General features: G+C 37.1%; 3 protein-coding genes and 1 long non-coding RNA gene across 4 annotated transcripts in view; all 4 read right to left on the bottom strand.

Annotated features, from left to right (window-relative positions):
- Positions 1-23,886: 23,886 nt before the first annotated feature.
- Positions 23,887-37,290, bottom strand: cdk9 (cyclin-dependent kinase 9 (CDC2-related kinase)). The gene is made up of 8 exons (XM_067423831.1): positions 37,183-37,290; positions 36,698-36,811; positions 35,130-35,211; positions 34,960-35,050; positions 32,652-32,818; positions 30,799-30,970; positions 27,395-27,543; positions 23,887-24,864 (listed from the first exon to the last, which is right to left on the bottom strand). The coding sequence occupies exons 1-8, from the start codon at positions 37,221-37,223 to the stop codon at positions 24,499-24,501; spliced, it is 1,182 nt and encodes a 393-aa protein (XP_067279932.1). The 5' UTR covers positions 37,224-37,290; the 3' UTR covers positions 23,887-24,498.
- A 193-nt stretch (positions 37,291-37,483) lies between these two features.
- On the bottom strand, positions 37,484-49,967 carry fpgs (folylpolyglutamate synthase). Its single transcript, XM_067423507.1, has 15 exons — positions 49,379-49,967; positions 47,343-47,471; positions 46,888-46,941; positions 46,741-46,805; positions 46,194-46,308; positions 44,432-44,509; positions 44,128-44,189; positions 43,121-43,223; positions 42,969-43,046; positions 42,742-42,886; positions 42,590-42,670; positions 40,529-40,679; positions 40,191-40,266; positions 40,043-40,109; positions 37,484-38,781 (listed from the first exon to the last, which is right to left on the bottom strand). The coding sequence occupies exons 1-15, from the start codon at positions 49,520-49,522 to the stop codon at positions 38,405-38,407; spliced, it is 1,725 nt and encodes a 574-aa protein (XP_067279608.1). The 5' UTR covers positions 49,523-49,967; the 3' UTR covers positions 37,484-38,404.
- A 3,510-nt stretch (positions 49,968-53,477) lies between these two features.
- On the bottom strand, positions 53,478-54,880 carry LOC137046336 (uncharacterized). The gene is made up of 2 exons (XR_010898938.1): positions 54,685-54,880; positions 53,478-54,518 (listed from the first exon to the last, which is right to left on the bottom strand). It is a non-coding gene; the product is annotated as an uncharacterized lncRNA (long non-coding RNA).
- Positions 54,881-59,482: 4,602 nt separating this feature from the next.
- Positions 59,483-72,089, bottom strand: part of slc4a4b (solute carrier family 4 member 4b) — a 68,607-nt gene continuing 56,000 nt past the window's right edge. Inside the window, exons 14-27 of the mRNA XM_067424529.1 lie at positions 70,973-71,241; positions 70,459-70,517; positions 70,095-70,283; positions 69,206-69,319; positions 68,683-68,844; positions 68,333-68,511; positions 66,657-66,729; positions 65,505-65,573; positions 64,412-64,519; positions 64,252-64,317; positions 64,011-64,172; positions 63,492-63,585; positions 62,066-62,136; positions 59,483-61,272 (exon numbers count right to left, since the gene is read on the bottom strand). Coding sequence (XP_067280630.1) covers positions 62,102-62,136; positions 63,492-63,585; positions 64,011-64,172; positions 64,252-64,317; positions 64,412-64,519; positions 65,505-65,573; positions 66,657-66,729; positions 68,333-68,511; positions 68,683-68,844; positions 69,206-69,319; positions 70,095-70,283; positions 70,459-70,517; positions 70,973-71,241 — 1,579 coding nt within the window. The 3' untranslated portion in view covers positions 59,483-61,272; positions 62,066-62,101. The remainder of the gene's footprint in view (positions 61,273-62,065; positions 62,137-63,491; positions 63,586-64,010; positions 64,173-64,251; positions 64,318-64,411; positions 64,520-65,504; positions 65,574-66,656; positions 66,730-68,332; positions 68,512-68,682; positions 68,845-69,205; positions 69,320-70,094; positions 70,284-70,458; positions 70,518-70,972; positions 71,242-72,089) is intronic.

The following is a 72,089-nucleotide window of genomic DNA, read 5'->3' as shown; positions in this document are numbered from 1 at the left end:
AACTTTTATAATATATATATATATATATATATATATATATATATATATGTATATATAGTTTATTTGTAAGCCCTTTATCGGAATCCAGTGGTTGTCTAATCTGATTGGACACTGAAAAATTGGGCTAGTTTTCATTCCATTTGGGTGGGTTTTGAGTTGTCATTGGGCTAGAAATAGTTCTGGGACCTGGCAACCCTGGCACCAGGTGTGCACGCGCTGGCGCGCACTACCGCGCCCTCGCATCTGCGCCTGTTATTTACGCAGAGACATATTCGCAGACACTAGTAACTTCAAACCTCTGGACGTACACACAGTTTTTCGTGTGCATATGATACGCACTTTTTGGCGTATTATATGGACGAACCACCCACCCCATCAGCCTAATCCTACCCAAGAGCGCATCATATACACTCCATAAAGTGTGTATCATATGCATGCAAAAAACAGCGTAGGCCATATGCACGCCAAAATGAGTTTGGTGTATACATTCCACGACATTGCACAGTCGTATTTACGCATTTAGATGTGATCGGGTTGGTAAACGACAGGGACAGGGTTCTGCTGCCGAAAAGTTGCAACAGAAATATGAGCTTGTGATCGGGCAGCAGTTTTCGTCCAACAGTAAGCTAATAGAACAAAAATAAATTAATAAGATAGCACAGCCTATGCTGCCCGCCTCGCTTAATGGGAGTTGCCAAGTACACCTGGCTGCAGCCTGCAGATCGAGGCGGGGTTGCATGTGGGGGCGGGGCTGCACGTGTCGCCCCGCCCACAACTCGTCTCATTGGTTAGTGCCAAAGTATGACGTCGATTGAGGCGGGGTTGCACCTGGAGCGGGACTGCACGACTCGTCCCGCCCGCAACTCTTCTCATTGGTTAGTGGCGTTCAAGTCTGACGACTACGTTACAGGAAATGCGGTTAATAACAATGTCCTGAGGCAGTATATGTTCAACAAGACAGCATGTTTTTAGGAGACATTGATATTCTGAAACACAGTTGTAGGCCTACTAATAAACATATTATGGATATTATAACAGGTGAAACAGCTACTCATAAAAGTTTATTGTGGAACAGTGTATTTAGAAATATAAACTGGAATAAAGCTTGGTGTAGAGAGGTTTAATTTAGATATTGATTATTCATGTGATTTTTGTTCAATAGAAAAATTGTATATTATTCATCTATTTTGTTATTGTATATACACAAAGATTTTTTTGGGTGGACGTGGAAAATTTCATTAGAAGGAAAACAAATGTTATATTTAAATTAAATAATTTTGATATTTGTATATTATTCCAATGAATGCAATAATAATAATAATAATAATAATAATAATTTCACCTTTATTGTACAACTTTTTATTATTTTGGGAACACAAAAAGAAATGGTCAAGATCCAAGCCACATTTTATTCATTTTCTTCAGGAGACTAAGGACTATTGCACCAGTTTGAATAATATTGTGAATTGAATTGAATTATTGAATTAATTAAACGTTTTTTATATCTCAATAACATTTAACTATTTGTCTTGGCATGTTATTCATACAAACCATGCTGGTATTTTTACCCTAACCCTTTTCATTATCAAGTAAACCCATCATCTATTCATTTTAATAACACAATAAGACTTGACATTCTTGCTGAGAACATTGAACTTTTATTTATATGTTAATGCATGCGTGTAACCACAAAGAATATACTAAAATAACAATATAAACAACCAAATAAGATATATAACTTACAAATAAGTTATAAATAAATAATATACAGTATACAAATAATTTAAAACTATTGCATTGTAACATTACAATTGCGATGTGAAGTCAAAAGCAGTAACCTAACCTTGTTAGGAAAGTAGTCTACATACATAAAACGTTTTCCAAAAATTAACCAATTTACAATGTGTTGTGTTTGATACTATATATTATCACCAGGTATAAGTAATTAACAGATTCACCGTTTAGTTTTTTATGCATGCTAGTACTTCATAAGCAGAGGTGTAGTGGTAAAAAAAGAGGTGGGTAAACTATAAATTCTGGGTGACTGCATCGTGGTCACGGTAAGGTGGGCCACTGCATGCCTACCGGTGTATGCAGCCCGATCTCACGGCAATTCATACTAATACGAGGTGGCTAATATGAGCACATATGAGAGAACACACTAGAAGATATTCACATTAAACAAGCTGGAATCAAAGAAGTTGACTGTTGTCTTAAAAAATTACTTAAGCCGACTAATCGATTATCAAAATAGTTGTCAATTTCAGTTTTTGCCAATTGCTAATAAGGCAGGTGCAGATTAACGACAGAAGGATGAATTTGGTGCCACATATTTTAATTTAAAGAGAACTCAGTTTCTGTAATCAACAGAAGAAAGACAATATAAGTTGGACTGTAGTTTCCACAAGTGTAGCCTAATGGCTGCCGACATTAACAGACGATTTTGCTAAACTATAAAAACAATAAAACCAAAAATGTTCTATTTGAACACAAAATACACTGCATCATTACAGCTTTATTACAGGGTTTCGACATGCTCTCTATAAACCAGCTGCCTGTGATTAATTAATATCACAACAATGTCCAGAGTGCCTCTTTGTCCACTTGAAAAGTGATTGAAAAGTGTCACAAGCTGATTAAATATACTACAAATGGATAATTGTCATTTTGAAAATTTCTGGATATCCATTTTTGAATCTTGGTTGCGTGTCGTTCATGAATGATTCGTTCATTTTGAACGAATCTTTATTATGACTCGGGACTACCGAGTTGTCTCAGAGAGTGATTCGTTCACTTTGTTTTGACTGCACGTGCGCATTACGCAAAATATGGGTTCTGATTGTTCTGATTCTGAATCGACAGGTGAGATCCGAGTCTTTTGTTCTTCCTGTCAGTCCCATAGAGACGGGAAGAGAAAAGATTGGTTCATTTTGCTGAACGAGACTCAAAGATCCGAGTCAGTAAAATGATCCGAACTTTCCACTACTCTCACTGACAGTTGCAGCACGATATGAAAGACCAGGGGCGTAGCCATCTTTTCAGAAGTGAGGGGGACAGAAATGTCGTAATACCATTTTTTTTTTTTTTTTTTTTTGGACCAATATCATTTATCGCATCTCTTGCTTTTAATTGGGCAAGATATCAAATACACTGCTGAAAAAAAAACCAATAATTAATATCTATAATATTATTCTCCTATTCTCCTATTTTTTGTGCCAATTTTATGATTGGTTTATATACTACAAACACTTCTGCATTAAGACTCCATAGATTTTATGCAATGTAAAAAAATATATATATTCTGATGTAACTCATCTGTTCTCTATGTGAATATATAGTAAAATGTAATTTATTCCTGTGATCAAAGCTGAATTTATCATCATTACTCCAGTCTTCAGTGATCCTTCACTAATCATTCTCATATGAGGATCTGATGATCAACACACATTTAGGATTATTATCAGTTGTGCTGCTCATGGTGATGCTTAATTTTCTAAACATTTGTGGTAAAATTAAAAAAGAGAGAAATTAATACTGTTATTGATCAGACATGCATTAAATTGATCACAAGTGATATTTTTAATATTACAAATTAGATAATTTATTTAATAAATGCAAATAAATGCTGTCCATTGAACTTTCTATTCATTAAAGAATCCTGAAAAATAACATGTAGGCTATCATGGTTTCCACAACATTTTGGGAACTGTTTTCAACACAGATAATAATCATAAATGTTTCTTGATTATGAAATCCTCATCTGAGAATGATTAGTGAAGGATCATGTGACACTGAAGACTGCGTAATGATGATAAATTCAGCTTTGATCACAGGAATAAATTACTATATATTCACATAGGAAAAAAAGCGGTTTTAATTTGTAAGAATGTTTAAAAATATTACTGTTTAAACTATTTTTGATTACATAAATGCAGCCGTGGTGAGCAGAATACTAAACATTAAAAAAGCTGCATTATTCATATGATACTTTATTGTCAATAAATAGCCTACATTGAGATGACTTGAAAAACACACATAAAGCATATATTGTCGCAATCGTCTGATTGTCGTCGTCACGTTTCATCACTCATAACGATTGTTTTCCCTCAGCTGCAGCTCCAGCTTGACAGGGTATTACGAATCCACTTTTGGACTTTCTGTGAGAGCGCCCTCCTCATATTAAGATTCGGAAAAAATTACAGGTCATGCATAGATAATTTTTTGTCTCTGAATATAAATCTTGATGTATTCACATTGGTTTCTATGTAAATACACTTGCCCCTGACCTCAAGAAGCGCGCTATCAACCGAGATTAGAGAAGTCGTTGGTCGTTGAGAAGTCTGTCGTTAGCGTCCCTGTTAACTTGTCCGCCCCCGCACAAGGTAACGCTGGTTCGAATCCCGCTCGGAGCGGGTCGACTAGGATCGCTGAGACCCAGTAAAAGTGCGGGGGACGAAAATACATTTTATTAAAAGTGAGGGGGACACGTCCCCCGCGTAATCTACGCCCATGTGAAAGACAACCAATGAAAATGAACTATATGAAACTAAAACGACACAAGCTTAATTTAAAATGGCTTAGGAACTGTAGGCTATTTAGAAGTGGATAAACTCTATTTAGAGGTGGATAAACGCACTTTGGAGGTGGGTAAACCCTTTTTCTTAATTTTGGGAGGTGCGTAAACGGCGTTTACGTGCGTTTAGCCTCCACTACATCCCTGTTCATAAGTAAGTATAAGAAACGATATTATTAACCGCATTTCGTCGTCGTCAGACTTGACGCCACTAACTAATGAGAAGAGTTGCGGGCGGGACGAGTCGTGCAGTCCCGCTCCAGGTGCAACCCCGCCTCAATCGACGTCATACTTTGGCACTAACCAATGAGAAGCGTTGTGGGCGGGGCGACACGTGCAGCCCCGCCCCCACGTGCAGCCCCGCCTCGATCTGCAGACTGCAGCCAGGTGCTTCTCGGAGTTGCTGCGCCAAACTGTGCCAATGTGATGTATAAATTGTAAAATAACCTAAATTATTGTTCAGTTTTACTTGTGAAATGTAATCCCATGCGATCTGGTATCAATATTGCGTTATTGCAACTGTAAGCTGCATAAAATACATAATTGTTTGCTCTCCATTGACTCTGAATGCTAGCAATGAGTGGAGAGACCCAACCAATATGGCGGCGACGCAGTATTTCTGTGTCAAAAATACTCCTTCCGGTTTCTCACAAGTTTCGGTGAGTTTTTTTCGAGTATGGGTCTACTTGACGTTAATAGATCGGAAGGTCCTTGTATGGGCCGTACGGGCTCTTCTCCCGGTAGGGTGCGCGCGCGTGACTAGAGCGAGAGAGAGGAAATGCACGGCCATAAACAGTCTCTCAGATGCAGATCCAGTCGTCCGTGAACACTTATGTGGCGCCGCGCTTCACTTTATTCCTATGGGTGACGACGAGCGACTTCAACGCTTCAGCACAGCATTCCGGGAAGGCAGCGCTGCATTTGAACCGATTTGAACGCAGAAATGACGGGAAGCTTCACAACATCGCTTCAGTCGCGTCGCAAAGTGGATTTACACGCCACTGCTGTCAGGACTTTACCAAATCATACCAAAGAAGTGTGTTTTTGACGGAGCAGTCCCAGCGATAAAGGTTCGGTCCTGCTTTGGAAGCAGCCGGTGAGTTAAACTGCTTCAAATCAAATGTCTCTGCTTTAGGCTAAGGACGCATGAGTAAACATCAGTAAAGGACACGATCTCGTGCTTCGTCATTCAAATGCGCTAACGGTTACTCCATTGTTGTTCTGTAAAACGTTACAGTATTCTGACGTGCAAAACCGTTTTGCTTGCTACTTCTAAGGTCTAGTCGCATACAATAGTCCATAAACCGAATCATGTCCTCATACACTGCGAGTAAACACACAGAAATGTGGAGAGGCCATTAAATACAGTACATACCACAGAGACGGACGTCCTGATGTTGCCATTTCTCCTGTTCAATTTATTTCTGCCTCAGATTTGATTCTGGATCATTATCTGTATTAGCTGAGATAGCGATGGGTTTCTCCACCGCTTTGCGCGCTTGTCATTCTTTAGCTCCGCCCACTCGATACGCCTCCAGGCGCTCGTTTTTGTCCGATATTTCTTTTATAAATATGATAAAGACTTTTCGGAGATATGAAGGATGCAATACTACTCTATAGGTACTCAAGATTGACATGAGATTGACTGAAACTGAGTGTTTCACCCCCCCCCCCCCCCCCCCAAATACTTTTAAATCGCTCTCGCACGCGTTTAACATAAACTGAATTACCGCGAGTAATTCCAGTAAACGCGAGGAATTGTCAAGTAAACTGAACATACTCGAGTTAATTAAACGGACTCTTAGCTGTTCTAGGAAAAGAAACCTCTAAGATTACATCTTAAAAATGCTTGTTTTGTCTGACCCTTTTACTGTTTGATGATGATGACGTAGCAACGTATGCGCGCGCATTTTGGCAACAAACTGTGGCGAGAATCAGCAGCATGTCAAGCTACGTGAGCGGATTAAGCAACATAAACCGAGAAAGTTATTTTAAAAAGTTGACTTTATCAAATGGTATTCGGCTACCAGATCCGTGTACTATAGTGGAGTGGATAGAAGATAGCAGATGGCCAGGTGGTTGGATATATACGTATTTAGTTGAAACCGAGCGTGTACACCCGAGACAAGCATATAAATCACTGGATGCTTATGAATACATTGTATGTACCGAAGATAAGGTGTAGAAGCTCAGTCTAGGTGCTAATTCTGGGTTTATCACCAGGTTCACTCAGGTGTGTCGGCCAGAACACCACTTAAGGCCAAATTTTCCAGAGAATGAAATGAAGAGAGGGGAGATAATTCTTTTATGCTGTTTATTCCTTCATCTTTCTTGAGTGTAAATGTGAGTGTAATTTCGAGTGTGGTTTCTATAAAGATAGAATAAAATACAAATGAATAAAGGAAACATACATATATATAGTCATTCCTCCTTCAGCACTAATACACATTACAACATAAATAAACAGTAGTCAGAAGATGACTATATCTCTTAAACCGCAAAATGTAGGCAGAGAGAAAGTATTTAAACACTTCTCAGATTTTCTACCATGCATTAAGTGACTAATGATGTAGATAGAACTTACTGTTGTCTATAATATACTTTAAAGCATCAATAGCGGTCCAGATAATTATATTTATGACCACCTCATATGTTACTCAGCCACAGAGTACTTAACATTCATAACAACACATATGAATAAAGTTTAAACATGTCTAAACACGATGTGACCCAAAGCTAGAAAGGAATGCACGAACGCGAATTTAATTAACGCAACGGTCGTGCGATGAACGTTTAGAATTTCAGAACAATTGAATAGTTTGTGTAATGTGATACATCGTCTCTGAGTTGTTGTGCAAGATTGATTAGGCATTCAGATGTTTCGTCTTATTTAAGAGCAATATATATGAGTGAATAACCTACACTCGTCTAGGCTAACACACATTTTTTTCATGTCTTTATAGCTTTTTTATTTCATTTCTGAGGCTTTTAATAGTAAATTTACTTGTACCACTCTGTCACATATTTTTAAAGCTTTATCAAAGCAAAATCTTTCCATATAGGCAACACCTGCTGCTATTCTTTCTGTCTCTATGATTTACTTTTTCATATTATCTATAAAATGAGCCACATATTTATAAGAAATGGCTTAAATTATATACTTAACTCTTCTTTATCACTTAAACGGATATAGCATAGACACTAAAAATACTATTTTGTATTTTACAAACTTTTTTGATATATGCATTCAATTTCATCATGTCCTCTGTGCAAAGTAATCAACTTTCACAAGAACAAAATCATGAAAAGGAAAAAAAAAAAAATACTAAAAATATTTTTAGATTATGTTGTGTAGAATACACTTAAATTTGACTAACTGGAAAATTTAGATGTGATCAGTTAGGCTACTAGAACATTTTCAATTGGAGACCTGATTTTTTATTTGCAGTGTGGGCTAAACTACCTCTAATCATACATATAAATCATGTGAAACTATAGTTATTTATTATTTATGTATTTATTTAACAATTTTCCTAATTTGCTGTGTCCCTGAAGTCATCTTACACCCTGTTAGTACGTACTTTCTCAACTTCCAAAAAAGACCATTCCATGGAAACCATTTTCGTAAATTAAGAAATGTATTTGTCCTGCAGGAATTCAACTGCACAAACTGAAGTAATCTTCAACTCTCACTCATTTCCTTTTTTGTAGTTTTTGAAATGTTATCTCACTCTTAAAGATCCACCCTGTTATAAAGCTATGTTTTGAAGAATGCTTGTCAAATAAAAAATGTAAAACATATCTGACATAGATAGAAGGTTATAGAGGGTTGTAGAAGGTTAGCTTAGCTTAAAAATGTCCACCCTGTTAGATTTTATCGGTCCATAGACCTAACAAGGTGAAAATTCTAATAGACTAGTTGTATTTAGTGTATATTGCAAATTCTATATATATATATATACAGACAGTAACTTTAGGATATGATGATGAATATATGCATAACAAAAGCAAAATGAATTCATTATAACATTGATGATGAAGACATGTGTAGCCTATATTTTTCCTATTCCCTTTTAAAAATAGTAACCTCTGGCGTCTGGCCTATGTCCAAGAAGACTGGCCATCCATCAGAACAATGCTTTAAAGCTTTATGCACTGCAATATATTGCAATGTTAATAATAATGACAAGATTAATCAAACATTTTCCTCAGCAGGTATGTTAACAGAAACACTGGCTAATATAATTAACGAGAAACTTATACCAAGCTAGTTTTTAAACATTTTATTAGGGCACAAATAATGAATAATGTAGACGATTCACTCATTGTTTGCTCTGGGTCCTTACCTATTTATCTGAACGCCTAAAATGTCAGGAAAACCAACTCAGACGATTCATCATATTACACAAACTGTGCAGTTAATGCTTAAAATCGTAACGTCATTATCCTTTTGAATTATCCATGAAACAGGTAGCGATTTGAGGAGCGTGCTGAATATTTTCAGTTCTGTTAGTTTGCATTGTCTCAAGGCCACGCCCACAACACGGGAACTTTCATTAATATTCATGAATACTCCACCCACTGGAACAGTTTTTCACAGGAACACAACAGGTGTTCATACACCAGTGGCAGCCAATGTTGGGAGGTTTATTATAAAGCATTAAGTTTCAAGTGCCGTAAATGTTTTACAAATGAAATTTTTTTATGCGAGCATTTTTATGTCCTCGTTCCGATCAATGCATTTAATTAGATAGGCTAATCAGTTATGCCAGCATTGACTATGTTTATGGGTTAGTCAAGTTTTTAATGTAGAAATTTTAAATGGTTTATTGTTGACAGTATGTATAGGGTTCGTTTAGGCTGAAGTATGACTGTAAATGTGGTTGTAAATAGATAGTGAGTTATTGATGTTTAGATGCATAGACGTTATTGTTTTATCTGCCCAGGGACTGCGGATGAAAATTAGCTGTAGCTAAATCTGGTGTGAAGCATCTTTTCTCTTGGAAGATTAATGTACTTGCACATGGTCCCTGTCAAATAAATAATAAACAAACAAACAAACAAACAAACAATCGCCTGCAGCCACACGTTACCGCTGGTTCTTCTGAAACGGCCGTGATCCTGTCGGAATCCTATACAACTTAAGCCCATTGGTGTGCAATAGCGATTAGTGCAACCGAAAACGCAACAGCCAGACATTTTTATGCTGGGAAACCGTTTTGATAAACTTTCGGAGTTGCTAACACGTTAGAACCACTACGGAACAACACCACTTCCGTTGCCAAACTGCGCGCAACTCTTTGATCACGTGGGCTGTAAAAGGGTCTATACCCCTATGTCTATACCATGGTCTATACAGTAAAGCAAGCTGTAATCTGCATTAGTGGCAAGGTATTTATAATGTATAGCTAGAACACATTTTCACTAATATAGCTATTTTGGACTTGGGCTTTGTGAAACTTTTTTTTTTTAAATAAATAATTAAAAAATATTTTATTAAATGTTTAAAAATAATATTTTTAAACTTTGTTTCATGTCAAATTGTATGCCTGATATGCTCACAATTCATTTTTGACCACACTAAGGAATAACTAAATGCAAACATCTTATGATACTTTGAGAAATTAACTACAAGCACACTCATCACAAAATCTTTTAATGAAGGGCAACAGAATGCAGGTTTATGAAACCCAATCTGTAAATTCTGGCACTAATATTGTCATATAAAATTAGATTGTGCCTCCAGCCACATAAAAACAGTCCATGCTGCAGTATCCTGCAAAATCATTTTTAGAGCAGAACCCTCAAAGTTTTCCTCTCTTTGTCCACATCCCCAGTATCCTTCACAATCTTTGTACACCTCATCGCATTGAATGCAGCGGGAGATAAGATAGGGAGTTCGGTAGGTCCTTCTATACTCCTCTGAAAATGCATTCCAGTTTACCACACCTGTTGACAAAAAAAGAGAAAGGTCATGTTTAAAATAAAAAAAAATGTAATGTGCCACCACTACAAGAACATTCAGAAATGAAAAGAACACTTAAAACAAAAAGCATTGTAGAATAGCATTATAGCATAGTATAATGTTAATAACGTAGAGAATGTTATATTATGATCAAAATAATTTTAGCACTAGAACCTTGACTTGAATCATAACTTAGGCTCAAACATAAACAGATAAAGGACAAATGTAGAATCGTCACACAAAAGCACCACAACTGCACAAAAATCACAGAGGAAAGTCATAAACTGGTATAGAAAATAATAAATTAGGTAACATCCCTGTACAACATGAATTTACATTTAAATAATGTCAAGTGACCCCTCCAGGGGCTATCTAATATGTTGTGTTGCTGGGATCTGCGGGACACAGATTGACAAGCACTGAGTTTGTGAGCGAGTTACTTTCACCTATAGATCATAGGTGCTTTACCTCTAAAAATATGGAAGGAGGGCAGAAGGAAAGAGACAAAACTTACTGTCAAGCCAGCAGAAGTGTGCTTCCTTCAGAAAGGATTCCTCTCTCACTATCCTCCAGAAGCGAGTGATAAAACTCTTCACATTCGATTTTCATGAAAACATATCCCAGAGAACGATCTACTTGGTAACCATCTGTTAATTACCCCTAGGTTCATTTCTCACCGGAGTTGTCCTTTAACTGGCCCACTTTATATCAAGCAAAAAAGGATGACAATCCCTGACTTAAACAGCATAGCAGCAAGAAAATAAAAACTCTCCCAAAAAATAACCAAAGGTAAAAGGGGAAGAAATATCAGGAAGGACAACAGAGGACTTCCTGGACCAAATCAAAATCCAAATTCTATATATTATAACCCATATCTATATGAGCATTGACATTAATACTTACAATTGTAAAATCAAATGTAGGAGGGTTCACAGGCGCTGGAGGCTGCACAGATGCCGGAGGGTTCACAGACGTCGGAGGGTTCACAGACGCTGGAGGCTGCACAGATGCCGGAGGTTTCACAGACGCTGGAGGCTGCACGGATGCCAGAGGGTTCACAGGCGCTGGAGGCTGCACGGATGCCGGAGGGTTCACAGATGTCGGAGGGTTCACAGACGCTGGAGGCTGCACGGATGCCGGAGGGTTCACAGGCGCTGGAGGCTGCACGGATGCCGGAGGGTTCACAGACGCTGGAGGCTGCACGGATGCCGGAGGGTTCACAGACGCTGGAGGCTGCACGGATGCCGGAGGGTTCACAGACGCTGGAGGCTGCACGGATGCCGGAGGGTTCACAGACGCTGAAGGCTGCACAGATGCCGGAGGGTTCACAGACGTCGGAGGGTTCACAGACGCTGGAGGCTGCACGGATGCCGGAGGGTTCACAGACGTCGGAGGGTTCACAGACGTCGGAGGGTTCACAGACGCTGGAGGCTGCATGGATGCCGGAGGGTTCACAGACGCTGGAGGCTGCACGGATGCCGGAGGGTTCACAGACGTCGGAGGGTTCACAGACGCTGGAGGCTGCACGGATGCCGGAGGCTGCACGGATGCCGGAGGCTGCACGGATGCCGGAGGGTTCACAGACGTCGGAGGGTTCACAGACGCTGGAGGCTGCACTGATGCCGGAGGGTTCACAGACGCTGGAGGCTGCACGGATGCCGGAGGCTGCACTGATGCCGGAGGGTTCACAGACGTCGGAGGGTTCACAGACGCTGGAGGCTGCATGGATGCCGGAGGGTTCACAGACGCTGGAGGCTGCACGGATGCCGGAGGGTTCACAGACGTCGGAGGGTTCACAGACGCTGGAGGCTGCACGGATGCCGGAGGCTGCACGGATGCCGGAGGCTGCACGGATGCCGGAGGGTTCACAGACGTCGGAGGGTTCACAGACGCTGGAGGCTGCACGGATGCCGGAGGCTGCACGGATGCCGGAGGCTGCACGGATGCCGGAGGGTTCACAGACGCTGATGGCTGCACTGATGCCGGAGGGTTCACAGACGCTGGAGGCTGCACGGATGCCGGAGGCTGCACTGATGCCGGAGGGTTCACAGACGTCGGAGGGTTCACAGACGCTGGAGGGTGCTATTGATGCATCAACTAACCCACATTTCTGCACATGGATCAAAAACAAATTTTGCCGAGTAATAATCCTTGCACAATAGCAGCAATGATAATGTTGACTTCTGCAACATCCACTGTGGCATCTGTATATTTTATACCCTATAAACAAATAGAAATAAAGATTTACAAACTACTCACGCATACCTTACAATGGTAATATTAAAACTGTAAACAAATTAACATTGGAATTAATTGTTTAACATTTAATTTAACAAGGGGACACTTTGAAATATTTATTTAAACTGACAGATACCTCCATGTTTAACAGCTGTCTTCTCGTGTGTTTGAATATGTGCCACAACATATGCATGCTCTCCCATTTTGCTGCAGAACTGGCATTTGTAGTTTGGGGCTTCAAAAATAGGATTTTTTTAAATATCTCCCCTACAAATTGTTGGATGAAGCTGGAAGAAAATAAATTAAGAATTAATTTTTTTACACACATTTAATTTGATGCTGGACAAGACAGTTAGAATTACTGGTGTGGTACATTCTTATAAACACGCACTAGTAATCACAACAAAAAGCCCTGCATTATTCTGAATGCAGCGACGTGTGGGAGATATGTGGGGGGAAATAAATAACGTTACATGATACAGATTGGGCTCCCTACCCTAATGTTTACCCTTAACTTTAATTAATACAGCACGTTAAACATCAGTTCAAATAACCACTAATATTATTTTTTAATGTAAACTTATACATTTCAATTTAAACGGTTATCTCTTCTCTGGAAAATATTCTTACCGTTGTCTCTAAACGAGTTGCCCTGTTGCATACAAAATCTCGTTCTGACTTCTGACATCTCGTGTGGTTCGGTGTGATTTGGATAACTTCAAGTTACGCCCCTTCAAGTTTTTATTTTTATTTTTTAAATGCTTTGTTGTCAACAAAAAGCATGTACAAAGGTCCATATCATTGTATAACAAGACTTTCACATGCCTCAACATAAAAGAACAAGAAACATATAAACAAAATAAAAAAGAGAGGGTACATAATCATTAGTTTACATATATATATTATAAATACCATTGCATTTGTATTATAATTCAATGATAAGATTGAGAATATATTCTGCATGTAAGCACCACTAAATACTTTTCCTTTCTGTGAAAATGTTTGAGGAGCATATATTAATCGTTTTAACTGCTTTACTATTTTTAGATTTTGACATCACATCTATATACATTTTAATTTCTTTTTCAAAGACTATGAAAAGAGGTTTACCTTTTGTAAACTTGCAACTATGAATGTGAAATTTACATTTAAAAAAAAATTATAATAAAGTTTACATCCAGAGTGTTCTTTAATATAATAACCAAAAATCACCTGTTTATAAGATAAAGAAAATGTTTTTAAAAGGTTATCAGCAATGAAAGCCTTCACATTATTCCAAAGATCCTGAGTTGACAAGACCAAAACAGATGAGAAATTGTTTCTGTGTAGCCTTCACAAAAAGAGCATTTTAAATCGATATCAATTTTAAATTTTTGTAGGGTAAACCCTATGAATTAATTTAAATGATATTTCCTTTACCTTATTAGTGAGGAGAAACTTTTGAGGTAGTGACCAAACTTGAGACCAGTCTATATTGTTAAATATATTGTTCCAGTAAAAAATGGCAGGCAGAGTAGAAATATTTTCTTCAAGAAACAAGGATCTAATCTTATGGTTATTCAGTTTTAACCCAGAAAAAACAAATAGAGCCGACTGAGGTATGTTCAGGTCTAGGAGGACAGACAGAGAGAGTTGATGTACACATACCGCTTTTGAACAGCATATGTACACCTGAAGGTATGGCTTTGGTAAGCATCATGAATTCTTTTAAAGTAACAGGTATATTATATCTTGAGACAAAGTCTTCAAACTTAAGCAAAGTTCTATCAGTATTAAATAACTGATTCAATAATAACAACCCGTTACTAAACCAATTGTGAAAAAATAAAGTTTTATTTCTATGTAAAATGTTGGCATTATTCCAGATGAGAAAACTCTGAGGGGAAAAATTGTGTTTATAAATAAGTCTCCAGGTAGCAAGTACTTGCTGGTAAAATTTAGAAAGTTTAGTTGGAATTTTTTCTATTTTATAATTACACATTAAAAGAAATTCTAACCCACCCAACTTTGAGAAAATAAACCGAGGAATTATATTCCAAATAGATGAAGGATTTTGTAGATAATGTCTTAGCCAATTCATTTTAAAGTTACCGTTTAGAGAGCCAAAATCGATAAAATTCAGACCACCTTTATTATATGAATTCAGAATTACGGATTTCTTAATATAGTGGATTTTGTTTTTCCACAAAAATTGTATCAACATGCTGTCAATTAATTTACAAGTATGTTTGTCAACAGACATTGATTGAGCAGCATATGATAATCGAGAGATGCCTTCCACTTTCGTGAGCAGAGTTCTGCCTTTGAGTGATAGATCTCGCTGTAACCAATGACCCTCTTCTCAATGATTGGAAGAAAATTGGAGGAGCATCTAATTTTATCGTCTTTTATTATTTTAATTCCTAAGTAAGTTACACTCTCTTTTACAGGGATATTACAAATTAAAGATTCTAGGCAATTACCAACTGGAAGCAGCTCACATTTGTTAATGTGAAGTCGAAGGCCTGAGACTTAAGAAAAGGGCTCAAGAGTCTCTAATGCTACAGCAACCTGAGAGCAATTTTAGCAACCTTATCACTTCAGTACCATTAACAGTTATTCCTTTTAAAGAACTTTCTCCGATATACAAATTTAGAAGTTCTGTGGCTATTAGAAACAGATACGGGGAGATTGGGCATCCTTGCCTGACTCCCCGATTTAGAGAAAATCTAGGAGAGGTCCCACTGCTGAGTTTGATAGAGCTATTGCAATTGGTATAAAGCATTTTAATTGATCTACAAAAGAAGTCACCCAATCCCACCTTATGAAGAGTCTGTAACAGAAATTCATGCTCCAGGGAATCAAAGGCTTTATAATAATCTAAGAAGAGAATAAATTTATCCATGGGGAAAAAGTCAGAATAATCTAAAATGTTTAAAACTAGTCGTATGTTATTAAAAATATGTCTTTTTTTGCAGAAAGCCAGATTGGCATTCATCAATTAAGTTACTCAAAACACATTTTAGTCTTTGATAAAATCAGAGCAATTATTTTATAATCGTTATTTAACAATGTAATTGGCCACCAACTATCAATTAATAAGGCGTCTTTATTTGGTTTTGAGATAAGTCCTTGACACAAAGTCGGAGGGAGCGAGGCTCTTTCTATGCTCTCTGTAAATATTTCAAATAAAAAAGGAGCTAAACTCTTGCTAAATGCTTTATAAAATTCAGCAGTTAAGCAGTCTGTTCCAGGGGATTTGTTATTTTTCAAAGAATTAATGGCCTTAGTAACTTTCTTGTAAACTAATTGGGGTTTCACATGAGTTGAATTCTTCATTACTAATCGTCTTCATATTATAGGGACTCAAAAACTCAGATGTAGATTGTTGACAAAAATGAGGTGCATATAAATTACTATAAAACTCAGAGCAAAAATCTGCAATAATTATTGTGGGTCCTCCACAATATTACCATTAATCCTCAATTCAATATAATTATTTTTGCTTGTTGCCTCTCAAGTCTTAAAAAGTAAGCAGAGCTCTTTTCCCCCTCTTCAAGCCATTTCCTTCGAGATCTTATGAAAGCTCCTGCTGCCTTTTGTTTGTAAATTTCCTCTAGTTTAAGTTTCTGCACAGTAAACTCTGCTTTATCGAGTTCTGATAAATCTTCTACACGTTTGGATAACAAAGTAGATATTTTGAACAGAGTTTTATCCTCTTCTATTTTCCTCTTTTTTGCTAACTCACTACAATATTTCCTAAAGAAAATCCCTATTTCAAATTTACAAAGTTCCCAATCGCTACAATATTTTTTTTTTTTTCAATTTTAGCTTTATTCCAGTAAGTTAAGATTATTTTTGTCCACACCAGTGATTATTCCATTATGTTGAAGTACTGAATTATTTAATTTCCAGTACCTAGACTTTTTAATCAGATTTGCGGAAGGTCTAAAAGACAGAAGGTCCTAAGAAAAAACATAAGGTCCCAGCAAAGGAAAAGGGGCAAGCTTGAGCGCAGCTGGCTGGGACCTCATGAAATAACGCATGTTGGAAAAGAAAAATGCCAATTTAAGGGATAAAAAAGGGAAGATATTCCCCAAAATCAACACCAATCACCTCAAACCATTTAAAGAAGACATCCCCCGGATATCCCACAGAATTACCCAAGAATCACAACATAAAAGATCACACAAAGAAACTGGACCATGCCATTCACTCCCACCTGTAGACCTAGAAGTCACAAGAAAATCAGCCCCCACAATCACCTACATCCACACAATCTACCATTTCCTCTCCCCTGTCTCCACTGGACTTGTCAAAAAACTCAACACTGGAAATGCCACGTTCCTCACCTGTGTCCCACACCACTTCAGTTGTACCAGCTGACAACACAGACACTGTGCATAGCTGTAAGTGATGATGTAAAGTCAGATCTTATAAAAGCTCCATATTAGACTGAATTCTAATTTATTTGTTGTGGTAGGTGCAGTGCTCTTTTTGGTTATCCTCTGTAGATATCAAAAGTGCCTGGGCTGGAAACAACAGCTATGTACTGCTGTCCAGAGTGGGACCGTATAAATTATTTTATAAAGACTTGCAGATCGGCCCTGGGAAGGAGTTGGAGAGTGAGGTACACATTTAATTGATATTTAACAGCTAAGCCTTTCATCTGCACATTAATATTTTGTATTAATGTTTAATTTTGCTATTTTTGTCAAGGTTATAAATGCATATCTGTCACTGAAGGTGAGGGACCACAATTTGACCTCACCGGGAAAAGCCTCCCAATGGACACCTTTGCCATGACCGACATGTGGAAGAAAAAGTATCGACGGCTCAAGGTGTCCTGTAAATTTTAATGTTATTTTGCATTTTATTATTGGTGTTAATATCCATCTTTGTTTGGGACTGTAAAAAATTAATTTGTGTTATTGGTACATAGACTTTAGTGAGCAAGGTATATGCATCACATTTTCTTTCAGGTGGACCCAGCAAACTATGAGATAATAGTGGGCATTGTGTTGTGTTGTAAGTATTTGTGGTAGTGAATAGTGATGTGAGTTTGGAGACAACAAGGTATTTTTGCACCATATGAAGCAATTGTTTTGGAGCTTGTTTATTTTTCACTTTGGGTAAACCATTACACCTGAAAATCAGTGTCTGAAAACAAGCAGTATGTTGTTTCTTTCAAAATATAAAATGTGACAAACACCTGTGAACATCTTACCAAAGCCTTAGTAAACAATACATTGAAATCGATAATACATTTTAAAATTGAAAAGAAATAAGCGGGGTTAAACTGGCAGCTGGAAACCCTCGCTTCTAAAAAGTAAAAAAACAACAAAAAAAACCTTTTTGAACCTTTCGGCTTCTCGTACATCCAGCTGTGCTTCGTGCTCACGTTATATCTGACGGTACGCATGGTAACTTATGGCGGATACTGCAGGCCAAAATTAAACATCCAAATGAACGTCCGACCAACCGATCGAACGTCTATCTGACCATCTTGTACTTTGAGCATCTGACGGAGCGGGTGACCCACGTGACGACCTGACGTGACGTCAACATCTTGAAATTATGTCTTTTTTTTTACCATTTATGTATCCAAGGAGCCTGACAAGCCAGATCCACATCAAGATGTTTGGTCTGGAAACTCACCATTGACAGCTCAATCCGAGGGGCGGGATAAACGGTTGTCTTTCAAACTCCCTCTGCACGCGATAGGATAGCGCTACAACCAACCAGAGCAACGAAGGTGAAACAGAGCTCACTGACTGATTAAACATTCGCCGTATCCGGTCGGCTAAACTACGAACACATCTTCCCTTTTTAAGAATGACTTCAGTGCCGCTCTTTGTTCTTTTCTCAGAGAAAAGCTTAACTCCAAGTCTTCCAGAGTCGCGGTCAAAGCTGATTCGAAAGACCGCCATTCGCCAGTTTCTGTGTTTACTAAGCACGCAAACGCAACTCGGCCATCGTCATTATGGCCCCGCCCACCGACTCTATACACGATTGTGATTGGACCAGCAAGAGTTAGGCGAATACAGCTCAGAAGGGTATTGAGAGTTCCTAGACGACACTCGCGGGCAGATTAAATTTGCTGCCGCTAGGGTGCGTCTAGATTTCTAGGCTAGTATCCAAGCTGATGTGTAAAGACTATACAATGACATTGTAGGCACTAAATACAGATATATTTCCTGCTGTACTTCCCTGAATAAGCCTTTAAAGATGTTGTAGGCTATTTTAAGTCTTTCTTAGTGATTAACTGAAAAAGCTACTGTATATCATGACTTTCTCCATTTTCCATAACAAAAGGAGCTAATGTTTCAAACTTTTAACCACCAGACTCACCTATTTTAACTGTACATACATGCAGTGGGCTACTGTTAATTAATGTCTTTATATTTTTCCATATTATTTTATGTATTTGTACGTTATATAATTTGCATGTAATCGTTAGCTCTTTAAAAAAAATTGTCAAACAGATTAATTTTATATTGTTTGTCATTGTTTTACAAGTAAGAGTTAAAAGTTATATGTTAACGAGTTTTAATTTGTAAAGCTTCAATGTCATGGGACCATGCTGTCATAAATTGTCCATTTACTTTTCATGGTAGTAACACAATGAGTCTTGGGATGGTTGGAACTCAACTGGCCTAATTCTTCGGTTAGAAAGAACTGCAGCTACTCCAGAGTGAACATTGATAATAGCAATGTTTATTAGGCAATCCAATTGCAAGGCATAAACAGGTTTGCATGGTATACATAAATGTGGTTTCTGTGAGAGAACAGAATAAATAAATATAGGCTACATGATAATATGACATGGCAGAAGATATACTAATATATATTAGTTTACAATAAGAACTGTAACTATACACTGAGCTTATTTGTAACGTATAACCGCTAAATGCAGCTACATTAAATGGAGCGGGCTACCGCTCCCGCTGCTAACCAGCCGTGTCGAATTACTGGTACTAATTGGTATTAGGACAGACTGTAAACGTAAGATGCCCTCATGCAGTGTCGGCACTAATGAATCAAGCAAAAGTCACTTCGGTCACCTCTTCTCATTGGGGAAATTTTCAAGTTTCAAGTTAACAACCCTCACAGCCCCGAACATTGTTTTACCGCGTGCACCTGTCACAAACCCATCCTCATGTATGATGTCTGCAAAGACTGAAGTTGTGTTAGAGCATGAAGGAGAAATGATTTACGATTGTGTTACGCTTACATACGCAGTTACAAGTGTAATAGTAGAAACTCCCATTGAGAATGCAGAATTGGAGTTGTTTGTTGATGGTTCAATCATTGATAACCTCACAAATGCAGTACAGACTACCAGAGAGAGAGTTGAATAGTGTTGGCAGATGCCACCAGAAGGTGTACACACGATCATCCCAGGTCAGTGAGTGAAGTCTTTCAGAAACAAGCCCTTAGAGCAGGGCTATTCAAATCTTACCCTGGAGGGCCAATGCACAGCAGAGTTTAGCTCCAACCCTGATCAAACACACCCACCTGTGATTTTCTAATGATCCTGCAGACATTGATTAGCATGTTCAGGTGTGTTTGATTAAGGTTGGAGCTAAACTCTGCACTGCATTGGACCTCCAGGGTAAGATTTGAATAGCCCTGCCTTAGAGCCTAAATGGCATGGACCACATCAAGTGATGTTGATTACAGCAGCTGCAGTGTTGTGTCAGGGAAGGAAAGCTTGGACGCATGTGTCACACTGTAAAGTTGTTCCCCCACCGACGGGGATAGGTTAGGACACACGGAACAGTGAGGAGCCCAGGAAAGAACCGAATGCAACAGGCATCGAGGGCCAATCCTGTGGTGAAGATTCCCTCATAGGCTTTCCCCGACCCACTAGTCCATCCTTACCTCACTGTTCTTTAGGTGTCGCAGGAATTAAGACATAGGGAAAGAAGGAACAAGAATAGCAGACTCAGATTGAGCAGAGGAAACAACCCTCATGTTTGCATTCTTTGAGAACAAATACTGCTCTGCTGTCTTTTTTTTTCTTTCTTACTCTGTGCAGATACCACTTGATGGCTGTCCCCAGACCTATACGCACTGACTTCCTCACCTGCGTATGAAGCCACAACCTCTAGAGGACAACTAGACCCACTACCGAGCCAACTGTTATGAAAAAAAACAACAACGCAGAGAATCACCAACTTACTAATCATCATGGACATCGCACAAAGTGTAAACTCCAGAAACAACATATTCTTAGAGCTTATGAATATGTCAAGAAACGCCATGTTAGCTGGAAAGAACGTCTGCATGCTGCAAGAAGCAAGAATCCCATGGGTGGCACATGATAGGAGGAACTTCTGGTCTACAACATCCTACCCAGCCAATTCAACGGCAGGTTCACCCTGGTTTCTACATAATTCAGCTCCAACTACAAACCAGGAAGATGGCTGCATTCAAGGACTCACTTATACACAAACATGGTGGTCCAGTGTACTTTTGAACAAAATCCAACAAGACATTCTTGATCTATCAGCAAAATTACATCAGATGACTGAAGATAATTCTTCATGGTTCGGAAACCTGTAAGGTCAACAAATGACTCACAAGGACTGTTCCAGCCACTAAAGAACATTACCCGTAAGAACTACACAGACCCAAGTGGCATGTTTGTTTGTGTCAGCATGTCATTCGTCACTACAGATAATCAACACAGAGCAAGAGATATGTGCCTGTAACTTTTTCAAGACACATGAATAGAAGATGGGGCTTATGCTAACAAACATAAGCTATAAAGAATGGACTTATGAAGGTTTAAATTTGTATTTAGATGTGAGATATTAGAGCTCTCAAAGGGGGACTGTGGGATTACAAATGTATCCATTTTTATATCAAGGTTCCAATGTAATAGTATACAAACAGTTTGTTATGTACATAATGCTTTACAGTTTGGAGGTTCAGGTTGACTACATTCTAAGGAGATCAAGCTAATCAGTCTTTTGTCTTTATGCACTTCCTGATCTATAAGCAACATTGTCAGAGTGATTACATTTGCATTTATTTGTCTGTTATGCTGATAGGATTTGGATTGGTGGTTTGATTGGCACTGTTATGCTGATAGGATTGGGACTGGTGACATGGAAATCCAACACCTCTGACCTGTCAATCCGGGTGACTGGCGGACATCAATATTACCCATAAATTAGGCCATAATTCACCTTATTCTGACACTTAGTGTTACACAACTATTGTATTTGGCCTTATTTCTGGTGCAACATTACATATGCTTTAATTTTAAAATAACTTTTCAACACACTGGTGCTCATCATTCAACACAGCAGAATATCACATCACAGATCTTTTGCTATAATACAACACACCACTCCCACCTAGGCATGTGCCGATATCAATTTTTCTGTTGCGATTAATTGCTAAAGCTTTTATTACGATATACGATATTATCACAATATTGAAATAAGTTGCAAAAAAAGTGTTGTCAGCATAACAGCTTTAAGAACTATTTTTGTAATAACAAAAATAACTGAATGTTTAAATACAATAATACAATACTAATACAATGCACCAAAAATATATACAGCTCTGTAAAAAATTTAGAGAACTTAACATTGAGAAATCAATGTTAAGTGGTCTCTTAATTGTTTTCAGAGCTGTAAAAGTAAAAATTTCAAACAGATTAAAGTGCAAAAGAATTAGGCTATAAAGAACAACAGGTAACAAATTACAATAAGGTCTCATTATTTAATGCATTAACTAAGATTAAACAATAGCTACATTTGATACAGAAAGTACAATGTTTTTGGTAATGTTGGTTATGAAATACTGATCATTGTTAGTTGCATCTTAAGTCCATTAAAAAGTTTTTTTTTGATTTTGATTTTAATGTTATTAAACAGTAACTAAGAAATGAACATTACTTAGAATAATAATTAATTCTTTATAAGTAATTTTCAATGTCAGATTGGTAATAATGAATTAACATGTTAACTAATTAAGTCGTATGTTTTACTGAACAATAACAAATAATAAACAGCCAATTAAGTCTTTAAGTATCAAGTAGGTGCTGTGATGAACAACATTGAGATTACAAAAAACGAATGGCTGTTTTAAAAACTGCATTTTCTTTATAGCGGTTTTCTACAGGGAGGAAAATGTTTAACCCAGATAGCATACACATCCGGGCCAACTATGGCACAAATGTCTCAGTTCTGGCAGCGGCAAAGGTATGGGCCGTCTCTGGCCCACACAAATCAAGACGGTTTTATTGCGAGTTGTGGCTTGCTGTGTGTGGCCCATGTGACCTTTTCCACTGGCAGAACTGACCCGGAACCATATGTGCCATAGCACAAGGCCTGGAGATGCTACTGCCAGCCACACTCAGAATGAGTCATAGCCGTCATTCCATGAGGTAGTGGGCTAGAAGAATGTGGGAGATCTGGGCCAACACTGGGCCAGATATAATTTGCTATCTGGGTAATTAAACGTGTTGTGTTCATATTTTGGGCTCATCTGCATGTATTTTAACATCATAATAATTGATCTAATTCACTGAGACTTTCACACAACTATAACAATAAAGCCACAGTGGAATGATGTGGTTGAAATCACTTTTAGAACGATTTATCCAGCAGATAAACGAGAAAAAATGTGATAGTCAATCAGAATCCACCTGAATTTAAAGTGTTTGAGCATTTACAGCAGGAGACGAATAAACTGCAGCAAACGTTTAAAATAAACAGAATGTTTTCAACCATTTGTATGGATACTAGCATAAATTAATGTAATTACTATCATTACAACATTAATTTCAATGCAAGTAGCAGAGGGCGATCCTCCTAGAATGCAATGTGACATGACGTCATAGGTTCATTCTCTATAAGTTTATCTGGTTTTTAAGTGTGGTAAAAATGCAATGGGTTTACAGATGTTTTGGGTGATCTTTTTTTTTAAATATATGATAACTTGGCTGATATCTGATAAAAGTATGCTAGTATAAAAAGTAGTCAAAGTTAAATCACTTGTGAATATTGTTCTAAAAACCACAATGACAGAGTAACTTAGAATATTTCCAGTAACACTTATTGTGAGATCTTCCAGCATTAGCATCTACATGACCCAAAGACAGACAAATGACTGGTGGGAAATGTGAAGGTTTTATTGGTGTATCATACTTACAAGTAACTTAAACACCAAGAACCCAAACACATGATCTTACAAATAAAAACCATCTTTAAAAATAACAGGAACGTAAATTAACAATAAAATCTGAACAGAAAAGTTAACCAGGGGTTTAAATAAATGTCCAACTGTCTCCTACACATAAAGCAGTGCAGCTTTTCAATACAAAATCATCTCATCAGGAGACTTACATACAATACTAGACTGAATCCGTGCATAAAAACACAAATCTGATCATGAAAACACGAAGTACACTTTTTTTCTTTCCCACAATGCACTGGCAGCATAATAAGAAACAAATTTCTCAGTGCTAAAGCTGTTCCTGGATCAGCTCTGGTAATGAAGCACTGAGCTCATCCTCAATCAGTATTTAGTATTTTTTGTATTTTTAGTATTCTTTATAAAAGGCAAACACTAAACAACAGGAACTGTATCGGCATACTTCATAGATGTCCAACACAACACTATGAGGAAGCAATACCTCAAAGAGATAAGTGGTAAAGTCTTATATTTCATAATTGAAAGACCACTAAAGTTTCAGTCTATAGTTTCTCTTCTTGACCCTCAATCAAAAGACCCTGTCGAACTCTGATTGGCTGGTGGTGGCAGGGTTTCTGTTCTGATTGGCAGGCTGCTGAGGCATGTGACCTCTCCTGCGTGGCGGTGCCAGGTACTCAAACATGGAGGTGTTGTGTGTGGAGAGCATGTTTTTGAGGTCAGAGGGCATGGGGTCGGACCAGAAGAAGTCGTGGTTGAGAGCGTCATCGCTGTCTATTCTCTGAGCCGGATCCAGAACCAGCAGTTTGTCGATGAGATCCAGAGCGTACGGGTCTTTCACATAAGCCTTGAGTCTGTCCTTCACCTTCCGCTTCTGACCCTTAGGAAGCTCCATCTTCTGATAGAGTTCATACTTCTTATCCACACCGGGCCAAACCTGAGATGGCACAGAACATGTTAAAGACATGCAAATAAAAACATAAATTAACATGGATTCAAGTTTTAGATGTATGCTTTTTGCACGCATTTTATATTAATATATGCAAATAAATAAATACACGGATCACTAACAACGTTCACTCTGCACCAGCAAACACGCACCGTAATGAATGCAGTGCAGTCATGTGCATTTTACTTTTCCTATTAGTGACAATACAGAGGCGGCAAACTGCTTGAATGGTGGGTTCATGGTTATTTTTAAAATGATAAACACAACAAAACTGATAAACTTGCTTAAAGGTGCAGTATGTAATATTAAGGATCTATTGACAAAAATGCAATATAATATACATAACTATGTTTTCAATGGTGTATAAAGAGCTTACATAATGAACCATTATGTTTTATTTCCTTAGAATGAGCCATTTACATCTCCATACACCGCGGTCCCCTTACAGTGAAGTCACATTTTGCGCCACCATGTTTCTACAGTAGCCCTAAATGGACAAACTTCTCTACAGAGCGCTAGTCACTCTGCTGTCTCAGACAACAACATTTGTCCTGTGTCGGCCACCGTAGCTTCTCTGTGTTTCGAAAGGGAGGGGTGAACAGTGGACGGTTGTAATTCACATCCTCACCACTTGATGCCGCTAAAATATACACACTGAACCTTTAAATAGGCGCTTTAATATTTCGCTTTGAAACCCAATCTTTAGCCATCATCTTGTCAGTCAGAAGAGTGAGGCAAAATAGGGTGAAATCAGACTCAGTTTTTAATTGTAGTTTAACTGAACTAAACAGGGTATATGCAGGAATCCTGAAGTTAATTTCAATACCTTTTTTGCAGACTTTTTAAAGACCTTCTCAAAATATTTTAAGACCTCATAGCGCTTCAAGTTCTAATCGGCAACAAACCTTTAATAAACAGTTGTAGTCGAATGTAGACTTAAAATCTCAATCGTAGGCCAATTTTGTATCGTTTATATTGCATATCTGTTTCGCAACGTATGGAGGGCGACACATTACCTAACTGCGCATTTCGCAGTAGACAGCGCTCGCCAGGGATGGAAATTAACTTTTTTCAAAGTCTACCACTCAATGTTTTTACCAGCCACTTTTTTGTTTTTAACAGACAATGTGTAACTGCATGTGAAAATTAATACTACAAGCTCTACAATGGCTTCCAGTTTTATGGTTTTTAGTCCCAACAATGAAACTATTCATTTTGGCATCTTTGAAGCGTGTTGACAACACACCGAGCAGAACATTTTAAGAATGGGATACACCGAAATCACAATTCTTGGCCGAAACCAAAAAAGAAGAAACCAAAGCCGAAAACCGAAAAATAAAATTTAAACTAAAATGTTTAACTCGGCCTCACTCGTGTACATTAAATAATAATGTACATGCCTACTGGCCTGCAGAAAGGTGCAGAAATTGAATAAAGTAATCAAATGTAAAATAACTGCATATTTAACTGTTTAAATGAAAGCTTAATCCTTATTAAACTTACAAAAGCTATTCAATCAAGAGCATTGTTTAATGTCAAACTAAATATAAGGACATCCCTCAGGCAGCAGTAAAGGCTACTGCGCCTTTAAGATCTGATGCAGGGATATGCTCGTCTTTCTCGACTGTGCATACTATACAGTTTACTTAAGGCATATTCAGACTATGTCTGCTAGGATACTCATCAAGATGGACATGATGACATACTTCTTGTGTGAGTTTGTCCGTTTAAGCGCAAGACTTGAAAGAGAACTCAATATTTGCGCGCTGTGAGACGAGCGCGCTCTCGGATGATGCACAGCGTCAGATCTTCTCTCAGCGCGCGCGTCTCTCACAGCGCGTCTTCACGCGAGTGATGACGGAGAAAACGGCTGGTTATATGCGCACATACGGCAGCACTCGCATGCATTGTACAAAGTTTACAAAGAGGCGAAACAGCTCGGTAGGTGAAGGAGTTTACCCGCAACAACTCAAAATCAGCCGCATTTGGCTGGTGGCGGTGCTAATTTCCGTCCCTGGCGCGCGCGCTCCGAGCCGATCTCAGACTGAGCGCCCAGTTCTTTTTTAATACATATGGGGATGAAAATAAATATATTCATAAATACTTTTTGGAGTCAAACTCTTTTGACAAAGCTTGAACAAAATACTTTCAAAATGCAAGACTTTATAAAGTCGTGATAAGACTTTTTAATACTTTATAAGGGTCTTAATTTTCCCAAAATTGATTTATCACCTTTTAATACTTTTCAAGACCCCGCGGATACCCTGCTAAATGATTTTTTATTACTATTCAAATAAATTAAAAAAATACGATGGAGGGGTTGTACCGTGGTGTGCAAGTGATGTAACTGGTGTTGCTGCTGAACACTATCGCAGCATGCCTACATTATACACATTATACTACCCCAGATCACAAATGGACACTTCTGAAACATGAATATCAGATAAAACTCTTTGACTATTTGTGTTCTGATCACCCACAGCAGATGTTAATGGATCTCTAATGTCGTGCGTGTTACCTCAGGAGTAATAGAGCCACACAGCTGGCTAATGAGGGTGAGCTGATGCTGTTCTGTGTTGCCCTGCATGATTGGGCTTCTGGTCCACATCTCCGCCATGATACACCCTCCACCCCACAGATCTATAGGAGGCCCGTAGTCTCTTTCTCCTAAAAAAAAACAAAACACTCAAACTGAGAAACCATTTACTTAATCCCACACACAAAAAACAATAAGCAGTTTAATTCTGTTCAAAAACCGGAACAGTAGCCTTTTTAAAGAATTATATTTTTTCCTGTCACATTTGATAAACAGTGGAAAGGTTTTTTAATTATCTTTAGACCTCTCTTCTTCATACACACATGCACATGAGTATGTGACAGAGACAAGAGAAGTGATCATGAGAAAATGGCACTTTTCAATACATATCTACAAAGCATATATCAATCAATTCTTTCTACATTATTCTTGAACTTAAATTCTCAGTGAGCAGGTAATACCTGCAGGGTATCTGCAGGTTTTACCAAGTCAAATTTAAGACTTTTTAAGACCTTTTTAAGACCATTATGAATAAAATATAAGACCTATATTGCGCAATAAAAAAAAACATGCATAAGAAATCCAGAATCACTCAATTACCTAAACTTATATTATTTAATTTATTTTAAATTGAACAAAGTATTAGTGAACTTATTATTCATAGCTCAATCCCACCAGGATTAGCATATATATATATATATATATATTAGGGCTGGGCAAAAAAAAAATCGATTTTGCGATTAATCGGTTTTTAAAATCTGGTCGATTCAGAATCAATTCTCAGAGGCCATGAATCGATTTTTTAAAATATTTATTTCCGCTAACATTGAACATAAGCTTAACGTAAATCTAATTACTAGTCTTCTCCACTAGATGTCACCCATTTGCCTTGCGCGATCTTACAAAGGAGCAAGAGGTGCACATCATTTATCCATTCAGTGTTTAAATGGCAGCTTCCGGAGCATTGTCGCCTTTTATAATGCTGAGGTGAAATACTGTAGTAATACTAAAAATATGCGGAACCATTTGATGTGACAACACACACACAGCCGAGCACACAACTGCTAAAAATAATTACATACACGCGAATGCTTGCCTTGCATTAGGATCAAACTTGAGTAGTCACTTAAGCATGTACGTTAGCCATTATAGACATATTCAAATTATAATGATTCAAACCCTAATAGCTTATATTATAAACAGATTTCCTCTAATAATAGTTAGTCCACAGTCAACTTAAGTCAGTTAAGGTATTGTTGTCTGTTACCACGACAACTACTCACCCATAGACTAAAAAAATTATGAACGCATTTCTCATGTATGAAAAGTAAATTTGCACACATGAGCAGCAAAATTGCAAGAAAAGCTTGTCGTGTACTGAAAATTGCTATAAAAAAACATCCAATATCCTAGCTTTTTATGTTTTAGAATAAATATATCAAAACATCCATAAAATACTTCTCAGATAAATTTTTTTTAAAATAAAGTTGCATCAAAATTGTATTTAACAATTGTATGGATTTGAAATATAGAGATGCGTTCTGTTTTAATGTACTCAGGTGTACCTAAAATAAAAAGTTTAACATACATGATTGTGGCTCTTCATTTCTTTTTAATTACACATTTATGTTCACTGTTCTTTTTTATAAATACCTATAGTATTTGTATTAAATCTATATTCATTTGAGTTGAATCGAAAATCGAATTGAGAATCGAAATTGAATCGATTTGAGGACTTGTGAATCAAAATCGAATCGAATCTGAATCGATACCCAGCCCTAATATATATATATATATATATATATATATATATATATATATATATATATATATATATATATATATATATATATATATATATATATATATATATATATATATATATATATATATATATATATATATATATATTTTTTTTTTTTTTTTTTGTGGTGGTCACTTTCATACATTTTTATTTTTTCATAATTAGGATGCAACATTAACCATATTATTATGTTAGATGCACAATGATCACACATGGCAATAAAACTAACAAAATGCATGAATCTTGTTTGGTAGGCATATTAGAAAAACAAAGGCTGTTCCAGTAGTGCACTATCTATCTTTAATAACACGATCGCTTGGGGTGGGAAATATGACCAACCAGAGCAATAAGCAATTGCTTAATATAAGTAAAACGTTATTAAGTAATTACGTAATCAAGTAATCGGTCAGTAATAAAATATATACTTATAAACAAATGACAATAGGAAAAATAAATACAACATAAAGATGCATACAAAGAGGAACACTCCACTGTTTTTAGAAATAGGGCTTATTCAACTTCTTTTGGATAAACCCCATTTAGATATGTCGGCAAATGCATTTGTCTCAGTGCATGCATTGTTTTAGTTTGGCAGGGTCGCCGCTAGCTTAGCTTAAAATGCATTTCCCCACATATCTAAATGTAGCAAAGTAGAATAAGCCCTATTTCTAAAACAGTTGGAGTGTTCCTTTAAGTGTAAGTGCTGTTTTCCCCGTTTGTGTTGTTGTTAAGCTATTAGTTTGCTTTCACTTTGAGAGCTTTAATGCCCAGATCCAGTACTTACTGACAGTTCCCAAACTCTTTAACTCAAATCAGGATATAGACATATGCATAATGTGTACATTTGATCGTTCAAGAGTAACGTTAGGCTAATGAGCCTAAAAATAACACATTCAATACACTCGCGCGAGCGCTGACAGGCAGCAAACACATAACGTTACAGTCTGACATCGGAGTTCGGCGTTTGCATCACTGTTAGTAACTCTATTTAGTGCAATCGGGTATATTATACTTTTATTTGGTCATTACGCAAGATGGTGAGAAAGATTCGCCTTCGCGTTCACGATCGCGGAACTGCAAGAACCGTCAGACTCAGCTGAAGAATAAAATCCGTTTTATGCGTCTGTGAGGTACGATCAGAAAGAGGCTTGTACCAATAACACGAAAGCTGATTGGCTGCAATACACGTGGCATGCTTGCCTAATTTGTAGTTGTAATAGAGCGAACAATAGTTGGTCTAGCGAAAGAAAGAACTACAAACACCACGGAACAAACACACACACACGTGCGCGCGTGCTGCGGGACGTGAGAGCGTTTCAATGAGGTAGCGTTACATGGACGTAGGAAAATTAAGACCTGTTTAACATGATTTAAGACCTAGAACGCAATGCTTCCGCGAATTTAAGACTTTTTAAGGCCTTATATTTTGATTCTGAAATGTAATACTTTTTAAGACTTTTTAAGGGTCCACGGGGACCCTGACCTGCTAATTCTCTTTTTTATCATCATATTTTTGTTAAAAGGATCTGGTTTCCATTTACCATTTCAGAAATGTATAAGTCAAGGTTTTAGCTTCACTTACCCAGCAGTAGTTCAGGCGGTCGGTACCACAGTGTGACGACCCGGTTTGTGTAGCGATTCCCCTGACTGTTCTTAGCCAAACTAAACGCTCTGGCCAAACCAAAATCAGCCAGCTTCAGAACGCCATCTCTGGTGATCAGAACATTAGCAGCCTTCATGTCTCTGTGGAGGATCTGATACAAATACAAAACACTTCAGTCTGAGCCTGTAAACATTATGGGACATGTTTACTCCTGGTATTAACAGAGCTGCCAACTCTCACGCATTGGCCGTGAGACACACGCATTTGATTGGTTTCACACGCTCACACGCCACACCCCTTATTTCTCACGCTGAAGTGTCAACCCTGTCGGTCAAATGCCTGAAAGATAAGTTTATCTATAGATCTACCTGATGAGCAACTCTTAATCAGAGCCGGTCGCCTAGGGCCCCGCCTTATCTTGGGATGCCCCGTCGAGAGCGCATTATTGCAGCGCGAAAGTACATTAATGTAGTGCGCGAGCGCGAATCTCTCTGCTCGCGCGCGGAATATAATGCGCGAGCGCAAATTTCTCTCTTCTCGCGCGCGGAATGTAATGTGCCGAGAGCGAATCTCCCTGCTCGTACGCGAGAACTCTGCGTGCGCTCTCAGATACGCTGCACTTGGAAGATTTTTCTCTGGGCTCACTCAGAGAATATGCCTGCACTTAAAACGTGTCCAGTGCAATCGCGAATCTCTGTGTGTGTTGGAGAGAGATGCACGCAAAAAGAACTATACCAAACTAAGCTACTGATTTTAGTTGGTCTGAATCATGGGCGGCCAACTAAAATGGTCTAAATCAATTCCATTTGTTGCCTTCAGTAAATTAAATAGCTCAGTTTTTTTCTGCCTGTATTGGGCATAAGTTTAGTAGCCTAATGAATGTGTGCATATTGTGAATTAATTTAATAAACGTAGTCACCTTTCCCAGTAGCCTTCAATAAATTAACGTGTCTGCAAAAATGATTCATAAAACATAAATATCAGTTAACCAGATTTACTTTCTTCACTGACGAAAATTGTCCTTGACATGGTTTTTAAGCTATTGTTATCAAATTTTTTTGGTCTTCAGAACATATTAAAATGCACATATGTAGATCATAGAAATCAAAATTTTCTCGGGGGTGCATGCCCCCGAACCCCCCTAACTACCTCACATTTGGAATCTCAGTGATTATAAAACTGTGCCTTTATTATGATTAAGGGATGTAGGTCCTATACAGAATAAGGCCTTAATATTTGATTTATAAGTAGCAATAAACAGCCAATATCCTAATATAGAATTGGACCCTAAACTAAAGTTTTACCATTTTTGTCATACCCTCACTGGATCCGTCATTACTAAGTTACGCCACTGTCTCTATAGTGCTTTAAAATTGTGTGTGTCTATAGGATGTATACAAACCGCCATATAGATGCAAAAAACAAACGAACAATAGTACCCCATTTAAATGCAGATGCATATATAGAGAGAGCTATTATTATTATTTATTTGTTTATTTATTTTTTGCAATTTTTGCTTTGTACGGCAACATTTTGGTTGGCACCACCAAATCTCACTCTAAGTTTTTTTGAAAAGTTGGCAGCTCTGTATTAAGATGTGCTTTGATAGATCAGATCACAAGTGGATGACACTAAATACAGGTGTAAGCTGGGTCTAAAACAGTTTACGGACAGAAGTGGTTAAAAGAGACCGATTAAAACAGCAGGTGTAAAAGGGAATGTGTCTCCCTCGTCTATTTGTAAGCAGGGCCATGGTGACAATCCTGTGCTTGTTTCTTACAGTATGAAGGTACATTTACATCAGGTAATGTGGGAATACTTTCATGTCCTACCTTGTTTCTGTGTATGTAGTAAAGTCCATTCAGTAGCATCTGCATGACCTTCTTGATCTCAGCCAGGGTGAATTTAACATTAGCGTTGCTCAGCAGCCCAGCGAGGTCATGCTCACAGAAATCAAACACCAGATAGATGCTGCCCTTATAGCGGTTAAACTGGGTGGCTGGAGAGAAGGAAAGAAGCAGAATAAAATGTTACTGGCATTATAATCATCCAGTCAATAGCTAGACATAATGGTAATTTAACATATTGTCTATTGTTTGATACAGGTTGAGTAACATGAACACTATTCATACATTCCCACACTTTTTGATTCATTTTCTTTGGTTTTTCAGGATTACTGAGCCATTTACACCAAGGACAATCAATAACTATAACAATGATGTTTTAATAATTGCTCTAATTCATTGAGACTTTCACACCACAAATATATCAATAAAGCCACAGGAAAATTATGTGGTTGAAACCACTTTCAGAACGATTTATCCAGCAGATAAACGATAAAAACATTGATAGCCAATCAGAATCCACCTGAATTTAAAGTTTTTGAGCACTTACAGTAGCAGACGATTAAACTGCAGAAAACTTTTATAATAGACAGAATGTTTTCAACCATTTGTCTAGATGCTAGTTTTTTAAGTTAATGTTAAAATTATCATTACAGTTATCATTCTCTGTGTTAACGGGCCTTAAAGGGTTAGTTCACCCAAAAATGAAATTGATGTCATTAATGACTCCCCCTAATGTCGTTCCTCACCCCTAAGACCTCCGTTCATCTTCAGAACACAGTTTAAGATATTTTATATTCAGTCCGAGAGCGTATGGAAGTGAATGCACACTATACTGTCCATGTCCAGAAAGGGAATAAAAACATCATCAAAGTATTCCATATGTGACATCAGTTAGTTCATCAGAATCTCTTGAAGCATCAAAAATACATTTTGACATAAAGATACATAAAGATTCAAACGGTCATGAATCAGTGTATTGATTCATGATTCATGATTCAGATCGTGTGCCAAACTGCTGAAATCACGCGACATTGGCAATCCGAATCATGAATAAATGCACTGATTCATAACCGTTTGAATCTTTGAGGTTTAAAAACAAACCCAGAAGAGAAGACAATGCTGAATAAAGTCGTAATTTTTGTTATTTTTGGACCAAAATGTATTTCCGATGCTTCAAGAGATTCTAATGTGTTCCGAAGAACAGTGTGCATAGGCTGCATATGCTCTGGGACTAAATATAAAATATCATAAATTGTGTTCTGAAGATGAACGGAGGTCTTACGGGTGTGGAACGACATTAGGGGGAGTCATTAATGACAAATTTCAATTTTGAGGTGAAGTAACCGTTTAAGGGATAGTTCACCCTAAAATGAAAATAAGCCCACGATTTATTCCCCACCCCAAGCCCTTAAGCCGTCCTAGGCGTATGACTTTTTTTTCTCAGACAAACACAATCAGTTATATTAAAAAATGTCCTGCCTAATCAACGCTTTATAATCCATCCATCCATCATATAAGTAATCCACACGGCTCCAGGGGTTTAATAAAGGCCTTCTGAGGGGAAGCGATGTGTTTGTGTGAAAAAAATATACATAATTATAACTTTACAAACAATTATCACTGGCTTCCGGAAACGGCCGTACACAAGTCGTGTTCCGGTGGAAGAGCGACTTCTGACCCGACGCATGACAGAAGATGTAGGAGTAGAGTAAGCTCATGTAAGAGTAGACGCCTCAAGCAGTTTAAACTAATCACACTCAAGTGCCTCATCTCTTATATTTTAATATAGGATATTTTGAATACAACTCTTGTTTTCTTCTAAATGAAGAAAGTCATATACATGGATGGCTTGAGGGTGAGCAAATAATGGGGTAGGTTTCATTTTTGGTTGAACTATCCCTTTAAGGATTTCTTAAATAAATGTGTTGAAAATGCTGGGCTGGGTTTAATTTGTATGGTAGGCACAAAATCTCATTAAAACAAATATTTAAACAATACTTATTAGTGTACAAATGTCTTCAGTCTGTCCATTGAGGGTCTTATTGATATTAATCACACCAGCTTGTCTAGACAAAGAAATATTTCAGCAGAACAAAACATTATATTCACTAAAATGCCCACAACTTTTAAAATGTTACTCATTTCAATAACTTTTACGAGTCCTTGACATTTCCATTTTTTTTGACTCTATGAATTTATATATTAGTACACTAATATTGAATTTTATGTTGAATTTGCATAATCAAAGTGACAGCACCACGGAAAGACCATTGAACAGGCTGTAGGTCTTCACCTTTTGTTCTGCAGATCTCAATGAGGTTCACCACATTCTCGTGTTTCAGCAGCTGTAAGATCTTGATCTCCCTCAGAGCGGTGATGGGAAACTGAAGAGAAAAGCTTTTCAATCAAGATACATATTTTAATATAATAGGTGTATGTACACATGTAGCTGCATGTTCTCACCCCTTCTTTTTCATTCTCCATCAGTACTTTTTTCAAAGCCACCTTCTTCCCTGTCTGTCTGTGTTTGGCCTTGAACACCTCCCTATAAAAAGGAAACACATCAAAGATCCACTAAACCAATACAGAAGTAATGTAAACTGCAAATCATCAACTGGCCTCCTTCAGGAGCAGAGTCTCATTGAGCCCCATGTTAAAATTCCCAACTTTACAGCAGATAAAAACATGTTTACAGCCTGGCGTATACGGCTAATTTTGACCTTCATGATAACTGTGAGGGGGTGAACTTTTTTATAGCTCATTCGTTTACATCATATAAAGCCTTAAAGTTCTTTATAATTAAGGGCGTGGTTACTTTGAGTGACAGGTGGATAGCCATTTATCCGCCGCCTATAGTCACTGCGTCACCTAAGCTCCGCCCACATACCACAGTTTTGCCCATTTTCTGTTGAAAATCCGGGAGTGACACGCAATGACTCGCTCGCAAGATTGCTGTCACTACTCGATCCGTACCGGAAACATGATTTGTTCTGTGCAAGCGCGAAAATGTGTCTACTTCCTGTCTGACATGGCAAAACAATTTACGGCAGTTGTTATTTGAGTTACTACCACTCGATCCGTACTGTGATAGTTTTTTATTTAATGCATAATTATAAATCAATACAAAATGAACAATACAAAACAATGAACATGTGGTGATACAAAGAAGATAAATTACAATTTACCTAAAAAAAATAATCTATAAAACGAGACATTTTCAAGGTTTTTTTTATTTATTTTTTATTGGAGGGGATTTTTTGAAGAGATGATAATAATTGTTAATCATAAGTAAATACTTTGCAGTTAGGTTTGAAATTAAGGTATCTTGCTTTGTGAATATAATATTTACCCATCATACAAATACATTTAAGACATCTAGCTCTTTACTTTGCTTAGTGACAGAAATATTACACAGCTGGTGAAATACAAGTGCTAATCATTTCCCATAAACCTTAATAATTGAATAATCACTAACAGTGATTCGGTTCCTTAAAAACTGATTTGTAAATTTAACATCTAGGATATTAAACTCTTGTAAAACTAGCAGAGGGATTATAAAAAGCAAACTACAATATGCTTTATAAGATGTAACAAAAAAACAACAAATTAGCAAGGAGTCTTTGTAGTTTGTAGTAGTTGTATTGATGCACTTACACCATATAGTTCAATCCAATCTTTATAAGAATCTAGGTCTCCACATTTACGAGACCTCACTTGGAAAATACAATTATATATAAGGAAACCCCCAGCTCGCCCCCACTACACGCTTCAGACCGGCTTCTCGGAATCCTAGGGGTGACGTCACGGACACTACGTCCATATTTTTTTTTACAGTTTATGACTAAACCTCATCGATAACCGAGCCGGCAATCACAAATAGCACGAGGTTTAATGACAATGACCCACATAGTCATTATCATAGATATGTAACTATACCTATCTGTGGTCATTATATCTGCCATTGTTTTCCCGACAGTGGCTTAGAGCAGTTAAAAAAGATAATGATATTTTTAAAAGCATCAAATACTCACCCGAAAGTCCCCTGGCCGATCTTCGCCAGCTTCTCATATTTAGAGAACTCATCACAGAAGGGAAACTCGACCCCATCATAGTATTTAGACATGATGGCTGTCTCTCTGTCCGGCCTGACACAAACAAGATTGTTTTCAAACACGGCAAGGAGCTCTCAATGACTTCTGGCGTTCTTACATTGACATAATTATAAATACAATACTCTTACAGACGCATTTAGGCAGAATTACGATTTAATTAAGACTATAATTAGTCTTTTAAGAGGCTGTTTTGGTTGTGTGGGTGATTTCATGTTGTTCATTCCGGCCTGGCAGACACAAGACCAGACCACCACACACAAATATCCGATTTACAGCCTCGTTTAAAAGACTAAATATATTTAACCAGTACAACTGGGTGCTTGACATGTTCAAAATAAACAAAAGTTATGTTTGAATACTTTAAAAGACCTATAAGATACATAAATTTATTAAAATATTCGTACTTTTCCCCGCCGGCGGAGCTTCCGGTTTTGTCGCGCTGCATCCTTGCTGTTCCTCTGCGGTCCGCGGGACGGAATCAACCGCGTCAAGAAAAACTCTACCGCCATCTGCCGTCCGGAAGATACGCAGCCTTACGTAAAACTACAACGTAATGCATTCCAAAACAGTTATTGTAGGCTACTGTATATTCATATTATGTGCATTAATTTGGACTCTTATGCATTATATCGCATTAGCTGAAATGGGAATTAAAAAGTATGTTAAAAAATATATAGGAAAAATATTAATACAATACACACAAAATTCTTCAAATTGTTTTTATTAAATTTCCCGCTGGTATGTACAGTACTTTAAGATTTGTTATTAGTGCCCTATGGCACTTTAAGACAAGAGTGGTATAATCTTCATTGTTGGTATAATTATCAAATCTTTCACAGAAAACAATATTCCAAAATCAAGCTACCATATTAAATAATGTGCCATTTGAAGAAAGCAGTTTATATTTAGACTACACACTCTCCAGTCTAAATTACAAAAAAAAAAAAAAAAAAAATGTAATTACACTAATATTCCGATTTGACGGAAAACAGTCAATCTTTATACACCACCAGTACTCTGATGTATAAATACACACACACACACACACACAACATTTAACATTTATGTACTAATATGAGCAGATGTGGGCACCTCAGTGTTGACATCCAAACATTGTTTTGCATCAACTTGTGTGTATGGATGCAAACTTTCCCATGCATGTGTTAGAAATGATATTATTAGAGAACCGTGTTTACATATGGCACAATTCTTTCAGTGCAATAAAAAGTAACAAACACTGATAAGTAACCTGACTTTCTATCTCATGAAACAGAAAGATCCGGTTATAGACATCAAAATTGTGAAGTAAAACAAAGAAACATGCACAGAAAATAAAGTGAATGCACTTTGAATCAAAGTAAACATGGGCAGTTCAAGTATTATTGAATTGATGTGCTCTTATTATAAACTTATGAACTGGTCCAATCCTCAGAATGCATGGTTTGTAGATCAAGCTGTGGCTTCAATGCAGTGAAATTCACAGGAAATCTTCTTAGAATGAACTGTAGTGTAACGATGGTTTTAGGCACTAGGTGGCACACTTGCAGTTTGTCTGACGCTACAGACACATTACCGGTATGTCCATTATGAATTTTTTTTTTTTTTTCCATTTTTTTCTTCTTTTCATTATGAGTTTAAGGCAGGGTCCAAGTGTTTTAAAGCCCCTCCCACCAGGTGTAAGCTACCCGTGATGAGGACGTGTATGTTCACAGCCTCTCGTAACGGTGCAGCTTTCGCGTTTATGCTCGGTTTAACAGGTATGACGCATTTGTTCGGGTCTGACAGGACCGAGTCTCTTCCCTGACTGATCCACTGCAGGGCGCTGAGTATGCAAGGAAACACCAGTGTGTCGCTGTGCCTTTCTGCCACTAAAGGCAAACCTCCGCCGATCAGCAGCTCCGCCTCTGGCTTCTCCCCCTGGCCATTCATAACGCGCCAACTCTGCTGGTTGTCCAGGCAACGTGTGAGCATGTTCTCCACAGAGACGTTGAAGTTCTGTTGATCTGAAGGACAGAGTATGTTAGTAAAATACACTGCACTTTCCACACGGGCACAAAAATGACTTTGTAAGGCAGCATGCTAACTGAAATGACACCTCTTAAGTGACTGATTTGAAATAGTAATGGCCACTTACAAAAACACCACAAGAGACTAAAACTCACAAGTTGATTCAAATGGTCTGATGTTGACATTTGGCCAAGGGAATAACTCAATATTCAAAAAATATTGTATCAGACTGCATTAAAAAAACGCCGCTTTCTGTTGTCAGAGCTCTCTCTCTCTCTCTCTCTCTCTCTCTCTCTCTCTCTTTCTCTCTCTCTTTCTCTCTCTCTCTCTCTCTCTCTCTCTCTCTCTCTCTCTCTCTCTCACTAAACTCTAGCGCATTGGTGTACTCAGCTCGTTGCCATGGAGAAACAAAACAAAATTGTAATTTAATGCTGTGGAGAGAATAAGCTAATCACGGAAGAATAAAATGGATAGTAAAAGTTCCCAGGGGGAGCTGAAAAATCTAAGTTAAAAAAAAGAAAGGCGTTGGAGGATGACGCGGTCAAATGTGCCAAACAAACAGATATTTTTTTTCTAGACAATCGAGCACACAGAACATAGTGACTCAGGGTAACTTACAGTGACCATAGTAGTATATGTAACGTTACATTTATGCATTTGGCAAACACTTTTATCCAAAGTGACTTACACTGAAGGAATCATTTTTTATGCAGATCACTGTTTTTTGATTATCTGTTTCAATTAAATTTCAGTGATTTTAGCCTTGTGAATCATTATTGAATAATGTAATAATAAAAAACAGGATAGTAAGAACAGATCTATCACTTAATTTTTCAAGGTTACACCACGGTTTGATGTGTGTGGATGTGTGTGTGGGTGGGGGTCCACTGTCCCACTCCGGCCCTGGCCATTGTCCTGTATAGGTCAGCTCCAACCACAATTAAACACACCTGAACCAGCTACTAGGCACACTCAAAACTTCCAGGCAAGTTGGAGCCAAACTCTGCAGGACAGTGGCTTTCCAGGACCAAGTTTGGACACCCCTGAACTAGATCTCATATCAATCAATCAACTTTATTTATATAGCACTTTTACAATCCCGATTGTGTCAAAGCAACTTCACAGTGTCAAACAGGATAATATTGCATCAAAATTAGATTTGGCTGTACAGTCGTTCTGGAGAAAACAGTGATGTTATCATATCATCATCTGTCTTTGGATCTCTTTCACAGGTCTGTGACTGGAGGCATCTCTTACCTGCATTACAGGTCGCTATGGCCTCTGTGATGTTCGGACAGAACACGGCAAAGTCGAAATGACAGGGCTAAAACACAGCATTCAAAAATCAGTCTCTGGGATACTTTAGAATAGAAACATGATTGCAAAGCATGAACTGATATCTCACCGCAAGCAGTTTAAGCATGGCAGCACAGTCTCTCTCTCCTGTAGCGTTGAATAAGAGAACCCTCACCACCGAACCCCTACAAACACACACAGCATTAAACACCAGCACATTTACCAACTATCTGCAGATATGCAACGTTTAAGAATCACTGCAAGACTGACTGTAGGTCAGTGTTATTTTAGTATCATTAATATACTATTAAAGCATAAAGAATGTGTAATTTTATTGTCACTTTTATTAGTTTAACAATTTCCCCATTGTTGTAGGTTCTCTGTTCTACTGTATGTGTAAAGATTTCAGTCTTGAAGTTATCAATCAGGAAGTTAAGGCCTTCTCACCCTGCATTTCTCTCATGTTGTGTTGCGACCTCATTAAACCAGCGGACACAGGCCAGCATGCTGCGTGTGGTGTGAGCTCCGTCCAGGAAATATGTCACAGAACCGTGTTTTAGAGTCTGATTTCGCCCAGGCCACTCAGTCTCTGCAAGACCTGTTAAAACAGAATTTATATTTTATAATCGACAACAATTTCTAGATGCACTAAGACCTTTCCATTTAGTAGGGGTGTTGACAGTAATGCAGTAATAGACCATAATCGAAAATAGCCTACTGACATTCCTCTGCCGTCATTCGCTTTTCGCGGTAGTGTAAAATGGCAGAGGAAACCGAAACATAGGGCTGGGCACCAAATGGCGATACTTTTCTGGTGTCGAACGGAAAACTCTGATACTTTGAGTATCGAAAAATTATTTATCCTTCGGTGCCAAATTTCGGTTCCAAAAGCCATGCAGCTCTGTTTGTGTGAGCTTGTAGCATACTTGCATGTAAGGACCAAAATCATGGCTGTCCACCACCACGTGACGAGGAGGATTTCTAAAGACACTCACTCTCTTGCAGTCACACAACACAAGTGTAGTTGTTTTTTCTCATGTGTTCTACCGTGTTGTTTTACAATGCCAAAGAGGTCTAAAGTGTGGCTACACTTTAAAAAAGTGGCTGCTGCTTCACCAAAGTGCAGCACAAGCTATAGAGGCGACCAATGGCGGCGGTGTACTCACACTAGGCGCTCTGAACAATGCCCGAGCACGTTTGAGCCCCAAAGCCCGGTTCATTTGACAAGTGTGAGCGCTCCGTTTTTCTTCTGTTCTTCTTCAAAACAAAAAGTTGCATCATCAATGACGCAATCGTGCGGCCCGATACGTTGTGCAAGTGTGAGTGCAGGCCAGTGAGGGAGAAGGGAGGGAGGACAATCATGCTCGAGGAAATACTTGACAGAGAAGTGTAATTTCACTACTTAAACCAAATGCATCCCCATAACGTTGACTACCACTTTATGTCAGCTAGTGCTGCTAGTTGGTTGCATATGGTATCGAAAAATGTATCGTTAGGAACCAGTATCGAAACTGAGCAATCGAAATTGGGACCGGATCGAAAGATATTGAACAATACCCAGTCCTACCGAAACACAAAAGCAAGTATTAAAAAATGCAGCCACTAATTTAACATTTAAAGCGTGTGTGAGCGTGTTTGCAAGCGTTTGCAAGTAAGTGTGTGTATGCGGTGTATGTTGTTTATTTTATTTACTAGTGTTTGTTAGCTCTAAATGGTCCTGTCATCTGCTGTGTTCAGACTTAGGTCGTGTTTGATGTTTGCTACATTCAGAAAGTGTACTTTCTAGAAGAAGATAAAATAAAAAAGGGAGTTCTCTCACTCACTCACTCACACACACACACACACACACACACACACACATATATATAACATATATATAAATAAAATATTGTAATATTGAACATTGAGGATGCAACGAAATGTGATGCATTGTGATATCGAATCTTGGACATGATAATCGTAATCAAATTGAATCGTGAGACCAGGGACGATTCACACCCCTAGCAATTAGTAATTTTGTAACATGGTAGTTAAATATCTGGGCTAAAGCTGTGGTGTGACAGCATTTCAAACAAAATCAGGCCAAAATGAAGATAGTTATAAGTTTCAGAAGTTTGAAACAGCTTGCTCTTGTTTGACATGGAAATCCTCAGTTTATTTTTTTCAGTCAGTTGAGGTCAGACAAGTAAAAACATGAACACACAAGCTTTATAGTAAAAACTGAAGTTCTATTTGAAAGTGACACTGATACTGTCTTATGTTTAATACTGCACAGCTGCATGCTTTAAAGTAATCTATTGTATAAAGTACTATATAAATAACGTGACTTGACTGGAGAGCCCAATTGCAGAGCCTGTCCAAATGTTCACACAGTGATATAATCAGATGCTTTCTTTACTGCTTTTTTCACAGCTGTCAATTGTTTTGTGTTTTATGTATACGTAGAAAGTAGACATCAAGGTTGCTCGCTATGTTTTGGATTGGGTTGTATAGTGTGTTTTTACAGACCTTTGATCATTGCAGGACTAGGCTGGAACACAGGAGCTGGACTCACACCACTGAACTCTACTAGAGATGACGACACAGGATCTGAGGAATAAACAGATAATTAAAGTCACAATGAAAGATATGTGAACCAATCCAGAGACAGAAACACACACCTGTAAGGAAGTGTCTCTGCAGCCAGGTGTGTGAGAGCTGGAGAGCCAGAGAAGCGTTACTGCGCTGATGGTGGCCAGCTAAACCCAGCCTGAGCGAGCCTGAGCTCTCATACTCATCCAGATCAGGGCACACAGACAACGAACACTGAGAGAGTAAAACAGAGAACAATGTCAGCAAATGAACTACATTTTGAATTGTGTATCTATAGTATGTTTGTATTTCTTACCCCGATTTCTTCTGCTCTCTCTTGAAGCACCTTCATCGGGCCATCAGGCTGCTTGACTGTGAATGCAGGAACCCCCGGCTGTAATAAACACACATTCACTGAATACCTTCAAACACACTCTGGTTTTATAGTCACATCACACAAATATTAACCTTAAAAATCCCTCCTTTTTGCCAGGCAATTTTCTCAATGCTGTCTCCCAGTATACTGGTGTGATCTATGCCCAAAGAGGAGATCCCACACACCCAGGGACGCCTAGGAAACACAAGAGACATTTCAATAAACTGAATCTTTAAAGTGAAGCAGGTAATTTCTTGTAAATATTTAAAGTGCCCTTATTATACTATTTCAAAGGTTTTTAATTTTGTTAAGGAGGCTCCTACAATATTTACCTAGATCCAAGGTCAAAAACACTTTCATTTTCTCATAATAAGCATTGCAGAATCAACTCTTTTTTTTCAGTGTCTCAAACGATTTGAAGGTGATTGGTCTACCCTGCTATGATTGGTCAGATGGCCCAGTCAGCACGTGTCCAAACATCCATTTCCATGTCTAAATTTCAGCTCCGGAGGCTTTGACAGAGCTTGATACATAGTGATATGAACAGAAACGATGGCATAATTTTTACCGTATTGATTCAAGTCAGAGTCCTCGTCTTTTGGAAGACCACGCAAAGTGGATTTGCTTTGGCAGCAGAAAACAGCGCCTCCTCTACATGTCGACAACACGAACCAAACTCTTCCAGGCCTCAGCTACAACTACAGTGTTTAAGGGTCAAAGTAGATGTTGTTCGCAAGAATTCAATAAAAGACTATAGGCTGGCATTATGCAAATTTGTTACAAACCTACATAGGTTTGTGCAGGAAGTTGGACTGGAATTATAGACGACTCTTAAGGCAGTTTAGAGCCAATTCTTTCTTTTAGGAGACCATAACTCTATTTGTTGTACACTTGATTGCTTTGATATGGATAATGAGGATAGCTATGTAGAATGCAGATCATGACTGGTTGATCTGAGAGGAATGTGTCACGCTTAAACTATGAAGCCAGACGAATGAAAATGAAATGGCTGAAACTAGGCTAACGTGGCACAAAGAGAGAATTAGACACGCTACACTGACAGAGATGAGAGGGCGACTAGAAAACAGTGCTCTGGTACCTAATGATATTGGTGCAGTCATATGCTCCACCGATCCCCACCTCAATGACAGCCAAATCAACCTGAGCAAGAGATGGAAAAATACAGAATTTTGCTCAATTAATAATCAGTATCTATAATAAAAGGACAACTGTCATGATCTTTGAGACAAATTCTTAAACTTTGACAGTGCTTGATAAACAAGTGCTTAAAACAGTCACTATAAAATTCTTGAGCCATGATCTCTAATATATGTGGGTTCTATTACAGGCTCAATTGTTATAATAAAAATATAAAAGTAATAACGATCAGCAGTGTTATTCACCTTCTCCTGAAGAAAGACATGGAAGGCCAAAATTGTGAGAAAGCGAAAATAAGCAGGCATGCTGCCGCCATGTGCATCCTGAAAGGTAAAACACACGTGTTAAGACACAAAAGTCCTTTGCACTTTACGGGCACTTATATTATTGCTGTGCTTTTCCATTTACATAGGATGCATGGATGTTAATGTTCAAAGACGCATTTTAGATTTAAGTGTCAGAACAAACGGCACTGTTTCCCTCCTCACATGATTGACATGCTGTTGAGATTATGCAATTACATGACCATGCGCCTCACATTCACACTTAACACAATTAACATGGTACAGACACAAAGCCAGAGGAGCAGTGAGCAGGAAACACGCAATCCTTTCATAGGATTTATGGCATTAGTGCTCAAGATGTAGAGAAAAACCAACCAGATCATTAAATAAAGCTACTACTAAGTTCAAAAATGCACAAGTTAACTTTTTTCAGAGAGAACTGGTTCAGACGAATTGCACATTTTCACTCACAGCAGCCCATAAATCAAATCAATGCAATATTTTGTATAATTTCTTGCACCAAAAGTGTTCATAACGCTATTATTCATGGCCATTTCCCACCCTCTCTTCCCAGACAGACCCAAACAGACACTTTTCACAACTGTACTTCTCATATTAATTTATGTAAAGGCAAATATTTATTAGGGCTGTTTCGAATGCCATTTTTTGAGCTTCGAAGCTTAGGTGGCAATCAATATCGAATATTCGAAGCTTCGGTGGGTGGGGCTAAATATATAATAATAGTGTCGGTTTGCATTTGTATCATATTTCACTACTTCATGTTTCACTCTTCGGCATCGTAAATGTGTTGCGGCAGACCCAGTGGAGTGCAGTGTTGCATTTGGTGCAATATGATCAGGTGGCACACATTCTTTAAATATTAATAAACATTTAATAATCTTTTAAATAGAACAGTTTCCGGTACGCATTACACGGGCAGGTTTATGCTCCGAAAACGGACAGTGCACAAGTGATACAAAACACAAAGTCTGTTGAGAGCAAGAACTTTAATAAGGTATTCATAACGAACCTTTCTTTAAAACAAATGAATCCCAAAACAGAAATTAAATTAGTAACACACAGTGATTTCAATGAACTGTAATAAATAAAGAACACGGTAGCATGGTTATAAACAGTTGAATAAGAATAAATGAATTGTTTTTAAAATGACACAAAATGTAATATATATTACAATTAGTTTTATTCTATATAAGGGATTTATTTTGTCTTATTCTGACTTTTTGTTAATTTAAATCTTTAAAATGCGCGATGCTTTTATTGAAAGCATGTTGCAGTGTTTTTTTTAATTTATTATTATTATTTCAAGCATGAGTGAGAATGAGTCCGCGACGGAAGTCACGTGATGAAAAAAAAAAAAAAACGAATATTCGAATCTCAAAACTGAAAATCGAATACCACCTCACCGAACGAATATTCGAATATTCGATTATTCTAGTACAGCCCTAATATTTATACATGCAAATACCAGCTGTGAATGGCTAATCTTCACCTATCAGCATATTTCACACCGCCATCCTATGTTAATGTGTTTGTGTCATAACCATGGTGATTTTTTGACTGAGCCGTTTTTAACATTAGTTTTAATAAATAATCTGATGCATAAATGAATCCTGTGTACTTGGGATAGAGTTTGAGTAGTGAAAGTCTACATTGTATATTGACTTTTATTTCAAAAGAGTGAGAAAAATAACATCCCGCTTACCTTTGTCTCCTCCAGTCGCCCGTAAACCTGCCAGAAGTATTTGGTGAAAAGCTCTTTTCCTATTGGCTGCCCATTGATTCTGATTCGCTCTCTCACTTGTACCAAATGAGGTGAGCTAAAAATCAAAGACAGAAAACACCCAACTGACATAAGATAATGCAGTAAATATAACGACCCTACTACAGTGTTTGTTTAAGCCCTGTAAAAACCTCTAAAGTCTTACTGTGAGCAATAGTCAATGATTAAGTAAATCATTAAGCTTGAGATAAAGTTCAACTAAACGAAACGTAGGAAAGATTGATTACATCATTTACAAAGTAATACTGATGCAACACACAGCTTTACTATTTACTGAGAGCTGGTTTATTTAAGAGGCCAGATCAAGCAAAGTTCAGCATGAACTTACATGTATGTGCATGTATGAATGAACAGTAGAGTTGCACAACACTTTTTGATTTAAAAACCCTACCACTCCCACAATCACTACAGAATGACTATAAACACACTTTACCTCCAAACACTGAATTATTTAGACTGCACATAATACCTGTAGAATCCGGTGCGGAAGCCATAGTTTCTCAAAATCTGTTCTGTGAAGGCACATGTTGAACCCTAAAAAAAAAAAACTACTTCAGCATTTCATTGAAGTTTTGTAACTTCATTCAGTGATGAATTCCCCAGTGACCTGGTTTACCTTTCCTTTTGTTCCAGTTACGTGAATAATATTGAGATGATCAAGTTCTTCTACCTGAACACACAGAGCACATCATGTTTCAGCAAGTCAAGAGTAGGAAACACTTGGTTTAACAATGCATTTTTTTTGTCGATATGCCATAACAGTTAGACATATATTGACTATTTATAATTGGATTTATTGTTTTAATTTTAAATTACATGCATAACATGAAGCTGTTTTTTGCGCTGACATCAGATTCAACAATCATTTAAGAATCGTTTCTTTTATTTTGTGTCCATTAAGTTGCAAATACACTGAAATTGAATGAAAAATTAATGACTTAATCACTAAAATATATATATATATATATATTAATAATAATACAGTCATCGTGATATAAAACTATTCATACTGTGATAAAGGATTTCAGTCATGTCGTCATGAGTAATTTTGGTGTAGTGTAGCTGTGGTACCTTGAGTCCTGCCCGCTGGAGAAAGCCTCTCATGGCCTGCAGCTGGAGCTGAGGATGACCTCTCTCTCTCTTCACCTGCTCCAGAGCGCTGGCGTTGGTCTGGAGCGTGTTGAGGGTGCACACCGCATCCTGAAAGACATTCATAACGCTACAGCTGGATCTCAAAGACTTCATGCCATCTCAACGCCTCAAACACAGACCCCTGGAGCAAGACACCAGCACTCTGGAGCTTGTGAACATTTTATGTTTACATCAAATCCAGATTTATGACTCGCAATACATGCTGGAAGTAAATTTAGAGAGCAGCAAGATATCCATGTGAAGCTCTAGTCTCTACAAACTGAGCCTTTACTGTTGCTTGACTAACAACACTGACTGAACTTCTGAACTCGACTTTCATAATGTTTAGTCAATGTTTAGCCAGAATATCTGGTGGATGAACGACAATCATATTACAAATGGCAAAATGAAAGCTAAATAACATTGCTTTGTTTTGATTGGTTAAGTGATCAGGACATATAATTATATATATATATATATGTATGTATGTATATATATGTATATATATGTATGTATGTATATATATATATATATATATATATATATATATATATATATATATATATATATATATATATATATATATATATATATATATGATGTCCAAATGATTAATCGCCTGTAACATAAAAGTTTGTGTTTATATTAGTGCTGGGAATTTTATTTTTGATTAATCGCATCAAAAATAAAGTATGTATATAATTAAGAATAAAAATATATTTTTTATAATTATATACAGTATAAACAAATATTTATTAAATATATACACACGTTTGTGTGTATTTATATATACATAATAATTATACACAGTACACACACATTTATTATGTAAACAAAAAAACTTTTATTTTGTTTTTTTTCAGCACTAGTTTATATAAAAAGTGTGTGTGCATATTCTATATATATATATATATGCGTGTGTGTGTGTGTGTGTGTGTGCATGTACACACACGTACACACATTTATTATATAAACACAAACATTAGTTAGATGCCCTTGATCATGACAGCACTATATATTCCTTAATTTCCTACATGTGCCATCTTATATAACTACTGTTAAATATTATATTGTATTATTTTTTATTTGTATTGTATTCATTGATCTATATAGACCAGTGATTGTATTATAAATATTGTCAATATTCCTAATGTAAACAATTATGCCAATAAAGCTTTGTTGACACTGACTAATAATAATCAGATTTGCCATTTGCAGTCTACCGTTTTAGACATCTAATTCTTTAATAAACAAATGACACATCTAGCTCATTTATAAATGAAACAATATCTTTTCTTCACACACATGTATTTAATCCTCAGTTATGGCTTCCTGTGGTAAACACTGAGCACATGACCTGAATTAAACTATGCAGAATTTATGGCAAGCCGTTTTGACAGCTATTTAAAAAGTACTAACTTGTATTCTATTATTGCTACTATATTTTTTAGTTACTAGTAAATATTGCAGTGAAAGTATTAATTACATATTAGTAACAACTCATTGTCTATCATATTCTAAATTGAAAAGTTTCTATTTATTTGTTATAACAACTTGCACTTCGTAACCGTTACATGTAACCAACGTTACTTAGAAAGTCACTAGACTTTCAAAGACATAAGTAGTATGTATCTCATAAATAAGTTCTAATAACGTTATACTCACGTACAACACAATAACAATAGCTAGTGATTCATTATGAATAAACATTATTCGGCTTGCCGTAAGACCCCAATGGAGTCACTCACACCACGCGCTCATTACGCGGAGACAAAACTTTGCCGCTCTTTGATTTTTAAAAACTAACGGCTGATGTAACACCTGTCACGGGTGAATCAGCCGCGTGCGCTGGATTCACAAAATTATTTTTATTAACCAAATACCTTCCAGCTCAAAGTCCCAGCAAAAGTGCACAAACTACTATTTACAGTAAATATGTTCCACAGATATGTTTAACATGTGGACGAAAGCTGTACCTGATAGTCCATTCTTCGGAACCGCGGAGCAGCTTTGGTGCTGGAGAACCTCAGTGACAGCTCGGTAATGTTGGTCCAGTGTCGGTTACGCGCCAAGACTTCGGTACACGCGCGTAAACGCTCCAGCACGCGGAACAGGCGCATCGTGGCGACCCGTAGAGTGCAGGAAGCAGCACCAAATTTGGGGAGTTTTCCTGTCAATAGCCTCACACCACGCCTCCTTTCTGCTCACCATACAGATTTCACTACTGTTTATTGTTTTGCCAGTGCGAATCACAACAATTTGGTGCACTCGGATAAATAGAGAAGAATTAAATGATGATTTGTGATTCGCGGAAGACGGTTTACATAGTCAATAGGGTGTAACGTTAAACGCGGCCAGTTGAATCAGCACAACATTTCCAGTTCGCTGTCCATTTACACCACAGCAGACATCCGGTTTTAACCAGGTGGCGTGTTAATAATCTCAGAGAAACATATCGCGCTACACAGCTGCATATTAAATAGCTGGATTTCTCTGGTTTGCCATGCAATGCTGCTGAAGGGCTTCTCACGTGTCAGCTGTCTTCTAGAGCTTGTGCACACATTGTACTGCGCATGCGCATTCTCACTTATAACACGGTACCGCCGCCTGCTGGACATGATGGATAAAAACGTGTCATAGGGGTTGTCATGTAAATCAGCTCAGATTTTATTTACATTATTATTTTGCACATTTAAAAATCATATTTGACTAGAGAAGAAATTGTATCTGCATCGTGACTGTTTTATTACATGTTTTAAATTGAATGTATTTATTTTAAAATATGTAGATATTTTTGTGAAATAGAAAGTTAATCGAATTTAAAAAAGAAATTGCTAATTAAATATCCACAATCAGGAATCAAAGTGTAACACAAGGGCTGCACTTCTGGAGACCAATGTTCCTGCAATTCTAATTCAGATTTTTAAATATAAAAATGGTCAGTAGATGTCACCAAAAGACTGTGGATGAGTCTGTGACGACTGAATCAAGCTTGAAGATTTACATGTTTTTATTAACCTTTTAACGTTCACGAGGAAGTAACTCTTTGTTAAATTAATTTAGAAAATGATGTTTCTAATAAGGTGGGTTAATAAGCTATTGATTCCTCAGAAGGTAGATTCACATGGAATAAAATGACCCCCCTCCCCCAAGCAACACCAGAAGTTTTGGTGATAGATGACACAAAATTTCATCTCAGCACTTTTGATTAATTTTGTCATTTCATCTAAACATCTAAACGTAACCACATTTGTGAAATGTACTCAGCTAAAAAAAAGTTTGGAGGTTAATTGTGTCTCTGGAAAAAAGTGATAGCCTACATGACATTATATTATGTTTTGTGTTAAGGAGGGATTTGTGGGATTTTTTATTTATTTATTTTGAAATAAAAAGTTTAAAGTAGACCATTGGTGTAAGATGCCCCATAAGTAAATATTAATATGCATTTACTGTACATAGAATAATTTGACCCTTCAGATAAATGTTGCTTTTTCTGTCATTGATTATTCAATTATCCAACTAAATTGTAAAAATAAATAAATAGAATAGTTAATTTAGTATTGTACATTGACACTTTAAAAAATATATTAATACACTAAAAAAAAAGTGATCAGTTGACTTTACTTAAAAAAGGGAGGAAACCCATTGCCTTAAAATGATTAAGTAAATGAACCTCGTGCACAATTGAAGGAAATTGAGGAATATGTTGAGTTCCCAAAACTTTTCAATTATGCATAAAGTTTTTACTTATTAATTTTAAGTAGGTCCTGCAAAGAAGAATGAGAGGAACTGACCAAAAATAGCTGTGCCATCATTATAGCATCATACTCAAAAAGACTTGAGGCTGTGTGGTGACAAATGTGCTTCAACAAAGTAGTGACCAATGGCTGTGAAATACTCACATGTGGATTTTTCTTCTTCTTTTAAATACATTTGCAATGATTTTAAACAAACTTCTTTCAAATTGCCATTATGTTGTATTGTTTGTAGAATTAAGGGGAAAAAACTCTTTAAATTTAATCCATTTTGGAATAAGGCTCTAACAAAACAAAATGTGGTAAAAGTGAAGTGTTGTTCTACATTGTAACTGTAAAAGTTGATACAAATTTTGGGCCCTGGGTACAAGCCATCTTGCTGGGCCCCTGTACCAAATAGCATAGTGATACCAATGGGTGGGGTATTGCATTTTTATCATAAAAAAAACTTAAAATGTAAACAAAATAAGCCATTTGTACAAACATTCTATACAAATGTATGTATATAAAACTGACTTCTGACTTTTTTTAGTAGCTTATAGTATATAAGTAGCTTATACGCATCTTCTCCCATGTTACCCTACATCAAAATATATGTGTGGTAAAACTTTTGGTCATTACTGTGGCATAGTGGTCGACTGCTCAGCTCTGATAAATCTAAGTTCCTCCTGACATGACTCCATCACAGAGGTCACCATACTCACTCTCCCTCATGTACTGTGACCCATGGGTTAATAGAGCAGACGTGCGTTTGCTTAGGCCTACATCCCATTATCAGAGCAGGACAGTGAAGGTGAAATTCCTTAGAAAAGCCACATATCAGGAGATGATCAAAGTAACTACTAACAACTCCGTATTAAAGTTGTCCAACCATGTGATGACATTTAGTCCGGTGTCTTTTTGCTTCATTGCGTGCTAAATCCATTCCCGTGATGAGATCCGTCGATTAGCCTACTGAAATGGAAAATTTGTGAATCTCAGCCCTCTGGTTATCTTTTTGAAAGGGGCATATGCCGTGATAGTGAGCAATTTAAATAATGACCAGTCATTCTCTCGTTCACCTGCGTGCAACCACCGTTTATCTCGGCGAAACATGTGAGAGAAAGCGATTAGGAAGAGATTTCAAGGATGGTCTGAGAAGTGCACGTCGTTCCTGCCTTCCCTCCAAAACGTTAATATCTAAAAGGGAATGTTCTCAAAGCATTGGCTAACATTTGGCAAGTTCTTTCAAAGTTATAAACAAACATTATTTCAGTAATTTTTGTTCAAAATTATCTTCTCAAAATGTTAGCACAAAAACGTTAGCCTACATTGTTAGCCTACATATTTTTTTCTGAAACGTTATCCAAACTAGGCTATAATGGCAGGATTTTAGTAGGCAATATAGCTGCAATATATTCAAATTGTAGCTTTTCAAAGAAAGTTTTTTGTTTTATTTCTCTATCTGTCCTTTTAGATAGTATCAATCTCAGACAGGGTTTAGTAGTTAGCCAGGTCCTTTTAGGTAAAGGCATGAAAACATCTAATATTTTGTGAAAACTAGAGATTTTCAAACTGTCAAAAAGATTTGTGCGTAATAAACTACAGAAGAACCCAGGCAGATAAAGGCTTATGTGGTGCAAGTATTATATCACTTTGCAGGCCAACCGGAAGTTAGCATTGCACATGGTTCCCCGAGAATTGAAAAACCCAATAGGATTTTCCCACAGGCTTTTGGATTATTGCAACTACAGAAACACAAGCTCTGTGATCCTGAAACGTTTATGATACTTACAATTTAGTGCATAGATAATTTTGTCCATCAAGATAATTATCACAGATGAACACAACTTTTATTAATTTTAACGCCTAAAGGCAGTCACCAGAAGTAAAAAGTGTCTATAAACGGACTCTCCGGACTAACCCTAACGGGTCCCTTGATTTCAAAGTCATAAGCTTCCAACAACTCTTGCACGTTTTTTTAAATTTGTTTTATCTCAAAACAAAACTATTTTATAAGAGCACAATTACGGTATGAGGATAATGAGGCTGTAAAAGCCCACATGGAAAGAACCTATATAAACATATATGTTTTAATATAGGATTTGATATAGGTTTTTAATATATGTGACATATATAAAATTGGCCGTTTTCCTATATTATATGTACATATATGTACATATATGCACATATATGTACATATATGCACTTATATGTGTGCATATATGCACCTATATGTTCACCTACACTGTAAAAAAATTAATTACAGTATATTAATGTTAATTATAATTTATTAAACTGTGGAAAAACGGATCAATTATGTTAAATTACACATAAAACATCAAATTTTCAATCAAATTTATTTTACAAACCTGCTGTCCATCTACAGTAATTTACTTTTAAAATATATGTTTTCTATGTACAATAACTAAGATATTATTTATAAAAATGCAGTAAGCACATCAATTCAAAAACATGTTTGCATATTTACAGTATTAATATTTATTTGAACAGAACCACTCACAACTTCAACCTCTAAATTAAGTAGGCCTACTTGTACATAAATAGCAACCTTTACAGCCAATTTCTGTTAAATTTACAAAATATTGTACAGAAACTGCACATATACATTATTAGTCATTTTACATAACACATATGTCAAGTTACTTCTGTTGTAGGAAATACAAGCTTAGTATATAATTTAGAATATGCAAAAATATCTACATTAAAAGACAATTATATTTCTATTTTTATACTGTCACATTGCAGTTATTATTTTACACATGTACAATTAAATTTTATCCAAAGCAACTTACAAATGAAGAGTATGGAAGCAGCAATAAGTGCAGTGACAATTTTTAGTTAGTCTAGCAGTTTTGTTAAACAGAAAAGAGCTAGTTTTAATGGGTCATGTGTTCACAAAAGAATGCATCTTTAGTGGTCTCCTGAAAATGGCTGGAGTTAGTCAGGTTATTCCACCAGCATGGAACAGTCCAGATAAAGGTCTGTGAAAGTGATTTTGTGCCTCTTTGGGATGGCACCACAATGCGCCATTTGCCTTCACAGCGCAAGTCTTCACAGTGCATCAGCAAACACTGATGCCAGTGGCTGGAACATGAGCTTGGATGAGTTGTGTAGCATGTTTCGATAGGAATGGCCTGATCATCCCAATGCTGTACAAGGAAAATCTAAAGATCGGGCAGTTCTAGCAATGTGGTCTGTGAAGATTAACTGATCAGTTATAACACAAAGGTAGGGCTGGCTGAAACCACGAGCACTTCCGTCTTGGCGAGGTTGAGTTGAAGGTAAAGGTCATCCAGGTGAAGGTCGGAAATTTCCATCAAGCAGGCTGAGATGCGAGCAGCTACCGGCTGATCATCCGCTGGAATGAAGGGTAGAGAGATGTGTCAGGATAGCAGTGATAGGAAAAGCCATGTTTCTGAATTATTCTAGTTGCAATTATAACAACATACTATTCAAAACAGCTGCATGATAAGATGCAAACAAAGAATTTGTTGAATGAGAAGAACAGTGCCCTTATTCCACACCTGCAATGCTCGCCTGCTGTAGACCTCCAGTCTTTCAACAGGACCTGAAATCACACAAAAAAGCATAAAAAAAATAATACAAATAAAAAAAATAGGACTATTACATTAATTAAAACATGCCAGCATGTTTTACTGAGACCAAAAACCTCAACCTAATGTGATCTGGAAGACTTAACGTTATAGCTGCATCATATAACTCTAGGGGTGTAACGTAACTGTCCAATCATCTGGATCGATGATAATATAATATATTTTCATTTTTCCAGAGCTATATATATATATATATATATATATATATATATATATATATAGGCCTATAGTTAATCGATAAAGTTAGTTCATTGTTTCAAAAGATATAATGACGGTAACATAAGTACCACATACAACCTTTTAAACTTTATGAATAGCTAAGTTAATCTTGGTTAAACAGATGGAAAATTGAAAGAGGCCTGAACTGCTATAATTTTCAGTGTTTTACTCTCAACGCCAGTTATGTGACTGAACAACGATTAGAAATGTTAACAACAGCTTTAAAACAACCAACAACATCAATGTGCAGCCACACGATATAAATATCATAGAATGAGACTCTTACCTCAGCCCAGTGATCGGTTGATATGATGGCCGCTGCTTGTCAAAAGTCGCTGTAGTTGCCGAGACATTCTCGCTGAAATGGCGCGTTATTTTTCCTCACATAGTTCCGAGATCCTGCTCACGGCTGCTCAAATCCAGTTAATCTCACGACTCACTTCACGAGTGTAGCTTAGCCTAATATAAAATCAAATCACCCGCTCTCCTCTAACATCACTGTAACGGTACCTCTCCGCAAACTGTTGTGGGCGTGACTAACGGAAAATTAACCGGCAGCAAATTTGAAACTGCGTCACGCGCGCGCGCATGCAAGCACACGCACATGCACACACACACACCAGTGTTGCCAAGTCCGCGGTTTTCCCGCGGAATTGGGCTACTTTTAACCACTTGCCGCGGGTTGATTTTTAATTCCGCGGGTTAAAGGTTTAACATATTGCATCAGTTAAATTTAGCTGAAATGGTTGTGTTGAAATAAATATTTTACTTTAGCCAATTCATATTCCACCAATGATAACAAGGATTCTAGGATGAGCAATATCGTATCAGCATAACTGTGCTGATAAGCGCACACTCTGTGAGGTACAGTGGCACTGCTGGGCTTGTTCGCTAATGTGTGTGTGTGTGTGTGTGTGTGTGTGTGTGTGCTGCGGTGCGCTGTTTTCGTTTCCATGGTAACCGAATGCGTGCTCTCCAGGGTTGCTGGTAAATAATAATTTAAAAAATAAATGTCATACACAGAAGAATTTTCTGTAAATTAACATTTAATGAGGAATATCTTGCAATGTTTATTTTACATTATTTTTAATTTGAAATAAGATAGACTGTTTATAATTACTTATACGGTTATCTTTTGGTGTGTAGTGCATAACACTACCATAAAATGTGTATTGGAGTGTTATATTTAGATTTTTTGGTATTGGGCTAGTTTTGGGCTAGTTGGATAGGCCATTGGGCTATTTTTGGGCTATTTTTGATTGGCCATTGGGCTGGTTTTGTTGCGAAAACCTGGCAACCCTGACACACACACAGCTGCATTTGCAACTGGATTTGGAAACCCATCAAATGTACATGAATAGATGTGGTTAGGAAATTTAGGGGAGAATTAGTCAGTGCAAAAAGTTATCAAAATTAGCTTCTTTTTTTTGTTTGCAAGACAAGGTTAAAGATTAGTAGCTACAATCCAATTTATAGTTTGACTAATATGTATAGGCCTAATGTACAAATACTATTATTTAGCCTAAAACAACTCACTAACCAACACATTATCTTAAATGGTGAGTAAAACATGTTGAATGACTGCTGATTTCTGTAGTTAAACATTCGTTTACTTTTTTCTAATTTTACAAAAAAAAATCTGTAAAATATTAATCACACTTTTATGTATAGGCTAAAATTACATATTATTCTGTAAAAATCCATCTTAAAAAAAAAAAACAGATGTAATAGGCTACCAGAATACAAGCAATTCCTGTAAATTTAATAGTCGAAATTTAAATTACAGCGAATATCTGTAAAACACCAGGCATTTCTTGTATAATGAAAAAACAGGAAAATTCTGTAAAAACAAAAAACAAAACAAATAATACAGACCATAACCTGTAAAATTACATTGAGCTATGACCGGATCCTGCCATGAGCTGAGACATATCTTATATGGCTTATATGTGGATATAAAGAAGCAATACAGGAGACCTATATGGCCTGATATGCACATATATGCACCTCAATTTTACCTATATGTGGAATATATGTGCATATATGCAGCATACATATTATCATATATGTGCATATATGCAGCATACATATTATCATATATGTGCATATATGCAGCATATATGTACATATAAGCTGCATATATGTTTCATATATGCGCATATATCCTCATATAGGTTCTTTCCATGTGGGAGCTGACTGAGTTCTGCTCGATGTGATGACATTTAATCTCCTCGACAGCCTCTGTAGTCCCATTTAGCCACATTCCCATTTTTTAAAACACATAACAGCTTCAAATATCATGAGTGGGGTAATACACATGTGTTTTATGTCATTAACACCACAGGCCTTATTTCAGCCATTTAACCAAAAACCCTTTCAAAAAACCAATTGGATATATAATTGGAAGGATATACCCAGAAGGGCTAAAATGCTAACTTGCTTCTGCGTTTTGGCCTATAAAGTGATGTCATACCTGCGCCACTCTATTAAGGGAAGTTTCTCATTAAAGCTGCAGTCCTAAATTATATAAGGAGCAATTAGGTATTTTAATCTGCTGGTTTCTGGAGTCTCATAAAACCTGTCATGCAAAAGTTCAAACAATCAACACTTTGAAAAAGTAAAATCTGGGTTGCACTTTATTTTGCAGTCCTGTTCCTCACGTAGCCTACTACACTATAAAAAATGATACTGGGGTGTTAAAGACAACCCATGCAAATCAGTTCCCAATTTAACACCCCAAAATATTAGTTTCGTCATCGCAAATTGCGTGTGTCCAGACGGGAATCGTGCAATTGTCTTCCAGCGGGACCGTGAAAGGTCGAGCTGCAGCTGGTAAGGTTTTTATTTTATTTTAATTTAATCAAGTCATTCTTAATTCAAATGTTAATATATTTAATAATAAGATTTACCAAACAATGTGTGTATGTCGGCGCCACAGCCTATATGTACTTATTTTTGACACTAACGGGGTAATAATAGGGGCCTGTTGCGTAGCCATTATGTTTAGACAGTGTCTTAAGTTCTTGTATGACCCACTTTGTCAAGGGGCATTCAGTCTTACTTTTAGGCCAACTTAGGCCAACTTTTTATGTAACTGATTTTAAAATGTCATGAACAGTCTTAAAAGGATTTTTTTTAAGGTCTAACTTGTACAATTATTTTTAGCGATTTGGTAGCCTTAGTACACTGAAAACAAATATTTTTACTGCTTGTTCAAATTGCTTAGTTAAAATGAGCTTAAAAAACAAACACAATTCCTGTACATTTTGTCCAAACTTAATTTGATTGTGTTCAATCCACTTAAATATAAGTCAAACTTAATCCGTTTGTGTTGTTTTACATGAATGAATTGTGTTGCACTAACTGAAAAACTGGGTGGTTAATGCAATGTTTTTCATTGCAAATCAGCATGATTTGCATATGGCTAAATCAAGATATTCAATTATGTTGGAATTATTCAAACAATTTAAATTATTGTAGGTTGTGGAGAAGAGTGGGGCATTTGCTTAGGCTGTGGACTAATACAACTAATGTCATAATGGCTTTGCTGAAGGAGCTTTTAATGTTTAGCATTTAAAATGCTAACGAATGCTATTACTAGCTAAAAGTTTGTCAACTAGCTAGTGCAGTAATGTAAATCAGTGTAATATTAAAGTATATGAAATTGAAGTGGATGAATGAATATATGAAACTGAATGTCCGAATCATTACAGGGAGTTATATAAAATTCACTTTGAAACGACTTAATTGAGTCACTTAAAATTTATTCATTCCATGATGTTGAAGTTACATGAACAAATTATGTTTGTTTAATGCAATTGATTCATGTGGGACCGATGTACACAATTAAATAATGTAAATCCAACACTTTTTTTCAGTGTAGGTTCTAACCGCATGGGTCCTTACCATGAACCTTCACCTAAACCTCACCTCAACCCATAGTTACCTCATATTAACCAGTGCTTTTTTAGGCAAGTACACATGTGCACATACTGTCCATTCTGAATGTTTATTGTACTGGAATCCTACCGACATGGAATATAATAATTAGGAAAACATGTCGAACATTTTCTTTTTATCTGGGATGTCAGATTCTGACAGGTAAGGAGGGAGATCATTCCAGCTTTAAGGAATGTCTTAAAGGTCAGAGATTACAAGGACTAGAACACGATGTCTCTGGCCTCTGGGCTTTTATCCAGATTAGACCCAGATTCCTGTTTCAGGTTCTGTTACGTATCGGCTTTGGCCTGCAGCACCTTGACCTCATGGGTGATTTATTTTTTTCCTGAAGGTAACACATAGTTGTTTATAATCTGGATTTTTCAAACTTAAACACATTAATGCAAAAGTACAAATCCATATCTTTACAATGAATATGCCTATGTGTGCAGCATTTCTAAGTCATACAAAATAGTGTAATTTCTGTGCGGTGAACAATGCTACTATGATTGATTCACCATATAAAAGCTCATTAGAATTCATCACACCGTGAGTTTTAATAATTGCTTTAATTTGCCCATCGCCTCGCAGTGCTACATGGTGATTCCCTTTTACAGAACAGTGATCAACTGTTAATCTCATTATTGCCTGGAGCGTCATCATTATAATCAGAGAGTAAGACAGCTTCCAGAAAAGAACAGAAGGACAAATAAATACATCTCAATAGGATTAAAAAAAAAAACAGAGTGGTGCATCTAAAAGAAATGATTTATGAAATGATTCATCTTACATCTCGCTACAACAGTTTAGTCCTTGAAAATGCAATTTGATACAATCAAAAGAAATGGAAGACATTATTAATGATGAGATGATGATCAGCAGACCTATGTACAAACACTGAGTTGTGTCTCTATATTCAAGTTTTATGACCGTGGATTTAATATATAGCCTACGTTGTCACTGTTAAAAAATATTCTACACCCGATTTGCTGACTGAAATATATTTGTGCTCAACGTAAGAGAAAACCATCTGTCTTAATGGCAGCATTTAAGTACTCACACACAAAAACAAGGACATGTGTGTATTGCTGTCACTTTGGTGCAGCTGTTCCACATTAAATCTCATTATTAAGTCCTTACACCTCTCACCTCAGTATAAAAGACGTCTCTATCTACAGCATTACTTCTTTTTAAAAAAAGTACAATAAAAATATCCAGATAATAAAATCACCATAAATCAACTGTTCAAAGTAAATACATCGAACGCAATCACATTGAAAGTGTCCGCCCCGTTATGGATCGTCATTTATGAATCAAGAGACAGATCTCGAGTTCACAAAAGGGCAGAGGGAATTTCATAGACAGAAGAATGTTGAAGAGGCATCCAGCACGGTGGCCACTCTTCCGGTCACGTGACTTTAAGATCGCCATTGACATCCGTAACATACTGCATAGAGAAATGCTTCACTTAAAGTGCCTGGCACCTACAGTCCATTATAAGAGGTAGAACTAGAAAATGATATTCATATCGAGTGTTTCCCACTTTTTGAAGTGTCTTCTTAAGCACAGGAAAGATTTAAGTAGGCTAATTGTGACATTAAAGTTTCCCTCATTGGGATGAATAGTTACGCCCACAATTGTGGTTCAGTAATATACGCTTAAACACGTTTCTAAAGGTCTACGTTTTCGAACAAAAAACAAAGTATCAAAGAGAACGGAGTCGCTAATACGAATTTGTTCAATGACCATTTTCACAGATTTGATCTAATGTGCTCACTTGAATGAAGTGCAGTTATTTGGCCAAAAGAAAAACTCAAATTGCAATTTGTTTGATACACTTGGATTCTTCATTATTGATTATGTCATGTTTTCGGTTTAATAAAATATTATGGTTATAAAAAAGTATACTAAATTTATTGGAACCAAAATCAGTCTGGACCCACAACCCTAAAACTAAACCGATAGCAAAAATACTTCTTTCCCCTCAACTTTCCAACAGTAGGCGAACGCTACCAAAACGTCAAGAGGACATATTAAAAAAATAAAATAAATAAAGTTTTACTCTTTTTGAGTTTGTGTAGCAACGTTTGTAGTGTTGAAATGACACGTGTCCGTTAATTTGGACTTTAAAAAGAAACATTCAGCAAAGTTTGTCACTTTTTGTTTAGCCGAACAACTAAGCCATCGTCTGGATCTAAACGTGTGTGCATGAAAGTGTTTTCACAAGTGTTTTAAAGGGACGTTTCGGAGGCTGGAGTTTTCCAGAAGAATTTGTTGTTGTCGGAGTCCAAATCGATTCTGATCTGAGGCACCATCTTCTTAAAAGGGTTTAAATTCTGACTGGGAGAAAGAAAGAAAGCTGTTAGATATTTCAAAATACACAGCCTTGCTAAATACACAGCAGACGTGCATCATTCATGATGCTAATTGACTGTTTAAAGGCCATGCATTAGCACATTAGCACAAGACTAAAATCTGCTGGTCCCATCAGCTAGACCAGCACTAACCACCATAAACCAGCCTGAGCCAACCTGAAATTCATTCTGAACTAAGCTGGGTAATTAATTATAGACATGCATGTGCACACAAGCGCAGACGTACTGACTCATGTTTGTACAGCAATCTTTGTGAGGACATTCATTGACACAATGCAATCTCTTGGCCTTTACCTTAACTATCACAACTAAGTGCCTTAACCTAACTATAACATGATCCCTAAAGTCAAGTCATGACCCTCAAACTGGCTTTTAAAGGGGTCTTAGAAAGTAAGGGTCCTCACTTTAATCACTTTGTCCAAGTACACAGAGATAGTTGTACAACTACATGTACGCACACGCACACGCACACACACACACACGTTTGTTTTTGTGACATATAGGGACATTTCATAGGCGTAATGGTTTTTATACCGTACAAACCATATTTTCTATCCCCTTACACTGCCCCTACCTCTAAACCTACCCACCACAGGAAACTTTCTGCATTTTTACTTTCTAAAAAAACTCATCCTGTATGATTTATAAGCATTTTGAAAAGTGGGGACATGGCCAATGCCCTCATATTTCACCCTCTTCTTGTAATATCTGTATCATACCCATGTCATTATACACACACACACACACACACACATTACCTTGACATAGTCTTGGAAGGGAAAAAGTGCTTTTCATCAGTACGGAGTGAGGAAGGACATGGGCTTATTTCCTATAAGAAACAAACAGATGTGCTGTTAATATACATATACACACTTATCAGATGATCAAATCTCAGAGGGTTCATATAAAGGGGTTACGATGCAGCTGAAAAGCACTAGATTGGTTAGTGGTTAGAATAAAGAGAGGTAGTGAAGAACAAGAGATTCTGATTCACAACCCATCCAGATAAAGTCAACATGAGACTGTTTGCAACCTGATTCACTTCTGTAACGTGATACACTTCTGAGTGAAAACCGGACATTCAACACAAAAAGGGATTTGATTTTATCCATCGGGAATATCTGACGATAATCATGCTATTACTGCAGCTTATTTTTGTCAAATATCCATGTGAATCAACAAAAACGTGGTAACATATTTTTGTGGTGTTGGAGTCGGTAAGATTTTAAAAAAATGTTCCTGTAAGTCTCACCAAGGCTGCATTTATTTGATCCAAAATACAGTAAAAACAGCAATATTGTGAAATATTATTACAATTTACAATAACTGTTTTCTGTTTGAATATATTTTAAAATGTAATTAATTCCTGTGGAAATTATTCTATATTCTCAAGAAATATTTATTATTATTATTAGTCGTGCTGCTTAATATTTTTGTGGAAAATGTGAGATGTTTTTCAGCATTCTTTGTTGACTAGAAAGTTCAGCATTTATTTGATATAGAAATCTTTTGTAACATTAATATAAGTGTCTTTACTGGCACTTTCGACCAGTTTAATGCATCCTTGATGACTAAAGTATTAATTTCCCTAAATATTAGAACAGTAGCGTTCAAGGGGTGCCTGATGGTTGTGAATACAACAGGGATTGTCCAAATATCTTCCATTGTTTCTTCCAAAAACGACCAAAAAAATCATCAACTGTTACGGACCTGAAATCGCTAATCATTAAATTCCACATAATTCCCATCCCTATAGACCAGAATAAATCCAGCTGCTTAGAGAGATTGAGAAATAAGACTTCAGACAAAAAGTGGTTTCAAAGTTATTAAACATTTCTTCTTTGGAATGAATCATGCACACAGAGAACAGGACCATGCATTGGGAAAGTCAATAGGGCTCATCTTGACTGCATGTTGACTTTATTAATACATACACACAAAGTTGCACTATAGTGATTAAGCATTTGTTATCTGTTAAGAGCGGATTATTGATCCACACAGAGCAGGAAACCAAGCAACGGCATAAACAAAGAGAAAGACGGGATTTAGAGATGTTTTGTGGAGAAATCACGAAGGAGTGTGTGACGACAGCGAGAAGAGGGGAAGGAAAAGCCATTATTAGAGTTGTCAGTAATGGCTGGAAGCCCTGCGCGAGGCCGAGGGAAACCCTGTGTGTTTACTCACTGTCTGAGGGCTTCTCCCCCAGCACTGGATCCTGTTCCATGGTCTCCATGGAGATCTTTATGCTGGGAACATTCTCAATGGCTGGAAAATCCGACTGTGAATGCAGGGGTGGGATATTCTTACCACTGGAGTTTTACAGTAACACGAGTTCTGAACATACACACACACACACACGTTTGTTTGTTTTTGTGAAATGTGGAGACATTCCATAGGCGTAATGGTTTTTATACCGTACAAACTGTATTTTCTATCCCCTTACACTGCCCCGGCCCCTAAACCTACCCATCACAGGAAACATTCTGCATTTTTACTTTCTAAAAAAACTCATCCTGTGTGATTTATAAGCTTTTTGAAAAGTGGGGACATGGGTAATGTCCTCATATTTTACCATCTCCTTGTAATGCCTATGTCATACCCATGTCATTATACACATTTGTGTCCTCATATGTCACAAAAACATGCCCACACACACACACACACACACAGAGAGAGAGGGATAAGGAGATTCATTCCACTCACGTCGTTCATGTCACTGTCGATGCTTCCTTTCTTTTTCTTCTTTTTCTTCTCATCCTCCTTCTTCTTCTTGTCTTTCTCGGGCATGACGTCATCCAGGTAACTGAGATCGTGCTGCGAGAACACATAATCCATGGCCTTTCTCACCGCGACCAACGCAAGGATCTAGAAAAGCAACCAAGAGCGATGTCAGACGGCGCGTCCGGCAGAGAACCATTCGCCTGAGTGCAGATCAAAAACTCACCATGACGGGAAAGATGATGGCTGCTACCGTCGACTTCAGGATCCACAGGAGGGCCAAGCAGAGCACCTTCACACAGAACACACACACTCATGATGCTCATACACCACTAAAGCTATAGATCTGAGACTTGTATGAGGGATGAGCATGTGACCACACACACCTGTAAGAAGGTGAAGAAGTGAACCCGTCTGAGCGGTACATGTCTCAGGTAGATCAGATCTGGTTGGTGTTTTGCTGGCATCAACAAGAGCTGCAGACGATCCATAAACTACACACACACACACACAAACACTAAAAATGTATTTAAAACATATTTAAAAAAAAAAAAAAAACAATATTAAAGTAAGATACATATATATTTTTAAACAATTCATTAATTTTTAATTTACTTTAAATATATAAATTATTTTATATTAAAAAAGTATGTGATTTTTTTAAATGTATTTTGTAACATTTAAATATTATATTATATATAAAACATTTAACGATATATAACAATTTTGAATTATTGTATATATATATATTTTTTTATGTTTTTAGATTTATTAATACATATTTTATATATATATATATATATATATATATATATGTGTGTGTGTGTGTGTGTGTGTGTGTGTGTGTGTGTGTATATATATATATATATATATATATATATATATATATATATATCATTTTTTTAATAGAATATATATATAGATTTTCAATAATCTTGTATTATTTAAAATGTATATATACATTTTTTATATTTAATATAAGAAAATAAATATTACAATTCTAGAAAATTTTCTTAAAATATATTTTTATTCCAATATATAATATATAGATGTTAAAAATATATATTTGTTAGATATATTTCAAATTTTTTTTTTTTTGCATTTTATTGAAAGAAAAGCAAAACATTAAAATAAAATTAAAATGCAAAACTTATTGCGACTATGCAAAAATATTGTAGGTTTAATTAATAAGGGATCGCTATGGTATTTGAACTGCTTTTAGTATGTTGCCAACAACTTATGTATCAATGTTTAACAGCAGCACCATTAATAAAGCAAACATTTTTGTCCTCTAGGTTTAACCAGGTGTATTACACCATGAAAACCCTGACTATGCCTGACTTATCCCGACTTTCCTGAACTCATATCAAGTTGTGGAATCGGTCTGGTTCCCAGGCTCCGGCGGAGATCAGGTAGTCCGCAGGATTAGGGTCTTTATCTACTGAACTGTAACATGACACTCGTGCAGCGTGAACTCACCTGAACGCCATTGAGAGAAGCGACACCCATGTAGAGGAATACACCGTACAGGACGGGCATAGGAATGAACTGGAGAGATCAAACAAAACACACTTTTGTATGAGCATTAGATGGATAACACTGCTATAAGTTTTCTTCAAACACATTCAGTAATATTGCACACACGTAACAGAATCAAAGGTTACGCCAAGACAAAAAGGTCCACCGAACACACCCCAAATCCTAACCTTGTCGACATAATATGCTCCAAAGGAGGAGATTTGTGCAAAGCAAACAATTTACAGTGAAACTGAATTTGTGCACACAGGAATGAAAGCCTCTGTCTCGTCTCGCATCCTGGAGTTTTTCCCATTCAGAGGTCAATATCCTCTTTACCAAACTGTGATGTTTACAAAGTAAATGTCCAGCAGGGGGCAGTAGCCGCACTATTCAGTATCAAAATGTACCATAGTATAATGGGTTTTATGTATCACAATTATACCATGGTTTACCAACCTAAAACATCAGATGGTTTTATCAACATAATACTTCGAAATATACTGTGCATCGGTACTGAAACCACATATGACAGCGTTTACATGGTACTTCCAGGAATTTTAAAGGTACATTTTCTGTGCATCCAAATACCATTAAATCAAATCATTATTGATCATACCATTATATATGACGAATAAGTTATTCAATAGCAAAAAGGAAGTACTATGGTGCTTTTTCATTAGTTATGATACTCAAGAATCAACTTCAGAATTTACAATCTGGATAAGGACATGAGTTATATAAGCTCTATAAATTCATTGACCTCAAATAACTAGAACTGCTTAAAATACCCTTATACATATTTTGTAGACACCATTAGTATTTTCTCAAATATTCTTTAGTTTACATAATAATTTGCTTCCTGATATTTCGTGCCAGAGTCATGAGTCATGATTCATATTTGTAGTCTGTTTTCAAAGAAGAGAAAGAAACTGATAAACATGTACATATCTGCTAAAAAAGTGTGTTTTGTCAACTTTCAGCAGTACACATGAACTCAAAACACACATGGATTAAAAACCATAAAAAGTTTAATATTCCCTCTTATTCTCTTGGACAATATCAGTATGTGAAAAGACAGTATAGATATAGTTTATGAAACATAAAGGTTCAAACCTTCAGTACGGGGGCCATGAACACCGACAGGCCCGTCAAAATAAACACCATTGTTCCCGTGACTCTCTGCTCTCTGCAGGAGAAAGAACCAAAACCAGCATGAGCCACAGTCATGTCAATGTCAACTCAATCTAGATGATCAGCAATCTATGATTTATCAGATATTTTATTTGAGACATTCTGGCCTTTTCAGATTTTTAGCAACTGTTAATGTCTGCTTGGTCGACCGAAGGGAAGTGTGACTTCCTCCTTGGGACAGTCTCGTCAGTGGATAATAAATGTTGAGGGATATGTATTTTTACATGGAGGATATCCACATTTTTCGCAGATATCCTCCATGTAAAAATGCATATCGCTCAGACACTACCAGCAAAAGATTATTTTATTGCTTAATAGCTTTGTCATGTTTTACAGTAAAAATAAACAACCTTAAATCAAGACACATTTACTTGAGAAGCAAAATGACCTGAGATGATAAGTCTTCTTTTCTGACTTATTTAGAGTCGAGCTTAAAACAAGACTGATAATCTTGTTTTTACTAGGTTTACAAGGTTATTTTTTTCTTGTTTTAAGCATAAACTTTGTTACTAGTGTTATTTTTAGTATAAATGATACTATTATAGTTTTCATATTTTGAATTAGGTTTTTTATTGTAATTTTTATAAATATTTTTGAATTTTGAAATGTCTATAAAGTATTTTATCAATTTTAATTTTAGCTTTATTTTAATTATTTTAGTACATCAAGTTAAAGTAAATGAAAATGAGAAATGTTGCTTAGCAACATTGCTTAGTTTTAATATTTTATTTTATTACAGTTAACATTTGTTTTATTGCAAGCAACCAAAAATTATGTTAATGTATTTATTTTATTTAACTACAACAACACTGATTGTGATACTTTGTTCAGAAAAGTACAGGTAAATGCAAGTACATGTATCCTGATGTAGGAATTTTTAGATATTTGCAATTGATAACAAGACAAAAATACTAGACTAGAAGAATTTTTTTTGTTGCAATATACAAGGGAAGATATTTTACTGGTTGTTTGGATACTGTTTTGTTACGCTATGCTCCGTAGCCCCGCCCACAGCAAGCTCTCATTGGTCAAAACAACTGTTCCACAGGTTGTGATTGGTCGTCTTTTAGAAAGGACTTAGTAAGGGCAGATACAAGATGATGCTGTAATCATGTTTACCTAGTTAAAATACAGTGTACAAGGATTTATTTAGTTATTGACCTCATCTGTTCACAAGATGCCAGTGAATTGTAGAGCTCGTGCAAATATATCCACATGGCTATGCTTTCTTAACTGCTGTTTTCTCACTGCTGTTGTTTAGTTGTGTGTTTATTTTGTTATTGAGAGGAACGCGTGCAGCACATTTAATATTTTTCATCCAAGCGTTGCTCTCAGGCAGCGTGGGCAGCATCTGAATGTTCAGTACATCGCTGCAATTTATTTCCAACTTTTTACCCCTAAGCGAAGAAAGAAAAATAATTCGCTGTGAGTATCCCAGGGCATTGAATCACGTTCAGTTCTCTTGTACGTTACGTGTGCGAAAGTGCGAGCAGTTCACTTAACGGCCACAGGTGTCGCTAATAACAAGGAGAAATGTGTCCACATCCAGACCCTATTTCTTGAGCAAGATTACAATACACTTCAGCTTTTTCCTTTACCTGACTCCGAGGAATTTGGGCTGTTCCCCAGGCGCCGAGGTCTCCGTTTCCATCTTGATGGAGTCTATGTGTGCAATGGAGATGACGGTCGCGGCTACGTACCAGGGCAGCCCCATGAACGAACACAAAATCATGAGAATCGAGACCCAGAACAGGTCCAGGTGGTACCCAGCTCCCTTCTGCACTCAAATGGGAAAAATAAGGAATAATAAATAAGTGGTTTTCCATATTAAACACTGGCTTGTGTTTGAAATCTAATTGTGTCTCAGTGGTTTGCGTGCAGTAGGTAGCTCCACATGTGCCAGTGTAATCCTCTGATGGTAATCCCTGATGATATTCCACAACAGTACCTTGAGCTTGTGCTCCTTGCGGTTGACGATGACTGCAGTGATCTGCTGGTCCATGAAGACGAGGATGGTGACCAGGAGAGCAGGTAAGAACGACGCCAGGCAAACCCACCAAGGGTTTCCTCCAAATGGTGGAACAAACCAACCACGATGTGGACTCGTCGGCTATTTAAGGTAGAAAAAAGGATATATATATATATATAATATTAGTTTCATCATAACTAAATTATCTATTGATCTGTTATGCATTATAAAACGTATTATGGTTGGCTAACATTACTAATGAAAGTTAATATGAAGTGGACGCTATATTGATTCAGCTTGAGTCGATACAGATTTTTCTGCAACAATATGACCACAGAATTCAGTTTCTGTGTCTGTTTGCGAGCGCAAACACACATTAGAGGATTCAAATGTCAAACATCAATGAGCAGTTTGAGGGTATAATATGGCTCGATTAAAGGATTACTGTAACATAGATGGGTCCTAAAAAGAGATTAAACCTTTTCAACACACAAATACACACCTTGAATTCACTTGGCACTATTAGTTTGGGCGTATCGACACCAACCAGGGCATCCACACCACAGAAGATCAAAATGGCGAGAATAATGGCAAAGTCACTGATCAGTTTACGGATCTGCAAAATATAAACAACCATTCAGAAACAAATTCATATGGGAAGGTCAAATGACAGTTCAGATAATGTACAAATAACATGGACATTTGAATGGACAGACAGACAGACAGACAGATAGACAGACAGACAGACAGACAGACAGACAGACAGACAGGTAGATAGATAGATAGATAGATAGATAGATAGATAGATAGATAGATAGATAGATAGATAGATAGATAGATAGATAGATAGATAGATAGATAGATAGATAGATAGATAGATAGATAGATAGATAGATAGATAAGCTATAATAATGTATTCTCCACTGTTAAATGCAATACATCACTGATCACTGACTAGAAATGCACATTAAATACCAGAATTGAAAGTGAAAACTATAATCTTTAAATCTGTAATCTCTAATTAGTAGAGATTAATGGAGATTTACGATGTTTTAATGAGTGCAGATTGGTAATATGCTACAGCATTTTTGTAAGGATCAGTGATGGGCTATTTTCCACTACAGCTGCCAAACCAAAAGACCAGTGTAATTCAAAAGCAATGACTTTCAGATTTAAGCTTAAAGTGTGTGTGTGTGTGTGTGTGTGTGTGTGTGTGTGTGTGTGTGTGTGTGTGTGTGCGCGTGTGCATGTGCGTGTGCGTGTGTGTGCGCGCATGCACACGTGGGCAGGTTTTCCTAGTCCCGTGAGAACAAACATCCTCATGAGTACAGTACAACCCCATTAAGACCCTCATTAATGTGTGACGATGACGTGTGTGTGTGTTTGCGTACCGTAGTTGGGAAAAATCTGCTGGTTTTGAACTTCTTCAGCCCCATGGAGCAGGTGTATGTGCCGAAGAACAGAATGAAGGACATCAGCGTGATATCAGGGACGTATTCACACGCTGGTCCGAGCAGCTGACCGCCCCACTCCACACACTCAGAGCGGGTCAGCGACGCCCAGGTCGCGTTCAAATGATGCTGCGCAAGCACAAGCACAAACAATTATCCTCATTCTTATCTATTAAAAAAAACAATGTTCAGTCTGTTTAAATATATGCTTTGTACTTGTGCAACTAGCTAATTATGGTGGTTTTTAACTTATCTGAGTGTACTGATGCACTGTGTGTAATTTGATAAAACAGAGAGCATTTACCTGACCAGTGCTGTTCATCAGGGCTTCAATTTTCTCCATGTACAGAGCTGAACTGTTGCCTTTTGAAAGAAACACAAAATATGAGTTTAGCTTTATTTTAAACCTGGTGTCAGCGGTCAAATAAACACCTGAGGGCCTTACTCTGACAATAAATAAATGTATTTATAAATATATAGTACTAATAGTACTACTATTTAATTAGACTACTAATAACTGAATTATGCATTTCACTTCATTATAATGCATCAAGATATTTTACCTTTGAGTTTTGTATTTTTTTTCTTCTTCCAGAAATTAGTTTTTAAAATTAGTCAACATAAATGAAAGGTAATACAATAAATATTAGCTAACTATATCGTTATTATTACCAATAACCAATTTGTCCAGTTTTCCATAAGAATATACATAACTAAGCCATAACCAAAACGTAAAAATTAAATGAACACAAAACTGTTCAAGAAGACATAAATACTGATGCTTTTGATTATCATCTCTTCTTCACTGATGGCCTCACCGTCCGGAGGACTGCAGTGGCATCCGTACTGCGTGACGAGATCTATGTCATAGCCTGAGTTGATTGGATGATGGTGAGCCAGTTTGATCATTTTCTTAAAGGCGTCGTAGATGAAGATGAAGCTGATGAGAGCAGAAAACCCTTCCTCCGTAAAGCGGGTGAAGTATTGCACCAGGAAACTGGCGTCTGTGGCCACCAGGACCAGACACAGAAAACCAGACCACAGACCGATCCACAACCGGAACTCCAGATAGTCGAAATCATTATCCCTGAACCAATCAAAGAATCATACGCATCGTTAGCTACACATTAACAATCACAAAATAAGAGGAAAAAAAACAACAATGAGATAATAGGGATGAAATGACTGAGTATTTTTAAAATAGCATACTACACAATACACAAGTTTTGTTTTTGCATGGATTACCTGGATAACCTTCTACTTTACCAAAAAGCATTGTGTGCCACTGATCCCATAAGGCTCTAATAATAATAACTGCATTTTTTTCTATACTGATAATAGCCCTTAATAGCCCTCTGTCTTGAAGGCTCTGTTTCAAGGGGCGTGTCTGCTGTGAGACTTCAGTGAAAACACTCCATAATTATAGACTCCGCGCTTTAGATTGAAACCCTCAGCAAAGCTGAACTGATACACGGTAGCAGAAGCAGACATGAAATCTGACTCAATTATTCATAATGGAACATAAACACAGAAACCTGAATCCTGAGATAGAGAGAGAGAGAGAGAGAGAGAGAGAGAGAGAGAGAGAGAGAGAGAGAGAGAGAGAGAGAGAGAGAGAGAGAGAGAGAGAGAGAGAGAGAGAGAGAGAGAGAGAGAGAGAGAGAGAGAGAGAGAGAGATACAGAGAAATGTATTCATGCACACACACACACACACACACACACACTCACACTGAGACACAAGCAGAGACAGAGAGACGAGACCTTGCCGGAAATGTTGAAAACAATAAGATGTATCTTGATTCCAGATAACTGGAACGTTTTGTGCCTCAGATGACACACAAGTAAAAGAGTTCCAGGGAATGCTACTTGTTTTTGGACAAACTAAATATATCAATACAGAAAGAAAGTATAAACATCTAGATTTGGATCCAAAT

Source organism: Pseudorasbora parva, chromosome 18 (assembly GCF_024679245.1).
Source record: "Pseudorasbora parva isolate DD20220531a chromosome 18, ASM2467924v1, whole genome shotgun sequence".
Classification (NCBI taxonomy): Eukaryota; Metazoa; Chordata; class Actinopteri; order Cypriniformes; family Gobionidae; genus Pseudorasbora; species Pseudorasbora parva.
The sequence above is the reverse complement of the archived record's forward strand: the minus strand, read 5'-3'. Positions and strand labels throughout refer to the sequence as shown.

Coding starts and splice junctions, on each gene's coding strand:
- cdk9 (XM_067423831.1), bottom strand. CDS start 37,223: ATGCAGCGCGACAAAACCGGAAGCTCCGCCGGCGGGGAAAA. Junction 35,212..36,697: donor ATCGGCCAGGGGACTTTCGG/GTGAGTATTTGA, acceptor TCCTTTTTATAG/GGAGGTGTTCAAGGCCAAAC. Junction 27,544..30,798: donor ACCGCCTGAACTACTGCTGG/GTAAGTGAAGCT, acceptor GTTTTTTTTTAG/GAGAAAGAGACTACGGGCCT.
- fpgs (XM_067423507.1), bottom strand. CDS start 49,522: ATGCGCCTGTTCCGCGTGCTGGAGCGTTTACGCGCGTGTACCGAAGTC. Junction 46,309..46,740: donor TTCCGCACCGGATTCTACAG/GTATTATGTGCA, acceptor TTTGATTTTTAG/CTCACCTCATTTGGTACAAG. Junction 40,267..40,528: donor CAACATGAGAGAAATGCAGG/GTGAGAAGGCCT, acceptor GTGTGTTTGTAG/GGGTTCGGTGGTGAGGGTTC.